Source organism: Plectropomus leopardus, chromosome 5 (assembly GCF_026936395.1).
Source record: "Plectropomus leopardus strain MGB_pleo_1.0 chromosome 5, ASM2693639v1, whole genome shotgun sequence".
In the NCBI taxonomy this organism is placed as follows: domain Eukaryota; kingdom Metazoa; phylum Chordata; class Actinopteri; order Perciformes; family Serranidae; genus Plectropomus; species Plectropomus leopardus.
This window is the reverse complement of record NC_142180.1, coordinates 30,642,961-30,715,049: the sequence shown is the minus strand read 5'-3', so window position 1 is coordinate 30,715,049 and position 72,089 is coordinate 30,642,961. Positions and strand designations below refer to the sequence as shown.

Sequence of the window (72,089 nt, the reverse complement as noted above, 5' to 3'; positions counted from 1 at the left end):
CGAGAAGTGGAGTAGATGTGAGAGAAAGAGTGAGCGTACATGAGAAATGGCTGGATGTCAGTTGCCCGTTGCAGGGAAAATTTTGGCAAGGGCACCGAACAATCAAAGCTTTGGGGCTGTGCACGGGTGTGTAAGCTTGTGTGTGTATGAGAGCAGTGAGTCAGTCTGGCATCAACCCAGAATATCAACTATAGGGTGTTTGAACTTTGGGGAGCCAAGGCACTGCCAAGAGAGCATTGTGTGCTCATAAAAAATATTGTACAACAGCTGTGGTGTGTGTTTGCATGTGTGTTTTGTGCATGCTCGTATGCATGTGTGTGTTTGTGTTTCAGCTAAACCATGTTTGAAACTGTGTCTACTTGAGAGTCTTTTCAATCAAACTAAAGTGGAGGAGGGAGTGCCAAGAGAGCACTTTAGCCTTCAGATGAAGAGTGATGAGAATAGACCCATAATTACTAGTGAATCCTCTCAGTCCGCAACCTTCAGCCGAAAACACTGATTGTGTGTGTATGAGTGTGTGTGTATGTCATTCACTCGTCTACCAAACTCTGAGTCACATCTAAAAAACCTTCGAACATGCTCTACAAATGTCATGTCACGTGTCATCCATTAGCAACAACCCTCATGTATACGATGCTGACACACACTCACACAAACCTCCTTGGTTTTGGAGACAAGAAAGCCAAGGGCGCACCTTTTCCTCAGACTCCTTCTATTCATTATGTGTTCTTGTAATGCACACTTGTATTATAATTTAAAGCTTTTCATTTTTCTGTGTCCTACTCCTCCCACCTACACATAAGATTGGGGAGGGACGATGTGCTTTGACTTGTGGAAATCTGACATGAAAAACTTTTTTTTTGCTGTAGCAGCCATCTAGTGCAATCTACACCATATACTAACAGCAAGCTTGTGTCCAAATCAAACGCTGTCTGTGGACACAGATCCTGTTAAATATGCACTTTTGTTACATCATGTGCACAAATCATTTAACTCTCAGCTGTGTACTCAAGATCCCTCTTGCTATTTTTTTTTTTTTTTTTTTTTTTTCACTTTTAGATAAATTGTAATATTTTTAAGAAATTACATAATATAACCAACAGCAAATAGGATGTCATTGGGACAGTCTTTCACTTGAACCTTTCAGCTCTCTAACTCTCTCCTTCAGCTTCCGCCTTAAGCTGCTTTTACATCGACATGCAGGAACTGCCTTCACAATCGCCTGCTTGCAAGCGAGTTTCCCCCAAAAGCAAAGAATTTTTGAGTGTCAGTGTCTGCGATGATAGGCAGTTGCTTTGATAAACATTTGCTGAAGTGCAAGTTACCTTGCAGCTGCAGATTACCACCCAGCAGTGTGAAAACCCCATTGTTTAGCTTTTATAGTGAAATAAGGAGGTCTTGTATAGATAACTGCTCAAGATGGCACGCTGTGCAGCACAGTCATATGTCATTTACAGCCAATTTGGAAATTCAAAGAAATTTGGAAAAAGTAGCAGCATTAACTCTATAGATGTATTATTGTAAGAATTTACTCCTCTTGCAGCGCTGACCCCGCTGCTCAGTACAACCAACATTTGATGTATATAGGCTATATCTTGAGGAACAATACACACTCACACACCAGAAAGGACCTGCTTTCTCTGGAGTTTTACCCACTAACCATTAAACAAAATTCTAGCCTCTTCGGCTCTGGCCTATGATTTAAGTCTGTGCGTGACTGCTGGAGGCTGCACAGCTATCGTCCACTATTGTAGCGTGCAATAAGTTTGGAGTGAATGAACAGCAGTCCTAAACAGAACAGCTGTATACCCCTTATGAGGATGTTATAGAGAACTAAAACAGCAATCCAACAGTATGGCTGTAAATAAATGCCCCCCTGAGGATGTAATAAAGAGCTGTGTTATTGTGCCCACCGCTCCATCAGCGCCTGTTCATTTTGAAAGAGCAACAGCCAATGGGGAAACACTAACATTCATGTCGTCGCTCACTCCGACCAATGATGAAACTTTATCCCACACTTACTAACACACAGATTTTTGTGTTTAAAGGTCTCACCTCACATTCTACGGTCCAACCAAAAACCCTAGCAAACATTTACCATTTATTTTCCATGTAATGTTTAAAAGTTTGAACAGGGCTCATACCTTCAAGGGGCAGCCCTACTCCATATACTCTGCTCTTCCAGCAATTCAGGTTTATGCGGTAATCGCTGACGAGGTCCTCAAACACGTTACTGGAGAGTCTGTCTGCATTCCCCTGGCTTAACTTCTCCAGCATCTAAACTGTCTGTGTGCACATGTCCATCTGATACTGTCTGTTTAAGGCTCTAACTATAACTTATCTTAAGGGCAGATATAATCTGAAGATATTTTTACGTATTGGAACTAGCGGTGTTGCCTCACACACAGACAAACACATGGATCCTGTTACTTTCCAGGTGGGGGTGTATGTTCAGAAGGTCTAGTTCAAGACAAAAATCTGGTCCTTGTCCCTTTTTGACCTACACACAGACACCCACACACACACACCAACCACCACCACCACCACCACCCAGAGACATGCACACACGAATACACACACACTGGTAGGCTAAAGGCCTGTGGCCAGTAATATCAGAGACAGTTGGTGTTTTTGCAGCACTTAGCGGCCCAGTATTCCCTTACCACAACAACATCCAATCACCTGCCAGCTTCTGACCTCTGACTTCTGCTACAGAGCCGGGGATAGAGGGGGATAGAGTGCATACCAGTGTGGGGTAGGGTGGTCCACAAGCCACGAAGTTGAAAGGCTTTGGTTTGCCTCCAGGCAGGGAGACCTCAACAAAGCCTGTAACCTCGCCGCTGCACACAAGTGATTATAGAGAAAGAGAGAGAGAGAGGCTGTTAGCTGTTCATCGATACACTACATTAGGCAGCTACACGGATGACTATCTTTTCATTACATATGTGGATAGATGAACCTCCCTGAGGGATTTCCCCTCCCTTTACTCCACCATCTCTGCATCTCGCCCTGCTCCTCATCATCCCATCTCACCCCTCCTCCACCCGATCTGAAACAAACCCCACGTCTTCTACAAATCCATCTTCTCTCCCCTCTCACATTTCGGCCTCTCCTCCAACTTTCAATTGTACCTACATCAAGCCAGATTTGGCTAAATCATAGCTGAAAGTCATTCTTGGCATTTTTGTCCAGCTTGAGAAAAAATTAGGGCTTTACCAAACATGGTAATTATGTGATAATGCTGGTAAGTTGACAGTTGTGCAACTGACTTAACTTTCTGAAGCAGTAACATTGTGTCAGTACAAGATGTCACAAATTGACATTTTGTAGTGGACTTCTGTGTCTACATTTGCTGTTGATATTCTGGGATGGTGCTACCATGATGTCAGCAAATACACATGGTTGGATCGCTGCTGTAGTTATGTAAAACAACAATCCCTCAGCAACAAATCTGTGCCAGCAACAAACAGACATGCTGGCATGGATGGTTAAGATTAGGCAAAAGAGGCACATGTGAACGTGTAAAAAACCCCAAAAACATCACATTCAGATGTAAAGCGAACACCGGACTCCTGCAAGAAAGTCTGTTTTTTTTTTCGATTCATCCACCACCCCTCCCAACCTTCATGCTTCTTATAATACTTACTCACCGGCAGCGTTTTAACTCAACACTGTTCAGTATCATATCATGCGGACATGACAGGTTCCATCTGGCTGTATCCTCAACTAACGCTGACCATAAGTTTATCATGCTGCCACGGCTTTTGTTTGGCTTTATGGTTCTGTCACCGTCCAGCGGTATGTACTCGGGGTGTGAAAGGTGACTTTTGGCATCAGGATCTTACAACTTCAGAATGAGAATGGGCTGGGAACTCCCTGGTGACTTAAAACAAATTTGACCCAGCTTGCTCTTTCATAATTTGTCCATCTTCCTCTTATCCATCCATCGGTCACCACTCCTCCTCCTCTAAAACTTTCTTTATCATTTCTGTCCACTCTCTAGATATTATCCTCCTATCTCTCTCCACTCCAGCCATTTAAAACAATAAGCTATGGAAGATGGCCAGTTCAAGGGATGGGACGTGTGCTGTAAGCAATTACCATAAAATCAGCTTTTTTATTTCATTACTGATATACCCAAGGGGACACACACACACACACACACACACACGCACACACACACACACACACTTACCCAAAATGCACTCAGACCTTGCATTTTATTCGAGTGGTAAAGAAGCACATTGGTTGGCAGGCATGTAAATTCATTAGCCACTAAACAGCTTTGGATAATAGTGATGTGTTGATGGGAAAATGTACTGAGCACGTGAGTGTGTGTGTGTGTGTGTGTGTCTGATGGGAATCAAGCTCAGAGACCAGAGGGAAAACAATGATTGAATTCTGGTCCATACTCATGACTCAGTACTTTACAGGGAGCATTGCTCCTTCTCAGAACCACTAAGTGGAATGAATAAGTGTGTGTGTGTTTGGGTGTGTGTGTGTGTGTGTGTGTGTGTGTGTGTGTGCGTGTGTGTGTGTGTGTGCGTTTCCTTCTGTGTGCACACGTGTGGATCCACAGTGTTTACTAGCACTGATGCTTTATCATCCATAAACGCACGTTTCACCATGTTGGGCACATTTCCTCCAATAGGCATTTAGGCTTAAACCCTTTGCTATTTCCGCTTTTATACAGGCAGATGTACTGATGTTGCCAGCAACATTGTAAAAGTGTGAGGGGGGAAAGTCTTCACTTACTATTTCCAGTCACTCAGCAGAAAAAGGCTCAACCAGAACACTATAAATTTTGGACAAATGAGCCAACTGCTGGCATGTAGAGAAAAACATTCCCATTGTCTGTGAATTGATTTAACTGTTGGTCTGTCTGCAGACTGAATGTGCTGCTACTGTCCTGGGTGAGTCTCTGGATGAAAATAAGTGGATAAAGATCAATTGTCAGGAAATATATTAAACTAAAGCTGCTGGTAAGCCTTTAGGTCCTGATTCTCTCGTTTGTGATCGTCCTACCTGTCCCTCAACAATAAAAAGACTCAGTGTGTGTACAGACGGTATGTGCATGTATTTATTCTTCGTTGTATTTGTTTTAACGGGAAGTATAAGAATGAGAAAACAAGGTTAGAAATAAACAGTGAAAGTTAATGTTAAGATTGGAGGCCAGGGAGTTTGTTCAGCAGGTAGAATTGAATATATGTGTTGTTTAAAGCTGCTCATACATTTCAGATTTGTCGGGTGTTTCAGTGTACAGGGAGGGACGGGTACCAGTCATGAACGATCAACTGCTCTGGACTAGCCATCAGATGTTGGGATGAATTTCTGACAAAAAAGTGTAGCCGAATATCGTCATGCTCTCGCACAGCTGAAGTAGAGCCATGAGTCAGTTACCAAAGATCAAATTATGGTCAGTGCCTTCTTCTCGCTGTAATCACGCGAAGTGGCAAAGAAAGCATCTGAAAGTGACATGGTGACAAGGAAATAAGGACGGCTAGTGCGGTGGCTGCAAAAGAAACAAACCTGCTAATGTTTTAAACATCTATCGCTATGCTTCTTGAAACGTTATCACGAGAGGAGAAGTCGCTCAACATCGCGAGACAACTCACATAACATCACTCAGTGGAAACATAGTCATTAACCAAATATATGTTGTTGACATTTTGAAAATACCGCTTAATTTTTAATGAAATCTGTAATGGAAACTCGCCTAATGACTGGATTGTAAAGTGTGAGCACATAAATTATGAGCTTTGGCTCTACACTGACAGTTCACCTGTATAATGTGAGTTAGAATTAAACAACAGCATTTCTAATATGGGCTCAAATTGTACAGTGTATGCACAGATTTAGGGGAGTGAGGGAAGGGTAGGGGGAGATTGTACTGTCACCCCACGCCAGCAGCTGTCTGTCTGATGTCCTGACTCTCTGGCTCCATGTCCCGGGCCCAGCATGTCAGAGGGCTAACAGTGGTTAACTGGATATAAGAGAAGGATTAAGCACCTGGACATCAAACAGAGCAGCCTGTCCACCGTGACATGAGATGGATGTCAGCACCTGGATAAGTGATGCGGGGGGTGAGAAAGCAAGGGGGGAGGAGAGCAACAAGAGGAGGAGACAGCACGGGGAGTGAAAGAAGTACAGTAGTAGGATTAATGTCTGAGCCAAGAGGAGAAAGGCACGAGGAGGAGGAAGATAGTGTTGGGTCAGTTATGTCCACTTCCAAAAAGCCTGTTGATGTAATAAACTCTGAGCCCAGTGGACCATCAATCAGTTAGATATAAGACAGAACGAAGAGGCGAGGAGAGGAGAGGAGAGGGAACCCCCACCCCTCCTTATTGGCAGCAGGGTGCCATGTCATCAAACTGAGGGTCACACCTCCCTGTCAGAGTCTGGGCCTGCGGTCAAGTTCAGCAGCTTGAGGTTCAGCACTGTCACTCACTGGAAAATCAGCTGCTGTTGTCCTGTCTGTCTGTCTGTCTGTCTGTCATTAAAGGAACATATCACCCCGAAAATGACCATTCATATTGTCAACTATTCATGCCGTGTTACCTCGCTTTCATGAAGAAAACATTTTTCTTGCATGCTTACAGTGAACAAAGAATACAAAAACATTCTTGATTAATTGAAATAAATGGGGACCAGATTTAACAACAGCAAAACGCTATCAAAACATCTGTTCACAAACTCTCACACATCTCATGCAACAATCCAAGTCTAGTGTATCCAGTTGCATGCCTAAAGTGAAACTTGTCGATGCTTTCACTTTTAGGCCTGGCCCATCTAACTGTGCCACCAAAAATGGGCATTTTAAGCCAAAACATGATGTTGTCCTGACAAAAACTGTTTTTTGTGCCTTACCACACATTAACCACAGCACAGTGAAATGTTACGTTTCTATGTTAAGTTTCAATGTATCCACCACAAAATAATAAGCAAATATAAAGAATCTATGGCTTCAAGAAACTTGCAATGGCAACATTTTATCTGGCAATTGGGTTGTCAACAGACCAACATTGTCACCCATATAATCAGCTCTGAACTTAACAGTTAGCAATATGATAAATGTGTATAAATGTGTATGTGAATAAATTGTTTACATATGGGATTATAAAATATGTTCAGAGATTTAAGAGATGTTAATGTATATAAAGTACAAAAGCACACACACACACACACACACACACACACACACATTTATAGTAAATAACAAGGTGTGTAAGCGTGCATGGACATTTATCTGCCTGTCTCTGCGCTGGTATGCAAGCTTGTCTCTCTGCCTGCTCTATCAAAGCACCAAGCCAGAACAAGCCAGGTGAGATGCAGAGAGAATTATTTATGGTCTTGTTATTGGTATCTCTCTGCTGAGTTGCTCAATATTAATAGCCGCTGCTTCCCTTCGTGGCTGCGTGTGAGAGAGCAGTGGGGACAGAATTATGATGTCTCAGTCAAACGTAAAATACAAATCAATAAAAATCTGCTCTGTGCATGATACAGATATGAAGCAACAGAGAGGTCAGATGGATACAAGTCAGCAAAGAGAGAAAAGGAAAAATGCAGCTATGTAAGCAATGCTTTTCAAGAGTGAGATCTAAAGATCTGAGGACTTCCTTTTTGAATCTGGCTGCATGCGACATGTAAGAACACTCTCTTTGTTGTCAAATCAACACAGCCAGCAGAAAAGATGTACTCAAATCAGTACAGAAACTATGAAGTGCGTGCATACCCAAATTTTCGGTGCATTGTGTTTGTCTTATAAGAACAGTTGTCTCTCTCAGCAACAAGAGTATTAATGTGTAGTTGGCACTGGATTGATCTCTTTTGCTCTCTTTCGCTCTCTGTATAATGTCTCGCTTCGTGCCATGTGGCAGCGGAGGAGAGGAGACGCCTCTGTAAATGTTTACTGTACGAGAGTTTGTTAAAGATGTGACCGGAGAGCGATAAACAGAAAACATCTGGACACAGACCCAACATCTGCTGCCTTGAGGGAGGTGGATGGGGCGAGCAAGGCCACAAGAGAAATGCTGAGGGGAAGGAAGAGAAGAGTGAAGGAAAACAAAGCAGGAGGAGACAGGGATAAGAAAAGTGTCTGGAACTTGCTAAAATCAACTGATGCTTATGGTATCTTTTAACACTCGGTTAAAGTGGCTGCAGAAAAGTTCTCTCTTCTTGTTTTTTTTTCTCAGTCTTTCTCTCTTTTTTAACACAATAAGCAGAAAAGCTTTGGGTGTCCAGCACTGACTGCAAGGGTGGGTCATGCAGAGGAGGGAAAGTAAAGCCAACGAGGAGCAGATGTTCAAAACACACACACACACACACACACACACACGCACACACACAGCTACACACTGTTGAAAACACACACATTTGGAGTATAGTTCCTGTCCTAGAATTTAGACCATGACCACACCCCTTCTATACACACAAACTGATGTCACTAAGAGAAGTTCGGGAACACACAAGACACACAGAGAAGCATCCTCCCAGCAAGACTTTGCTTGAATATTCTTCCAGTAGCTTTTACACTTTTTATGGCCTCCCTAAAACTCTAGAACATGTGTGCATGTGTACTTCAATCTGATCCATAATCATCTGCGGAAACAGCTGCATGGACCTGTGTGGGTTGAAAGGGGCGGGGTTGAAAGATAACCTCTGACTTCTCAGACAGGAAGCTTGGAGAGAGCCTCAGGAAGTTGCTCTCAGGAACGACGTACAAAGCTCACATGTACAGCAGCAAGGAAAATAAACACAGCTTTCAGGTGCACGGGTACAATGACTCGATCAGTGCCTTTTTGCTTACTTCTTCCAACATGGCACTGTGCATGTGAAAAAATGTGCACCGGACAAGTTTGTGCATTGGGAGCATGACAAAACAACCACGTAATAACAAGGTGTGCTTTTAATATGTGTTAATGTAACACCTGAACAGCTTTTGCAGCACCTTGACAAACAAAGTCATCAATCAACCTGTCAGCAGCCCATCAAACTATTTGCTCTGTATGTTCCCAAACTTTTGAGCATGTTCTCTATAAAAAAAAAAAAATTAAAAATCACCTCGAGGTAGAGGAGGAGAAACTGGCACTGTGCCGCCTTTTCAGAGCCACTGCACAGAAAGGAAGCAGCCTGAGTAGTTTCATTGTGAGTCCTTCCTGCTGCTCTTGAAAGGCAGAACCCATGCTCCACTGAGGCCTGTCCTCGTGTCACAGATTTGTTTACATCGCAGCATATATCCAACATGGCACAGCTGACAAGCAGGTTGGCAAAGTGGCACTCAAAAGTGGCATATGGCTGTGAAATGCCTCCATGATGGTCTATTGTGCAAACAGGTTAGCCTCCTGGGCAGCAGTGCATTCCTCACGTGTTTTATGTTCTTCATGTGCAATATCTAAATGTCACTGTCAACATATAATCCATAAACTTGATTTGACTTGGTTGTAATTTATGCTACTGATGCAAGAGTGTAACTGTTGCTACAAAATAAAGCACACTCAACAGAAACAGCAGGCCTGTGAGATGACTGTACGTGACACAGAGCACTTTGCGAATTTCATGTTATGGTTGAAAGAGAGAGGACGGTGCTGTCTCTGAGACTACACCGGTTTCACTTCTCCGCTGTGCAAAACCACACATACAAATATGTCCCCCTTCACACAAACCACGTCGACACACAAATGCACACACTCACAGGGCTGAGGGCGGACGCACGTCAAAAGCAAACAGTGGAATCCTACTCCCCTATAACGTCACGCGCCCACTGCTACCCGGCATGGCACCCAGACAAACAAAGACAGCGGGGGCGTTTGTGATGAGCTGAATGAAAGTGTGTGAGTGTCTGAGAGCTCCTACATGGACTGACAGTGACGTCTGTCCATTCTCTCCACCTCCATCTGTCTCTCCATTTCTCTGTCCCACACACAAGACAGAAAGAACACAATGGGCAGAAGCAAAGCTGAAATTCAAGACAAATATGTTTAAAAAGCAATAATAAAAAAGGAGCCATTTAGCTCCGATATAATCACTCCCAGACCCAGGGGAATAAGACACAGCTGTGTTATCATAGGTGTCTCTCCCCGGCCTGTCACAGACTCACACTCTGACACACATACATGCACAATGGGTAATTAGTGCCAGTTAGCACACTCATTTATCGCTATTACGCCAAAATGACTTCCTCTGCTGCCCGTTTGAATGCACGTCAGTCTGGAAATGCCATTTAGATGTGTGGGCTTGACAGGCCCGACACAATTAAGCAATTAAAGCACATTTATCAATCAGGTGCATTTCACTTACTGCTACAGACTTTAATTTGTTCACAAATAAGAGCTGAGAAGTCCTGACAAATATAAAGACAGCGTTTATTTCATACACCTGCAACCTTGACAGCTCATTATAATTTGTACCGGTTGAAAAGAAAAAGTGTGGCATATACATTGAAGATTTGCGAACTTTAAAAAAAAAAAAGTGTATTTAGTGTGAGCAAAAGGTTAAAGGCTTCATACTAAAGTCAGTTTCTTGTCTTTTTTATTATTGCTATACAAATACTTTTGAAGTATGAAAAGCTCAAATGCATACATACAGCCCATATTCAGAAATGCTGTGATGCATAACTATGCATAGACTATTTCACATAAACATTGTAAATGTGGCAGTCTTCTTCTTCCCCGTGTCTGTTAGTTTGTTCCAGTGTATGTTGGCACGTTATCGGCACGTGCAGAGCGCTGAATGTCAAACTACTGACAGCAATGTATAATTAAGGTGTCGCCCACATAAACATGCAAGTGAGTCCTCATGCACATACGCAAAACAAACAAAATAGGGGCCTACTCATAAAAAAATGTGCTCTATAACTCTGCTTTAGTGCCTTAAAAGTCAACAGGGTACCTTTAATTACGTCTAGAAGTGCAGGTAGGCAGATTTTATGAGTTAACTGGCTGTTGACTGTGGCTTCATACTGCAAAGAGTGGTAAGTGGTATAAGTCTTCTCGTCTAAGGGCCCTGACACACCAAGCTGACGGTCAATCGAGCCGTCAGTGAGAACTTGCTGGTATGGCGGTTACTTCCTCTCACACAGCAGCAGAGCATATTTGCTGGTTGGCCGTTGGCTGCAGTCTTTGTGGTGAGCCCAAGTGCAACTTTTTGGCAGAGGCACAGGTGATGTGAGGCAATGCAACAGATGGCATTACTCTACTATTTCTTTGGTTTTCCAAACTTTCACAGACCAAACAGATCCAAAAGTAAAGCCTAAGACAAGTGATATATCTGCACAATAACCTTTGCGTGCAAAATGAGGGAGACAACTGGGGTTGGCCATATCCACCAAGGAATCTGTTACAGAGGATTAACATTGGTTGTTGACCTGGATTCAAAGACAGGCAAACAAAAAGAGAGAAACAGAGACCTCGGGACATTCATTATTAAAAACAGCCTGCTAAGATGCATGACGACACCTGATAACGAGAATGAGGAGGCAGGAGAGGCGGTACTAAAGAACTGAAAGAGACAATGAGAAGAGAGGAGGACGGGAGATAGTCGGTCAGTCTGGCCTCATGTTGACCTCAGGTAACCTGGGTATGTGGGGGTTGCAGGACGACTTTCTACTGTCTGCCAACACATCTATTAGTCTTGAGTGGAAACAGAGCTTTTATTATCTGCATTTCAAAGTAATTTAAGATTTTGTAGTATTAGGATTACTATTAGTGTTAGTGTTTGGAATAGTTGTATTTGCAGTATTATACAGTGTTATGCCTTTATCAGTTTCATTGAAGATCCTTTATTAATCATGATGTGACAAACAATAACATTATTAATCAAATGATATTTATTTAAAGAATGCTTCGTGGTGGTGTGTTAACAATTTTTTCAGCCTTTTTTAAATCTTTATTTCGATAGGAAAGATAGCATGAGAGGCATATAAGAGAGAGGGGAGGACCTGCAGCAAAGAGCTACAGCTATTGTGTTTTTTCAGCTCTTTCTTAGTGCTGAGTCTGCATTTTTTGCAGTTGCCACTAATAGTTGGGCACCAAGTCGGTATCTTTTTGTGAAGTCCCCCACCTGTGCCCATGAATGCCCCAAACATAGCAAAATAAGAGGAAAATGAGAAAAACACAGGCAGAATGCTAAGTCTCTGTAGATGAATACACCGCCACACACTCCTAGTGGGTCATAAGTGATGACTGATAGTTCTTACTTTTGTATTTTCGAAGGAACATTCTTAAATATTTTTGTGATTTTTTGTTAAACATTTGTCCATGTATCATGTGAAAGTGATGGTCTGATTATTTCACTGCTGGACAGAAGACAACACGGTTGCCAAAGTCAATAATAGCTCCCTGGTGATGTAGAAAAGAAGGATTGACTTAAAAACATGTGTTTATATTTTATTGCACATCACCAGAGTTTCTACAGCTGCTTGTAATCTCCTTGACGCAGGTGAGTGATCAAAGTGCTGCTCAAGGATACTTTATTTCAGGGCGTACCAGGTATAAAACCCTGTGGCCTTCCAGGGTGGCCTGTCTCATCATCATCTCACCCCTCAGCTGCACAAAGACATCCAGTGGGAAGCATTTTGAGAATCCCACAAAACCCACTGGGAACTAAGGAAGTGCACATCAACTTTGCAGAGAGGTTATTCATCAGGCCTGCATACCTAATTCAAACACACAAATATATCTGGGCCTTCTGGTCGGACCACCTGACCTTCGACGCCATAGTAATGGTCTGCCTGACAGAGCCAAAACACACAGCCTGAGCAGTCCCATGGGTCAGTCTGTGTTTTGTCAAAATTACACACACACACACACACACACACACACACACACACACACACACACACACACACACACACACACACACAGACACAAACATGCACAGGGTTATGCAAACACACAAATACAAGCATGCTAATGCATGTGCACACACATTCTCAGTGATAAGACCCGTAGCCCTTCACCTTCTGAGATAGAGGCAGGACTTTAAGTGCAGACAGGATTCCAGCCGATCACTGAAATCACTCGCGTGTGTTTTGCATGTGAAACATGGACAGCATGTGCATATATGTGCATGCACATGCTTCAGTTTCGGCTGAGACTTTTTTCTATTGCTCTCTGACAAACCAGTCTGACTGCACACATATCCAAACACACAGAGGCACACACAAACACACACACATGCAATTGTGCTAGAGTAGAGAGGTGATTTGGGAAAGATTTCTCACGGCCAGAGTGCCCCGAGCTACACTGAGTAAATACAGATTAATGATTGGTTGAGAGGGCGGAAGTGCATTCCACAGAGTTAGCCACTGATCGCAGCCGCCTAAAACTCACATTCTGCCAGATTGTTATCTCTTCTAAGAACTTTGTTAGAAATTAGAGTTTAGAAATTAATCACTCCACACTAATGCGCACACTGATTACTCAGCTGTTTACTCCTGCTGATTTAGGTGGATATAAAGGTCATCTGCACACACACAGTAAAACAAAAAGTACATGTTAAATTACAAGAATGTGTAACGACAGACAAAAACACGGAGCACAAATCAGACACTGTATATTGATCTTATTAACTGTGCACCCAGAGCAGCTACAGGATGCTTAAAAGCTCGATTTACAACAACAGTCCCTGCTGTTTCTCTAGGTCAGACTATACTTCTTGTCTGTACAGTGATCAATGGAGCACCAGCAGCAGCAAAGTCGAAATAAATTGTGCTGTTGTCAACCTCTACCTACATATGTCACATCATGGTGTAAAAACCCTTAAAATGAATTGTACAAGACGGACCAGATGAGCTGGATGCTTCACAGAGCTTCAGTGCTCCTGGTTTCCATCAGCATGCAGACGTGCTGCGAGACTGCACGTTGCAACAGTCACTCTGTATGTGTGTGCACAATCTGTGTGCAAGCCTGCACGTAAATCCTCAGGCAGGCACATTCCCAGGCACCACTCGTATATCACTTTGTCTTGAAGTTTCAGATTTCACGCTAAAAGAATTGATCGCCTTTCGGCAGCCTGGCGATAACTGGGCCAAGTCATAACTTAACCTAATGATTAACTGATGATTCGCTGATCGCAGGTTCAGAATCGCAAAGCACGAACAGGAAGGAAAACCTGAAATGAAATCGAAGCGGCATATCAATTAGGGGAAGTTCTTATCTGTCACCTTGCTCAGTCTTAGGGCTCTGAAATTCACTGCACTCTACTGGCTCACAGTTATCACAGTACTGTATGTACAACATTATAATGTTCACTATTCAAGACTGTGTTAGAGACAGCGGAAGAAGAAGTTTTCACATCCTTTAATGGAGTAAAAGTAGCAATACCACAATGTAAGAATGCTGCAAGTCCACCAGTGCAAGTGGAAGTCTTGCAATCAAAATTCTGCTGACATTATGTAAATATTATCTGTCGGTTGTTTTTGTGTTGCAAAACGTGTGAAATGGTCCATTGTAGTGTTATGTTATTATAGTGCTGGATTATTTCTGGTGCTTAAAGGACCTGTATGCAAATTTAGAACGGCAGCATGTAGTTTTCTATGCGAAGATGTTGTGAAGTAATGATGTCCTGAGCAAAGAATTACATCGTGATACCTTTGTATGTGTTGTAATGCAAGCTTTCTGTTAGCTGTTCAGCTGTACAAGCATGTTAATGTGTGTACACCACTGGTTAAGCTAATCGCCTCTGCTTTGTGCTGCTCTTATATAGCAGTTACTGCTGATATTCAAATGTGTCTTCACCCTTGGGTTCCCTCCCGGTAACAATATGAGCTCTGTCAGGACCGCTGCCATTGTTAGCACTGTTTATGGAGTTAGCACCATAAGCCACCAGCCACCTCCATGTTTAGAAACAAGGCAAAGAAGACTTTTCCTGGCTTAAAAATTTACTAATGTCTTGCAATTTGTAGAATGTTTGTTAGTTAGTTTTTTATTTTAAATGAATCTCATCAGTTTGCTTAAGGTTTAAAAACTACCAAATACTCTGAAAGCAGCACAAGAAAAGTGATGTCAATCCAGGTTTCAAAGGCCTAATCTGGATCCTGTTTTATTTGAATATCAGATTGTATTTCTTTTGAAAAATCTACATAATAACTTATAACAGTAGCTGTCAAATTAATTGTACAACATTTGCCAAAGACTGTCATCTCAAGAAGAATGACAGTATCAGTCATCCTTACAAAATGACATCATTTGGAGCACTTGTTATTTGCAAAATATGAATAAAGTAGCGTTAAATGGAAATACTCAAATAAAGTATAAGTACCTCAAAACTATATGCATGTATATAGTTACTCTTCACCACTGGTCAGAGAAAATGCAGCTCTGAAGTACGTTTTGAAACTACATATGTTGTATTTGACTGCATGATAGTGAGATGTGTCCCTGTCTTTGCATTTATTGCTGTTTTGGACTATACTGCTCATTGCATTGACATTTTGTTATGGATTATGGTTTGAATTACCTTAATAACATTAAATCATGACCTATCTTCACCCTTTATCCACACTAAGTACCAGAGAATTTGCAGTACACAACATTGGAGAAGCAGTAATATTCCCATGGAGCACTGGGCATGTCAGAACCCCATTTAACAAGTTATAATGACAAAGCAGTTACTATTCCTGATCTGCATCAGTGCCCAGTTATAGTGTGTGTTCCTGCTGCTAGACAGAACCACTTGTCCCAACTACTGTTTTCAAGTTCATTTTACCAGGAGACAAAGAGGCCATTTATCTAGAGGGAGGCAGGAGAGAGGAGGGGAGAGACAGTGAAGGGGTGAGAGAGAGAGAGAGAGAGAGAGAGTGAAGGGAGGAGGAGAGAAAGACGACCAACAGAAGAACTTTCCAAAACAGCAGATCCTGGAATGTTGGTGGAAGGTGCCACATAGCTCCAAATATTTGTTGCTCGGTTGGCATGGCAACAGGACAGCCAACACGTTTATTAGCTAATCTCGACAATGATACCAGAGAGCCAGGCAGAGGAAACACTGAGGACCCTGATATGGGGAAAAAAAGTGTATAGTTTAGAAAGAAGTGAGTGGGGGGGATCAGATAATGAGATTCATTGTTTCATTGTTGACTCTGCGTCGTGAAGTGGAGTCACGTGCCAACACACACACACACACACACACACACACACACTGACAGCTACAGGTAGGACACAGCAGGGATTGGGGAAACAGTATCAGCTTCTGTCACTCAGCTATGTACTGCTGCTTCCTCCCTTCAGCCTCAACCAACATAAACACACACAAACACACACACACACACACACACGCACTCACACACATAGAGCGTCGTCCATATGTCTCTGGCATCAAAAACGTAAAGGACACCATGGCAACTTTTCAAAGGGAAAATGAAACAAAGCAAATAGGCCTACTTTTAATCTAACCAGAAGTTAGTTTGCTGAGTTTCAGTTTTGTTGCTATGGTGATTGGTATTCTAATACAGGCCATAGGCTCCCTTGAAAACTTAAAAATAAAAATGAGTCGATGTAACTTTGTGGCAACTGTGGCAATAATGCTTTCTAATAAATGAAAACTTGAATTTCTTTGGTGTTCCATTGGCATTCTCAAACCTAATATTCAAAGGTCTGAATATGATTTCTATTCAAGGCCAAAGGTCTGTAATGATTGGTGATAAGCAAATGACTCTTATTAAACTTGCTTATAACTTACAAGCAACATACATTGAAGTTTAAGGCAGTCTGAGACAAGATACATTCAAGCCTAGTGGAAAAAATGCCACTGTTAAACTGCAATCAGTTACTCAGATCAAAGCACAAAGCACTATCCACTCATCTTTGAAAACTCAGTTATCTTGGTCAGCTTATCTTTTCTTTATACATTTGGTTAGGGACATCCTCACCACAGTGGTGACTGACAGAAGATGCTGAAGTCTGTCTTTCTTGTGCCTGCAGGACAGAACGTGAATGCCTATTAGCTGTTAACTAACTTGCTAATTTTGAGCAGATGTTTGTCAGCCAACCCTTGAACTCTGACACGTCATATGCTCGCCTGCTGTCAATGTTGCCATGACAACAATATCAAATATCAATATATTAGCAGAAAAACATGTTTGCATTGTGGGTTTCAAACAGATACATTATATTTATCAGCAATGCTGTGGTTAATTTGTGGTTCATTTTAGGCACAAAAACCACTTGGCCATGGTTAGGAAAAGACATGTTTACCAAACATGTTTAAACCCATGTTTGGTAGGACATAGGCTATGGAAAAGCATGGATGGATCGGTAAATACACTGGTGAACGGTGGCTCAAACACCACTGGGACACTAAAAATAACTGCAGGGAGTGTTTTTCAGAGAAACAGGACTTCGGAGCAATGGACTTTTGTTTTTTGGATAATAGATTATTAGAGAAATGGGCTTTTGGTCCACTGGGACATTTTTTCGACAAATGGGGCTTCAAAATTTTGGGCCATTAAAACAATGGCATGGCACCACATGTGCTTTGCACGACTGTTATGGGCTGTATAAACGTTATGTAAATCAATGTGAATGGTCATTATCATTATTGTTATTGGTAGGGAAGGCCCCAAGCTATGGTTTAGTGTTTCCCATTATTCCATAATTGACTGCAGTTTATCAAAAGTTACAGAGCCTCACTTTAAAAATGTACTCAAAATAGTGATTAAAAACTTAATCTGATCAAAGTTTGAGGTGTGGTATGCAATTTTAATTGAAACACAAACAGAATTAAGTATTTTCCCTGGTCGTAATGCTGTATAAAGTGATATAAAATCGATCCTCTAACGACAAGACAGCCATCAAAGTCTGATCCCCTCCCCAACGACCATAACACTCACTCAGTATTGATCTATGATCGGGTTTCATAGCCGTCCCAGAGGAGGGTGGTGAGGATGATCTCTGTGTGTGAGTGCACAGTGCACATACATGTGTGCATGAGACAGGGAGAGACATAGAGAGATGAAGAGCAAGAAAGAAAGAGAGCAAGAGGCGTCTGTTTCTTTCACAGTTGGATGTCTCTTGTTTCATAGGACTGCAGTCTGTGTGATCAAGTTCACTTATCCTTATCACATATCCAATAAAATATAACTTAAGCAAAATATTTGCTTGGCTGTGAGTCATGTTGTATTTCTAAAAGCTTCTCTCTCTTTTTCTCTCTGACCTCTCCTCTTCTGTAAATGAAAAAGAACAAACTTCCATTCTTCCTTCTTTCAGTTTCTCTCAACTACAGACTGAAACTGCTGCTCAATTTAAAACAATCGCTCAGTCCTGTCGCTTTCCCCCTCTTCCTCCTCCTCCTCCTCCCTCCCTTCTCCCTTCTTTTTTCTCCCTCTACTTTTTATTGCCTCTGAAAAGCCAGGCTAGAATAACCAGCAAGTCCAAACACACACGGACAACCTCCCAGTCACACTTGCACACACACAAACAACACAAACACACAAATGCAGCCCTAAGACGCACTAAAACAAGAATACACACACACATACACACCTTGTGCGGCTGGTGAGGTCCCCCCAGCTTGCAGAGGTAAATGGAGTGGAACAGGTTAGCACCGCTGCCATACAGTGTCCCACCTGTACAAACACACAGCTTGATCACGGCTAAACACACACACACGGACACACACAAATAGGCCTCCATCTGGATCGAGGCACTGGCGGGTTTTAATAGCTATCGATCATTTTCCCTGGTGACACACTCACACACTCGCCTCCCTGTTGCAGAGCCAGCTGAGGACTCATACAGGTCTCCGAGTGTACACACACACACACACACACACACACACACACACACACACACACACACACACAGCCTATGTGGTGTCAAAAAGGCCATTTACTTTGCCTGTCTGTATGTGTGCATCTGTGTGCCGCTGAGTGTGAGTCTGTGCGTGTGTGTGAGTCCTGCTGTGGCTCACTCTGCCTTTCTTCCTAGATGAGGTTATTTAATTTACATAATGAGGCCCAGACTCACTCTCGTAGATTAAATTACTCTGAGACAACAAATAAAAACGCATGCAGACAAGCCCCGAAAACATACAAGTCCCAGTCTATGTAACCCTTTAACTGAAGGTGTTCCTTCTCCTCGCTGTGATGAAACAGTAAAAAGTCGTAAGAGAGTCTAAGATCCTGTACTGTGCCCACCCTTATCCAATGATGTCATTGTTCACTCGCTGGGTGAGTTACGGTGCGCTGAAAGGGTCAAAATGAGGGAGAGCCAATCGATATTCCATATGATTCTGACCAATAAATCTAAGATGTGATTAGTCTGGGTAGTTAGCGGCAATTAATTGTCAAAGCTAATAAAGTCTTTTGTGGCTGAGGGTGCCAGAGAGGCTGCTGGGAATCCATGGTTCATTTTATGGGCAAATCAATTAAAACAGCACCTGAAAAACCCTTTGGAAGACAGGCATCAAACACTCATTCTGTGCTCGGTGAAGGGCGTAACAATGAGATATCACTCAGCGAGATTCACTATGAGTGTGTGTGTGTGTGTATGTGTGTGTGGTAATCAAACACAATGATTCCTGCCTCTACACCACATCGTAAATCCAGAAGGGAAAGAGGGACATTTGTCTCTTAGCTGTGTCTCTCCTTTTTCATTTAAAGAATGGCTGCTGCCATATCTTCTTAATGTGTAAAGATGAGTGTGGGTGTGTGTGTGTGTGGGTGTGTGTGTGTGTGTGTGGGTGTGCGTGTGCGTGTGCGTGCGTGCGTGCACATAACTCATTCAGGTGAGGACGATAAAAGTAGGCAATCTGGGAGAATGAAAGATGTGGTGCAGGATAAGGATGAAGAGGAAAAGAACAAAAGAAAAGCAGGAAGGAGGTGTTGAGAAAACTGCTGAAATCTTTTTTGAAAGGTGCATCGATATCATATTTTTTTGTCCTGGAGGCTAAAACAAACTTACGTCTCACTGTGGAGGGAGTTCAGACGCTCCACATTCCAATTTCCTCTCGACCATGTAAACCTGTTTCTCAACCTTTTTCGTCAGACTCACCCCCACAGTTGTGTTAGATTAACTCATGTAAGTTACCAGTCAGTTGCAAAAAATGATAATAATAATTTTGCCATTGTACAATTCTGCAAACCCTGACTATGCTGTATTCGCACTTTCATATGTGTCATATCAATGTTTCTAAAGTGACATCGTATATGAGCTGGGAGGAGGGGATGGTGGATGGTGTGTCATCTAGGCGAGACACCTGCCAAACTGCAGATGACTGTTTGGGCAGCCTGCTCTCATTCCCAGCTATATCAGCACTTGTACAATACAAGTGACTAGGTGGCATCAGTTTATAACATCCTCAGCTTCAGCTTGAAACGCTGTCACTAACAACAAGATATAACAAGCATGAAGGTCACCACAGGGCAGGCGGGAAGAGAGGTGGATGGACCCAACAAACCCCGGACTTTCACCCACGAGCCTGCTGTTCGCTTATTGTATAAATGTTGAGCCAAACCATGATGTTATTTTCTACACCTTGCCACATGCTCTTCATCCCCAAACCTAACAACATGTTGCAAAAGGAAATGAACCAAAATACAAGACGATTTACCGACTTTTCAAAATACTCTTCTATTTGTTGTGTGTGCTCTGCCTCTCTCCTGCTGCTATGGGATTTTGTCCACTTTGTCCACTCTCCACCCGGCCTCACCCTCATCAGCCTCATCACCTCCACCTGGTGCTCCCAGCTGCTCTTCATCTCTCATCAAGACAGTATTTCAGAAGCCTCATTCCACTTACAAAATAGTGGCTGCTAGATTTTTGTTCAAAACTCAAATGTTTGAGATAAAAACTAGAAAATTCAACCTTTTTTAGTTTCTTAAAGCTAACTATCGCTACCATTTAAGGTATTTCAATTATCGGTTCCTTTTTACCAAATGTCATCTGTTTACCTTTCACTTTAGTTATCTGCTTTAACTATTTCAACTATTTATCCATTACTTTTAGCTATTTTAAAGTTTTATCTGTGATACTTAGCAAACTATTAACTATTTATCCAAAGTAGTTGAGCTACCTTTCAGTTTTAATTCCACATAACTCTGGGGATAGAAGTACCTCTGCTTGGGAATTACTGATGTAGACAATTAACATTATTTTAAATATTGGTGTAAGTGTGCTCTACCTGCTGTGTGTCCTGACAAAAAGTAAAATACATTTCATGCCGGCAGACCCAGATGTGCACACACACACACACACACACACACACACACACACACACACACACACACACACACACACACACACATCTGAGTGTGCAAGCTTGCTTACAGTCCAGTCAGACACGCAATCTAGATCGTCGTGTTTTTTTCCCTTCACATAACAGCTGAAACAACAATTGTTCTGACAGGGTAAGACCATTGTGAGTGTGCACTGTCTCAAAAGTTTCAACAGTCGGTCTCCCTGTCTCTCACTCGCCCTGCGAAGCTCAGGGGGATGTTCAGTTTGACGTAAAGACCAAAAGTTTGTTTTTTATGTTTCATTTGCTTTACACTTTGTACTGTGGAGTGTTTTAGCCTGTGGTTTAACTTTTAATGATACCAACAAAAAAACAGCACTGAGATTTTGCTGAAAAGAGCTGCTGAAACAATACAATTGGGCCGCAGCCTGTTTCCATCACAGGGGAAATCCTGCTGCCTGGACGGCCACTGATAGGAGTAAGATGAGAGGGAGAGGGACACAAGAGAGAGAGAAAGAGAGGGGAGGAGGAAGATAAGAGAAAAGCGAAATGTGTAGGGGGTAGAGGACATTAGGGATCCAATCCAGAGGGAAAAACAGTGCCGAGGTAATGTCAGGATAGAGGGAGTGAACGAGGTGAGAGTCCAGAGAGAGGAGGAGGTAATGATAAAAAAGTTCACCGAGAAGCACGGGGTGGTGGAAGGAAGGACTAAAGACTAGACAACTCAGAAGGCCTGTCTTACCTCCTCAGGTCAGGATGCAGCTGAACAGGAACACAGTACTTTGAAAAAAACATACGAGTTTGTGTGAGAGCTTGTCTTTGTTCATTATTGGTCTTAAAAATAAAACACAGATGTAGAGAAAGGAATGTGAAACTGAATTAAATCACCACACTTCTATAGCATAAAAATGTTTTAGATAGAAATAAGTAATAAGTAAATAAAATGAGTTCAGATATAACAATTGTTTGATGGATTTTCATGAAATATTTCACATATATTCATGGTCCCCAGAGGATGAAACACTTTGACTTTGGTAAATCTTCTACTTCTTTGGCACCACCAGCATGTTATATTTCAGGCTGTTCTCATACACTGTTTGGAGGTATACCTGCAAAAGTAAATCACCAAAATGTGTAGAAATCCCACATAATCAACATCCAGTAATTCGTATGTACCCTACAAAATTGGGAAGGCTGCAATCACGTGACCAATGTGCTCACAAAAGTTAAAAGGGAGGTAGTACAAAGAACAAAAGTCCAAGTAAGTGGTCAGGTTGCCAAGAGAGTGGTGTTTGTGTCCTGTGTGAAACCAAGAAAACTTTTAGTTATTTAAAAGTATGTCTCTTTTCCTAAACGTATGTAGCTTTATGAGAAGAACGTAACATAATGACAGCATTTGTTGGATAATTTGTTTGACGTGCATTTTTGAAGGATATCATATGAATTGTTGTATGAGGATATTTTGCAAATGTTTCACTTGTCCTTTGAAATATCTCTATCCTCCTAACGGACTGTCACTACATTTTATACAATCATGGCTCCCAGATGATGTATCCCAGTTACTTTGGTGGGTCCCTGAGCTTTCCTCTGATGTTAACATCTGTGTTTTTTTGTTTTTTTTAAAGATATTTTTTGGGGCATTTTTCCTTTAATTTACATGACAGCACAAGTGTGAAAGGGGGAGACAGGGAGGGTGTGACATGCAGCAAAGGGCTGGAATCAAACCTGAGGCTGCTGCGGCGAGGACACAGCCTCTATACATGGGGCGCCCGCTTTACCCCCTAGGCCACCAGGCGCCCTGATGTCTGTGGTTTTAATTGAAATGTCTCAACAACTTTTGAATGGATTGTGGTGTGGTACAAACATTCATGTCCCCCTCGGGATAAATAGCCGTGATGATCCTCTGACTTATCATTTAGTGCCACGATCTACATGATAGGTGCAAAACTAAATACATTAAACTGTATACAATATGTGCTTATTTGCAGGACCTGCCCCAGACTTTTGGAGGCCCTATGCAGGTTTTGTTTTTTGTTTTTTTATTCTTTATTATTACTATCACAGTGATCTTGCATATACTGGGAAAGTATAATTGTGCTATTCCCTATTATTTATATGACAAACATGTAAATACAATCATTTGTAGGGACACAGTAAAGTCCAGACTGGTTGAAAGATCCACCAGGCCGGCAAATAAGGACATAAGAGCACATGGCTGTTGCAGTATGAAAATAATTATACTGATTTCTTACACAACCATCCATCTGTAAGTTATTTAACTGAAAGCACGGAGTGCAGTGTTGGCAAATTGTTGAAGAATGGCTTTTGTGTCCTGGTGTGTGTTAGTTATTGTCATGTTCATTCATTTTGTTTAACTTCTGATATTTAAATGAAAAACAAACACTAAACAAATGCAGTTTCCCGGTAGTGCTTGTTTTGTTGGAGACTACAAATGACTTACTTGCCAACATATATTGTCCATTTCACCCATCTCTGAGTTTATTATTGTGTCCACTGTATTGTTGTGTTGGCAAAAGTGGCACAAAATGTTGTCAGTTTTTGTATAAGCAGATATTTGGGCACGCTCTGCTTATTTGGGATTCATTAACATTGCAAATCTGTTATATTTCTCTGTGAGCATGTGCAAAGTCCTGTTTTATTGTAGTTAGAGGATAGCCTCGACCAAATGATGCACATAAGAAACAGATGCAGATTCTGTGCATTTCTGAAGTGCAGCAAAAACCATATCATTATTACAGATTCTGGATTTTCCACTGAAGGAAAGTAGCAAAATACTAACTAAGTTATCCTGCTTCCTATCCATCTATCCTGCTGTAGTTTGTTTTTTTCCACAGTGCTGAAACCTCACTTCCCCAAATCTTGAGAGTCTACAGTTAGATCCACCACCAGAAATAATTCAATAAGAACTCAGAGTCACAAAAAATAAAATAAATAAATGCTTCACTGGTGGCATTAAACCGCATAAAATCAATAAAATATGGTCGACTGATTTATGATCTGTATATCTTTTATTTGAGGCAGATTATTTTTAAAAATCTATATTAGAATTTATTATTTGAATTATTATAAACTGGATGTGGCTACACTTCCAACAACATTTCTTCTCACTGTTAACAATTGGCTTCTCTCCTCCTATAGGTCTCGGCATTTGACTCCATGTGATGACAATTCTGAATAAGTACTGTATGTGACCACAAGTGACCAGATGTCCAGGCCCTGAACCGAGGCTGCCGCAGCAGGATATCCCATCTTCATAGTGAATAGTGACTGAAACGGTAGGGCTCCTCCATGCTAATTCTCCCTTACATTCCTCCACAGAAAATTACTTTGGCAAACAACCATGCTGTGGTTACCCCTTTATAACTTTACGCATGGCGACCAGGGAAGAAAAGCAGATCCAATTCATCCAGCACTCCAGACATATTGAAACATTTAAGGGTTCTGTATTAAACACTATTTGAAAGTATATAAAACAGAATTTACCAAGGTCTGACTTTTGCCATGGGAGTTGACTCTGAAAAGAGCTTTAATTTAAACAAGATAATAGCTTTAAATGACATCATGTGTTTTGCCCGAGCTTAATTCGTCTATTTGGGACAATGGGTGAAGTCATAGATGAGGATCCCTGCTGTCAGGTGGGGGGCACTAGACCACCTACTTATGATTCTTTCATGCGCTTTGATTCAGAAGGAAAGCAATCATGAATAGATGAATGAGCCAGAGTGGTTAAATATTTCAAAATGTGCCGGTAAACAAGTAACTAACCTTATTCTGCTTCCTCTTATTTGATCCACAGAGTGATAAAAGTCCGACAAAGTGAATGAAACTGACAGAAAATGACAGAACAAGAAAGGCTGCATTAATGTGTCCACGACATGTTAACATTCATCCAACATAGTAAAGAAAAAAAAAGTTTTGCTTCCATCCCTAAAAGGTGTATGTATGTATGTACCTTAACCCTCCGAAACCGTTGGACCCTGAGCAAATTGGTTTGATTTATTTTGAAAGCATTGGTAAATAGGCAATGAACAACTTGACAAGAAATATCTTGCAAATTGCAAGAAATTAGTAAATTTAGAAAATAACTTTTAAAACAAAGTTAGGCAAAAAGGTCCAGAGAACTGTTTTTAATTATCACAATTATATATATATAAATATTTTTACAGATTTAATGTAAATGTATGCAGATTTTTCAGGTTATTTCTTTGTTTTACTTTTTTGTGCTTATTTTCAGGAGGTTTTTTGTATTTTTTACCCATTTCTTGCTCATTTCTGGGTCATTTCTTCATAAATTGCTCATTGCCTTCTTCACATCTTTTTTTAAGAGATCATGTCAGTTTGCCCCAGTTTTATGGGGAAAAATGTGTCACCTGACCTGCATCTCAGGATCCTCTCATTAAAGGCAGGTGTGCTAAGTTAGTAGAGCAGGCAAGACACCAAGAGGATACAGACTTCAAGTGCTGTGTGTTTGGTTAAATCTTGTTGGATTCAGTTATTGCACCACTGATTTGAACTTTGTTTTTGTAAAGGTCTGTTTATTTTGAGGACATGTTTGTTTGGGGTTTAGATTTCGTTTTGAGTCAGACAAATCAGTTTAACTTCACCAAGTAACTCCAAATATCCTACAAATCAGTTGACAACTGAAGCACCCTGCATCATCAAACAAAGAGTGAGTACAGCCAAACACAGCAAGCTGGTCCTATCTACCATGGCGTCTTAAGCGGCTATTTCAAGCTTATTTACAGGCCAAAATAGTGTCACTTTGTGACTTTTGTGAATCTGAAATAACAACTTGAGCCCTTTAATACCTGTGCAAATGGGCTTGACTTCTTTCAACAACATGGGCGACAGGTAATTTAAAATATTAAAATACTAAGAAATTAGAAAAAAAAAGTTACAAGAAAATTACCTAAAAATAAGCCCAAAAAGAGTGTAAAAAAAGAAAGAAAATGCTATCAATATTTAAATATACAGTTAAGAGAATCATAAATATAGTTTTCTGGACATTTTTCCTCTGTTTTTTAATAATATCTAATGATAATGTTTTATTGCTGACCCCATCTACAGCAGTACATTGCTTTAGCATCCATGTCGGACTGCGGTCTGCTTCTCCAAACTCAGGGTGTACTGACCACCATCTACTAAAGGTAACCAATGACTATGAATACGCACCTCATACACCCCACCTCAAAACATCTGAACTATCCCTTTAAGATCCACCTTAACCTTTCCCTTTTGTGTCCATGACCATAATGCAAAGCAATCTTCTCTGAAGCGTATATATCAAAAAATAAACTTCACAAGATCAGCCAAGTCAACCAGTTAGATCAGATTATGTCCGACTTTATTGATCGCCGTGGTTTGACGTGCACAACAGTACATAAAGACAACATTAGCAGCCATAAAAAGTCAGACTGTAGTGGTGTTTTATGCTCTGGTTCATCCTCCTTAGGTGCCTCTCTGAGCGAGCCAGCGCCAGGGGACTGATTTACTTGTCACACAAGGGGGACATATTTAGACGTGGTGTGCTGGAGATAGTAGGCGGTAAAGCTGGCAGGGCAGAAAATGACCCAGACAGTGGGAGTGGGGAGGACTGGAGGGGAACACGTAAGACACACCGGTTAACCTCCTGCCATTAAACCAGCTGTGATTTCTGACCAAAGGCCAGGGGACAATGGACTGCACTACACTAATTACACACCCTGACATGGATAATAGGAAATGTACTTGCTCTTTATGAGGACGAGCAGATGTCTGTAAATCTATCTTTAACAATTTGTAGTTGTAGCAGAAGTAAAAGGTCTTAAATGCAGCTTTTCAGACATGCGGTATATCCAGTTTAAAAGCAAAAAGGTCCCATTAAATCTGTCTCCTAATGACTGCAGGGAGGAAACACTGTTAGGCACCAAATGACTCAGTAAGAAAGGCCTGGCTGTTCACTTCAGGTAAATAACAGAGCTTTAATGCATTTCTTAAATAAGTAAATATGTCTGTGTTTTTATTAACCTGCCTGGGTGTCAAATTTTAACTCCCATTAATCAGAACTAGTGTTTTGTGTATATGGGACAATTTATAAGGGACCACCAACAAGAGACCACCATGATATCCCAGACCGAGAAGCAAAATGACAGTCAGAACAAGAAGACTTTCCACCACAAGTGCAAACACACACGGAAAAATATGTAATTTGTTTTCACGCAACAGTTTTCATTCACTTTTTCCAAGTATTTTGAGCTCACATCTTTCTCCAGTTTGAAACCACAGAAATTAGAGCTCAGATTCAGCTGCAATTTGGATATTTGGCTAAAAAAAAACCCAACTGAATACTGGAGAAAAGAATAGCATATCATAGAAATTTGTGACGGTATTTTTAATTTATTCATGAAAGAAATTAGAAGATAGTTTTGTAAGAGCCACTGTCCTGTAATGTATAACACAGGGGAGTAAATATGGACACCGCAGGTAGTGCAGTTGCATGGGGGCCCATGGGGTGGGGATGGTGGGTCTTGATGGGAACTACACCTATGTTGAAAGACAAACTCACATTAAATTAAAAATGTTGTAAGTTGCTAAATGACATTTGCCCCTCAAAAAATGCACCTCCGTCATGATTTTTTCTTTTCTTTTCTTTTCTTTTCTTTTCTTTTCTTTTTGGTAAAGTAGTAGCAATATATATGTATATATGTACAGTCAAGTGTCTATTAGATCATGTCACAATAGTCTAAAATATACAAGAGACAATCTGACAAGACTAGAAGGTGACACAGGAATAGATTTTCACTGTCCCATCCCACTCCTACAAAAAAAACCATGTATATATATATATATATATATATATATATATATATATATATATATGCATATATATAGAAAGAGAGAGAGAGAAAGGATAATATTCTATTTTACTAGGCATTATCACGAAATAGCTGTTTTGAAGCTTTATAAACAAACATGAATTTGAATTGAATAAAAAACATAGAATGGCAGAAGACTGTAATTTTAGTTTACTTTGAAATGTTGTACAGCTGTTATAAATTTAGATAATTATTTAGATAGAAAAAGACAAGAATATTTTTCATTTTTATTCACTGCAAACATAGGTCTAAGTATGAATATTTGTTTTATTATATTAAATTAATTGAAGGCAATCAACTATAATTTTAGGGCTTTTACACAGTTAATTAAAGACCTCTACATGCACAAAAAGTTTAAGTAAATATAAAAAAGTGTCAAAAATAAAACTCAGAAAATAGTTGTATAGAAAAGCTCTTTCACAACAAAATAATCCGTGAGAAAACACACATGCAGCAGCAGCTCTGGCTGTCCCGCCACTGACAGTAAAGCGGGTAACCAGATATTCAAAAACAATACGTCATCCCACAATGCACCGCGCTTACGCTCTCCTTACAGCATTACCTCATCCCACAATCCACCGCGAGATTAAGAATCTTCTGGGTGGTCGTCAAGGCAACGCGCCTTATCGGAGCGCCGGGCCACGCCCAAGAACACGCCCACCGGCCAATGGGAGCGCGCCGTCATGACATCATGGCTATTTTTAGAGAGGCAGCGGCAGCAGATAAGGTTTGCCTCCACGCTGTAGCGCTCAGAGTATATACACAGCCAGACAGAGGAAGCACCGCTGAGACACACAGTCGGTGCCTGAACAGAAAAGTTAGAGAGAGACTTTTCATTCACGGGCTCAAAACAACTTTGGATACTTTGTGAACTGAAAAACAAACATCCATCGCTGGCTGAAAGAAGTAAGTTCTGATTCCTGTGTCAACAAAGTGCGCACTGAGAGTTTGGGAAGTTTTTACGCACAGAGAGGACGTTTGGAAACCAGTGTTTTTCCCTCATCTGATAAACCAGGAAGAAGAGAAAAGGGGGGAAGTAGTTTTGTCAAAGACTTTGTAGCCACTTTCCATGTATACCAAGATGGAAACTACTTTCTATGACGACTCACTCAACGCTTTCTCCCAGCAAGACAACGCCGGCTACGGATACAGCAACCCCAAAGTGCTGAAACACAACATGACACTGAACCTCAGCGACCCGACGGGCACCCTGAAACCTCACCTCCGCGCCAAAGCCAGCGACATCCTCACCTCTCCCGATGTTGGCTTGCTGAAGTTGGCCTCCCCGGAGCTGGAGCGGCTCATCATCCAGTCCAGCAACGGACTCATCACCACGACGCCGACTCCGACGCAGTTCATGTGCCCCAAAAATGTCACCGACGAGCAGGAGGGCTTCGCCGAGGGGTTCGTCCGAGCCCTTGCGGAGCTCCACCACCAGCACATGCCGGGCACAACTAATGTGAGTGTCACATCAGCTGGCCAAAGTGTCAACACTGCCCTGCCGCCTGTGTCATCTGTCGCCGGTGCCACCGTTTACAACAACAACGCGGCCATGCGCGCGGACTCGCCGGTGTATGAGGACTTGAACACTTTCAACCCGGCAATCAGCACCGTGTCGGCACCGAACTACACCACCTCAGCCCCGACGATGTCCTTCCCAGCAGCCCCGCCGCAGCTCCCAATCTACGGGCAGCCATCCCCTGCTCAGCTCCCCCGGCTTTCCGCGCTCAAAGAGGAGCCCCAAACCGTGCCCGAGATGCCGGGGGAAACGCCTCCTCTCTCCCCAATCGACATGGAGAACCAGGAGCGCATCAAGGCCGAGAGAAAGCGCATGAGGAACCGCATCGCCGCCTCCAAGTGCAGGAAGAGGAAGCTGGAGCGCATCTCCAGGCTGGAGGATAAAGTCAAGAACCTCAAGTCCCAAAACTCGGAGCTCGCGTCCACCGCCAACATGTTGCGCGAGCAGGTGGCGCAGCTGAAGCAGAAGGTGATGAACCACGTCCACAGCGGGTGCCAGCTCATGTTAACGGAGCAGCTCCAGGCTTTCTGAGGTGGCGTCAGCGGCGGCCGAGAGAAATAAAAGAGACTGTAGTTGAACGAAACGTCCTGTGATAGTGAGAGGCTGCATCTCCCGAAAATCGTGATTTGGGACGATGTGGCGCGACACTGGCAGGAGTGGGACTGCGCTGAAGTTCCTGAGTGCCACGCGCTCCCCCGGTGGCGCGTCCCAGAGAGGGGGCTCGGGACAGTGACAGTAGCCATGAACCAGAGGGGGGCATGGCAGCAAGCAGGATACCTTTCTGTTTCTGTTTGTTTTTACAGAACTGGAACTGAAATTTTCTTGATTTACTCCCAGCTCTGCATGGACCTTCTTATGACCATCAAAGGAGAAATTCAGTATTAGAGGATTTTAAGAACCTGCAATAGAGACTTTTCTTGCTGTAGCCATGATGGCTTCAAACTTGGGCGTGTTGGCCAACTCTAAACATGAAAAGTTGTAACAAAAGCTGCCTGACTTCTGAGTTACAGTACATATGTACTTTTTTTTCTTAATTGTAAGAAATTCAGTTAGAAAAGCTTCAAGATTTACTTGTTTTTTTCTAAAGTCGTTTAATGGGGTTTCACTCATTGTTATATGTATATAAGATCAACTTGGAGTACTTATGTTTACCATTTGTAATAAGAATACTGTATAATTTTTTATGTTTTTTGTTTTCTGAGCACTTCAGAAACTAATCAATATTTAAGAAAATAAACCAGATGAAATGAAGCAACCTTGCCTCTGTGTTCTTGTAAAGTGTGACAGAAAAAAAGTGGGTGTGCCATGTCAGGAGCGCAAACAATAAAACATGTTGCAACATGTTGCAAGAGATCCCAGTACCTCAAGGTAAATTCCATTAGTGCTGGTATTGATCCAGGCTAAGTGATTGTGTTGCAGCTGACAGACCGTGCAGGCTCACTTACCACTGATGGAGGCCAGTCCTGCAAACAGGACCTGAGACCTCCACTTTATATCTTAGCATCACCTGAAGAGTATAAAGATCATACAAAACCTCCCTCTGTTCTCTGGTGTTGACACTATACACATAAATCTTGTAACTACACTGTCACACAGTTAGGACAGGTCAAAATAAGCAATAAATCATCTGAAGACATCTAAGGTATCACTTATGTGACACATAATAACAGGAAAATCCCCCATGCTGTTGCAACATACAATTATTTAACATCACATATCCTGTCCTGTTGCAAATTAAGAAAGCCCAACATGTCAACACAAACTCAGATAAAGCCTAAAGTACAAATGGGCATATTTTGGCTTTATCTTAAATAAAACATTACTGAAAACCAATGCATATAACTTTAAAGCACCACTGGTTTTGTGGCAGATAAAATTTAGACACATTGTAGCCTGATATTAGATAGATACATTTCAGTGCTGTAAGTTCCTGTCTGAAAAAAGTATCTTAGAGTAGCAAACAATAATCAAAATGTAAGTGAATGTAATGAAATAGCTGCAACATCAAAAAACAAAACACAAAGTATAAGCTACATTGACAGGCCTTTAAATTCAGAGTTAAAGAGCTTTCTTCCATCAGTGCGGCTGAAAAATCCATCCCAATATGTTTTTTTGACCAGTTAAAACACAATATCTATTTTTTAAACTCTTCATTTATGTGAATATACAAGTATGAAGTAAAAAAAATAGATTGGGGCTGTATACAAGTGAAAGTATGGCGATTTTTAACATAATTTCCAGAGTAAAACCAGCAATTATAAGCCCCATTCCTGCACAGACACTTATCACAGCAGGTGGATGTGACTGGACATGTCAGATACCATTCAGGTCAGTACTGTGCTCAACTCTAATAAGCCACCAGTGTGTCTTGCTCGCAATTAAACACTAGAGGGAGACACAGACTGACTTACCTGAGAGATGAAATGTAATGTTGCTGTCTGACAGTCTTCACGCTTTCAGTGCAGCTTGAATAAAATCACTGCTTCAAATCAACACAGAACAGTCATGATTCAAAGTCTCAAACCTCAAACATGAATGTTTGAAGGATTCACCTCAATACACAACAAAGCTTAAATACAAAACAAATGTGCCTGTTCTGTCTACTACTATTTTGCCTTTTTTAACATGGTTTGATGCATAAATGCAGCTAATTCAACCGTCTGTCAATTGTTTTATCAATACAAATAATGAAACTACATTAAGCTTATTCAATATCCATCGTTATAGCCTACAGTTAAATAGTAAGTTTTAAATAGTTGATGATCTGGAGGTAGTGTTATTCTAATTTGTTTGTTAGGTCGCAAAGAGACCTATTATTGTTATTTATCATACATATATTATGCCATGTTATTTCAAGTTATGTCAAGTTATTTTATTTTATTTTACATTATATTATTTTATATTACATTATATTATATTGGGACTGTTATTTCTCTATTATCTGCTTTAACCTGTTCTGATTTCTCAAATTTGGGGCAGCATGACATCATTCCGGAAAGCGGAGTCCTTCCCTACCATATAAGGAGAGGGAGCGCTCGGAAGATCTACGTCACGTCGGAGGAGGCGTGTATTACGGGAAGTGAACCGACTCTGTAATCTCTGCATAATACGGTGAGCCCTGAGAAGTTATCCAAGGGGGACACTGGACTGCCCAAGGGTAAATCAATGAAAACACTGCAACGACAGCAACACCTATAGTAGTATATGTTAAATAAATAGATAAATGCAAGTTTTAACAGTAAAAAATAGCAATGAAAGCCCAATATTTCAATCTAAATCCGCAATAACTGCAGATCTACAGTTAAAAACTGTAATCATGATGTTGTTAAGACTACATTTGAGTAGTCTTAACGACACTAAACAATTTTGAGCTCCTTGTACTTTAGCTGTTTTAAAATTTCCATTGCATAATGTATATTTAATCATTTTACTTTAAAAGTTATTTAGAAAAACAATATTAGCTTATTAGAATATGATAGCCCACGTTTATAATATTGTAGCCTACTTTTTACTAAACCATATTTGCTAGTTACTTTGCAGACTAATATTTTACAGACAATATATAGAAACCTAAAGTTGTTAAAAAGTGTTCTCAACAAACCACAATATTAAAATAAAGCTTGCGTGTTAATGCATCAGTTATAAAAAATGAAATAAGATAATATAACTCAATAGCTTGTACAATTAACATAAGAATCAGTTTGATTAATTAAAATCTCTTTTCAGTTAAATGGAACTTTTTTATTGTGTCAATGGTTTAAAAAGCCTGCATTTTCCACCAGTAACTACATGAGGCACATTTGACATTAATAAATACCTTAAGAAAAAATTTTCAGCCTGTGTTGTGGTGCAAATGGCACAAACATTAGATTTTAATTATTAAACATTTCACTGACTTTTCATATGAAGGCATATAGGTGTGATTCAGAGATTGAGCAGAATGGGGTTGTCCAGGGAGTGCACCATTTCTGCACCCACACATGATTAGTCACACACTCACACACACATATGCATGCACCCGCCACCCGCCACCACCCATCCTCCAACCACTTCTCTCTCTGTCAAACCACACATGAAACAGCTACGTTTCGAAACCTATTAATTTATTAATATGTATAAAAATTATATAAAATATGAATTTTAAACTGAGTTCAGAAGAAATAGTACATTGTTATTTAAACCCTCTGAAACCTGAGCAATTGGCTTGATTTATTTACAAAAACATTTGAAGAAGGCAATTAGCAAGAAGTGACCCAAAAATTAGCAAGAAAGTAGTAAAATGTACAAAAAAACTGCTTGAAAAATACATTTTTTTTAGACATTTTTCCCTAGAATTTTTTTCCATATCTTCCATAGCTTTTAAAATAAAGAAATAAATGTTCTCTAAATGTACTAATTTCTTGCAATTTGTGAAACATTTCTTACCAAGTTGCATATTACCATTGTCCTCATGTTTTTGGAATAAATCACACCAAGTTGCTCAGTCTTCAATTGTTAAAATACTTGTGAAAGGTGTCTGAAAGCAGCATAAAAAAAGTGATGTCGCTCCAGGTTTCAAAGGGTTAATCACAAACATTTTGCCATGCTGCAGAAATGCTGATGGACACGAACAATGTTAGTTGGTCACATAATCTCTCAAAGGGCAGGTTGAGCTGGACGGATGTGTGCGGTAAATGGCTTCTGTCTGTATTATGTTGCTAGGGGGAGGTGTTTCGCTCAGCACTAAAGGTAGTTCTATAAAAAAAAATAGCCAGAAGCACAAGTTACAACAACGAGTTGGTGTATGTGAAAGCTTCAGAAAATCTTAAGTTTCTCAGGGTGTTTAAAATGTTCAGCATACTCAAAGGTTTTGATGCTCAGACCACATCAGGTTATATCAACCCCTACGCTGTGGACGTAATCCGGGCCAAGAGAAGTGATCTAATTTATGGGATCTCACATACCGAGGATCTACTGGATCTTCTCGTCACAGAAGGGGTCATGACTGCAGCAAAGAGATCTATCGTGCTGACCATCAGGACACGCAAAGATCAAAACTCCAGGGTCCTGGACATCCTGGAGGCAGGAGGTGAAAGAGCATGTCGAAAATTCTTCCATCCCTGTCTTATGCTGGCAGAACCTGACCTCTACCAGCAAATCAAGACCTATGTGGGTGGTGTGAATGAACGTATTCGAGACACGAGGAGACAGCTGATTGGATATTTGCTGGAGAGGGACCCAGAGGGGATAGTTGCTGTTCAGAAGACATCAATCGCCACCAAAGGAGCTAAGAAATCTTGCCGAGTAAAAGAAAAAAGAAGCACTATGCCACTTTTAAAACCAGAGCAGCACAAACCAGCACAAAGTCAACCAGAAAATCTCATCCACATGACTGCTACAGACGGAGAGATAACACTGCTGAAGGAGCTGTTAGAAGACGCTGATATTAATACAGTCAATTCCTCTAATGAGACTCTATTGCACGTAGCTGCTGAGAATGGTCACCTGTCAATCATTGAGCTCTTGATCCTTAAAGGAGCCAGACTGGACCTGCAGGACAATAACGGTCACACAGCTCTCCACCGAGCAGCCAGAGGAGGTCACACTGAGATAGTCAGGGCCCTAATACAAGCTGGAGCCCCCATTTACACTCTGAATCCACAAGGCAAAACCCCTATTCACCTGGCTGCAGAAAATGAACACCTGGATTCTGTGAAAGCCCTGGTGAAGGAGGAGGCCAAGCAGTCCGAGAGCCACACGCAGGACATGTTTCTCCACACAGCAGCCGTGGAGGATAACTGGAGCCTGGCAGAGCTGCTGCTGCAAAACGGGGCTGCTGTTAATGCCAGAAATGCTGACAAAAAAACTGCTCTGTTTTATGCAGTTTCCCAGAACAATCAGAAAACCACGTCTGTCCTTCTAAATGCTGGGGCTGAAGTTGATTATGATGTTATAAATGAAGCCATCAAGCTCAATGAAGAATCAACTCTTCGTCTGCTGCTTGGTGAGTCTTCACGCCCCAAAGATTATAATCCTTATAACATTTTATGGTCCAATGCGATTTAGGGGCATACATTTGCAGAAATGGTATGTATTATAACTATGTTTTCAATTATCACCTGAAAATAACAATTGTTGTATTTCCATGGCAATACCTATTCCACAGTGTCTACCATGTTGTTCAACAGTAGCCCAATATACAAAATATTGGCTCCAGATGGTGCTGTTCATTTTTTCATGTTGGCTAACATAGTTCTCTTACACATTTGGCACACGGGAGAAGTTTCAGTTCTGCAATGTTATCAATCGATGCCACTAAATCCTACATACTGGACCTTTAACATCTTGAAGTGTGCTACATCCCCATGCAGTCAAATTTGTTTTTGAGATGTTAGTGGCACATAAATAAAACATAAAGCTGCACACATAAATTCTCTATGCATTGTGTTTAAATTATAGATAATCCTGAAGGAGCTCTGAGTGAAGACACGCTGGGATCTGCTCTCTTCTCAGCTGTTAAACAGAACCATGATGGAGCCGTAACTGCTCTCATAGACAGCGGAGCAAATGTGAACATGTTGGACAAACAAGGTTACGCTCCTCTCCTGTTGTCAGCTGAGCTGGGGCACGCTGAGGTCTTCAGGTAACCGTCAAGGGCTAACACACTTACACTACCACCAGGGGGCATCAGTGTAAGATATTGTTAATTTTTACACATTGAGGCTTCAGATTTTGCTTTTGTTATGTTTTTTTTGTAATTTTTTTGCATATAGCAAGTAACAAACTAATAAAAGAACACAGATACATAACATTCAACACACAGTACACATACAATAACACAATTTTGGAGTGTATAATCTCTATATTCTTCTTACTATATCACTGCAGCTCTTTCTTTTTACTGGTTATGCATGTCTTTACATGTGTCTAATGTGAGTTTGTATTAACATGAGTTTGCATTGTAGTCTACTTTCCAGCAAAATCAACCCTGAAATGTTGAGTACTCCAAAGTTTTATGTCATAAATGCATAGCATGGGTCCCCAACATTAGGAAACTGCAAGATGCTAACTTGCATATGTTGGGAATTTTGCATAATTAACCTGGTTTGTATAAATGTGCATAATCACATATACTGACAGTATTTCAACCACTGCTTGGCCGATTTGGACATTATCTGGTTTGTTTGTTTGTTTGTTTGTTTGTTTGTTTTTTTAAGGATGCATCCATCGATTTGGTGTGTGAAGTCATCCAGTGGGCCGTAATAGGTGGTTGAGCCCACAGGCTGCATGTTTGATGCCTCTGTCTGAAATAGCGACCTTCTTTTTTTTTCACTTCAGAGTTCTTGTAGCAAAAAAGGCCAAACTGGATCCTACATTGTCAGATCTCTCCTCAGCGTTGCACCTGGCTGTCCACGGTGGCAGTGTGCCCATAGTGCAGACGTTACTGGACAAGGGATTAGACCCCAACATTACTGGACCTAAGGCCCAAACCCCTCTACACCTGGTAGCTCAGTGCAATAGGCCAGAACTGGTTGATCTGTTTTTAAGAGCTGGAGCACAGGTAATTGTCAAACCAGTTGCTCATTAGTTTCCATGTTGTACATTTTTGTTTATGTTTGTGTAGACTAAGAGTTGTGTGTCATATCTTTAGGTAAATGCTGTTGCCCAGGATGGGCTGACCCCTCTGCATGTAGCCAGTCAGCAGGGCCATGCAGACGCAGTGACCCAGCTCCTTCAAGGTAAGGCAGACCCAGGAGTGAAAGACAAGCTGGGGAGGACAGCTTTGCACTGGGCAGCCTTTTCTAAGGAAGAAAACTGTGTGGTAGACTTGTTGCTGTCTTCCAAAGCCAACACAAATACCACTGATAATGAGAAGAAAACGGCTCTCCACCTGGCTGCCATGGAGGGGAATGTCCATGCTGTGGCCTCACTGTTGTCCCAAAAAGCAAAGGGAGGGGCTAAAGACATGGACGGCTCCACGCCTCTTCATTACGCAGCAGCTGGCGGGCATGCCAGCGTGGTTTCAACTCTCCTACAGTCACTCAGTAACAAGGGCATAGATGAGAGGAATGTTTGGAGGAAAACGCCGCTTCATGCTGCAGCTGAGAGGGGCCATGACATTGTAGTGAGACTGCTCCTGGAGGCCGGGGCAAAGATCAACAGCTCAGATCAGAGTAAAGACACTCCTCTGCACTGTGCTGCACGAGGTGGACACCAGGAGGCAGTGAAAAGGCTTGTTAACTGGGGCCAAGGTGGGCTCATGGGACGCCAGAAGAGGGTTGACCTACAGGCGACTAATAATGTGGGGAAGACGCCTCTGCAGGTGGCAGAGAGTGGAGGCACACCAGAGCACGAGAGCATTGCAGCTTTACTGAAGAAAAAGATGTTTCTCATCAAATAAAGGAAAAGGAGTTAAGAGAGGAATTCACAGAAACTAATAATATAAAGTGAGCTTAATGATAATTTCTGCTTTCATCTATCACAAATACATGAACTCATGTGTTAAACCTTCCATCATATCTTTTGAAATGCAATGGCATGTTTTTTTTTGCATAAATTAGTAATAAAAAAAATTAAAGTTAATACAGAAATAATTGCATGAAACACTTTCTTGAACACTGAACCAAATAAATGTCCAGTTCAAACCTCTTTTTTGTTAAATTGATGACCCAATATGAAGATTAAAAAATAGCATTACACTAACTAAAAGTAACTACTCTTTATGGTTCAATTAGTTACCCAACAAACATTTAGATATGACATCATTACTAGGTCAAAATAACCCCGTACCGGCACGGCTGAATAATGCTATACAAAAAACACTAAAAGTGGTTCAAAAGAACCCCAAGGTTTGGGTGTAATTGGTGATCAACTGGTTTTATAAATCTATGAAAAGTGCATAAACTTTACTCAGTACTGGAGTGGTGCAAGTTTGACCCAGTACTGGGTTACACGATTGAGCCAAATGTAGGTAAAGTTGTCCCATTTTTAATTTTTTTTTCAGTGTGCATGAAAGGGAAGTTTTCTCTTTGGGTTGCTATCATAAAATGGTGCAGGAATTAGGCCTAAAACCCAGAAATTAGTGAATATTTTAGCACCCCTTGTTCCCTTATCTTGAAGTCAGTGCCTTTTTAATGAGTTTAAATGCCTGAAATAATGTCTGTGGTTAACACAAGTTTAAGAGATTTATACATTTTATTCCACAAAATCAGTACTACCCCAGACCTGACTTTTTAAGCTTTTATGTGCGTTAAAGCCTGTTTGTTTTGTGTAAATATAGTGAAAGAATAATGCCATCTTGTGGTGGCCTCTGTCGCCCATATAAATTGTAGGATTACAATTCCCTTGATGCTCCAGCCAATTAGTAGAGACGGGTTTGCACAGTTTGAAGCTGGAAGACAGATAAAAGACATTTCTCAACCGTTTAAACATTTAATGTACTTCTAGATAGTTTAAGATCTCTCAGCATTTTATCTGAGTTTGCTTCTTTAGACTTGATTGAATTTACACATTGTAAATGCCAGTTTTCTTTGTTAAATATATATTTGAACAACACATGATTGCATTTATGCCTCAAAAATCACAAAAGTGATGTTAATTTGTTCTTATCTCACTGAACAAAACAAGAATCATACGTTTGTTTGCCTCAAAGCTTATTTTTACAGTAATCTTTCTGATGAGGAAATCATGACAGTAACTTTCGTGTCAACCTCCAAAAAAAAAACCCCTCATACTTGCAGCGCTCTATTTCAGGTCAGAAACTTGCTCTCTTGAGGTAAATAAGTCACGAATATTACAACAAAATAAAAAATGCATGGACATACTGTATGATGGCCACTGTCTTCCAAAAAACCTGATGTTTAGAAAATTAATTTTATGCTCTGTCTATTGATTGGTCACTTGATGTTCAGTCTTATATATTTTATTTGTAACACTGTTGAAACAAGATTTTGCAGTTACTATGTGCACTGTTATTTAGGTTAAATAATATGCTGTTAAAGGTTTTTCTGTGGGCTATTTCACATACCCTTTATCAACAAGCGATCTGAAAATAAGCAAGGTTGATTGTCTGATTAACTGCTGGTGATTCACATCTGCCGTATGATGTGCTTCTTCCTGTATGATTTCTGAAAAAAAAAAAGACCAACATGGCAAAGTGGCTGACAGCAAAACCAAAACCACTGGAGACCCAAAAAGGTCACACTGGGATTTTTTTTCTCTCTAGTTTTGTTTCCTCACTTAGGCAACATTTACAGTTCTTTGTAATTTGTTGCATTCCCCCACTTCACTTTTCCATTATGTTGTTGATCATACAATACACTTACATCAGAAAATGCTTTGTCACAATAATGGACTGACATATTTCCTTTTCACATGGCCCAGAGTATAAAGATCTGATGTAAGACATGTTTTGGTGAAGTGCCACGTAATATAGAGCACATACACACAAAAGGTATCTCAGCGAAACTAAAAGCCTGTAGGCAACTTAATTGTGAGGAAACCTTGATCTTTAATGTAATGTTGTTTATTAAATGTTACTGCCAGATTGCAATGAATAGACACGCGAGAGTGCAATGGAAATACCTTTTTAATGGTCTGTTACATAGCCTCATATCTTTTACCCATACCTTAGCTTCAGCAGTTGCAGTTACTCTAATAAAGTTGAGATCCTCTTCTCGGATTAGAAAATAGAGTTGAAACTTGGAAAAAATGTTGTTACTGTGAACAAATTATTTTTCCAGTATTTCATACAGAGGTATACTGATCCAGCTTTACCTATCTGATTCTGGTACTTAAACTCAGGGTGTCTATTGACATATTCTGCTCTGATGCCAGTGCTCTCTTTTTTGCCAAAATTTAAAACCTCTTAAACTTTATTATTTGAGACTCACTAGAACTGATTTTATGTAAGGTAACATGGGGCCAGGGACTGCTGTGGCACAAAAAACTGAGCCTGGCCCACCATAACTTTAGAGAGTAACGCTACCTAAAGTGACAAAGATACTGTACATAATATTGAACAGATCAGTGCATAGAAGAGTCTTTGAAAACTCATTTAAACAATTTTCAGCTTTTTCATGTTGTTTTAACATATAACTAGAGGAACAGAAAAACATTCCTACATATTATGGCTTTACTGCAAAAGTAATGGATGTAATGTTTGGGTCCCTCTCTGGAACAACCTCCAGACACATCAAGCTCCTTGTCCTCTTTTAAATCCCTCAGAAAAACATATACAATAATATACACATATGTGTGTGTGTTTTACTTGGGACTTAAAAGAAGTAGTTATTATGTTATTGATAATTTTAATAAGGCTATTTTACATTGTTTTATCTTTGGTATTTTTTTACTTTACTTATTTTATGTTGTCATAGGTAGCTCATCTTGCTCAATGTTGTATAACAGTGTTCATTTAAACTGTTTGTCTGCCATATTAATTGGTCCTATAAAGCACGTTTTTTCAAAGTGATTTAGAAATAAAGACTGTTAGTGTTATTATTATTGTAGTATTTTCATTCTTATAATTATTGTGATGCTAGGACTTGCTCTCGCGTGACATTTTAAATACGCTCTTGCAGTATGTCAATATCACGTGACAGTTCCAATGTGTCACGTGACGTAGATGCGCATGAGCCGCGGCCATACAAACTCACAGGAGTAAAGTTCAAAATGGCAAGAAACGAGGAGAAACAACAAGGCAAACTGAACAGACTGTGGCTTCAGAAAGAGAGAGAGGGTAAGCAGCTCGTAGCCGTAATATTCAACGCAATTTGATTCATATTTGGCCGATAAAACGCCATGTTTGGCGGACAGCTAGCTTAAACTGTTAGCTACGTTAGCTACAGTGAAGCTAGCTCTGTTGTTGTTTTGACTGTGTGGTTGAAATTAAAGACGAAATAACTACGGTACTTTCTTAAGAAACCAACATTAAAAGCTGGTCATCCCTTCGGTGCAGCGTTGCTTTTACTCCAAACCGCTAACACTCGCTATTTTGCTGAGAGCTGCTCTCTTTAACCCTCATGCAACTTTTATTTGTTGATCATTTTGGCTGTGTTAATGCATATTGCATACAATTTGGTAAAGGTGTTTTGTTTTTCTCCTTTAGATTTCAGTCTGAGTTTATATAATAAGTCTATAATACATAATACACTATATAAATGAAAAACTCCCTCTCTTTTTAAAATACTTTATTGTGTCATTATTTTACAAATCATAATTACATTTACAGTTATTTATAGATTCTGACACAAACTTTGCTTCTTTTTTTTTACATTAACATAATATTAAATAAATGAAAGAAAGTTAAAGAAAAAAAATATATGGATTAAAAAACGATAGGGACATTTTTTTTATTTACATAATTTATTGTGAATTACTTTTACATAGTTTAGTTTCTTATTGATTTGGTAAGTTACCGCTTCAATTCTATAAATGTTCTCTACCATTTCTAATCACTTATTTACTTTTGGGAGGTTCTTCGTTTTTCCAGTTTCTCGTTTGTTTGAGTGCCGTGTGGAAAAACTCCCTCTTAACTCCATTGTTACATTTTTTGTACCATTGAAATCCATTTCAATTACTTTTTTCCCCCCACTGTCATACCAGCATAAAGCATGCATCCCATAATATCAGGATTTCATTCTGTGGTCCTGGATGCGTTTTTGTAAATTTTACTATTTTTTACCAGATTTGGCAATTTACCTGTGTTTTTTAAAATCCTAAAAATGAATGAATATTTGATTATTATCAGGACTGATGTTGGTTGACAAATGTTATGCAGTAAAAGTTGATAAAAAAAAATATGTATATATAGTATTTTTATTGCACTATGCACGCTTGCATGCAGGGTACACTTTTTTGTGTTCCAAATATTTTTAAAAAAAGTGAGAGTAAGTAAGTAAGAGTAAGAGTGATTATTTAAAAAAAAAAACAACTGAAAATAACCACTTTTTAGTGTTTTTTTTTTCATTTAAAAAAACAGTAGCATCATGTAAACAAACTGGTATTTAAGGGTTAACATATTGAAAATGAATAAATATTTGGTAGTTATTATCAGGGCTGATGTTGGTTGACAAATATAATGCAGTGAAAGTTGAAAACAATATTTTTATATAGTATTTTTATGGCACTTTTTAACAGTATATTTTTTGTACCAAATGTGTAATTAGTCAGAAAATTGAAACAATGCATGATGGAGCTTACTCTAAACTTTGTCTCCATGTATCATTTACAGAGGGACGCCTCAAAGATGTACACGAACGGAGACCCAAGCTGGTAATGAAGAACTTTTTAATTGTTTTGTTATTAAAAACCATTTAAACTTCATTTTTACTTGGGCTAGCTTGTTTCAACTGTTTTCTTCTGCAGTCTACTCTGAATTCAGCCTCCTCTGTGAAAAAGTGGATCCCCAGCATCAAGAGTGAAATAGAGTATTATTTGCAAGTAAGTGAATTTTCAATAATTTGTAAAATAAATTCTCCAAAGATGGCTGTGAATTCACTATTTCTGATTGTTTTTTGATGTTTTTCGCAAAGACAGAAGTAAATTTTCTGTTCCACTCAGAAATTTTCAAAGAATACATACTTATTATGAAAAAACAACAAATAATTGTACATGTTGAAAATGTTTTAAAACACAATGAACCCTGTTTCCATATCATTATTATGAAAAATAATTTAAATCACCTCCTCAGCCCCTGCATGATTAAGCTCTTGTATTTTTAATAGTGAGAATTCAACATGAATGTGACTTTTTTAGTCATTGTTAAAGGATTCATTTTAAATAAGGATATAAAATGCACTTCTTCATAGTCCTGTGTATTGGTAACAGGGTTGTGTCAAGCATAAAAACCATAACAATAAAATGTCTCATAAAAGTGCACCATTGATGCCTGAACTGGACAAAACAAATTTTCTGATGGTTTAAAACCCATTTTTACCCCAAAACATGACAGAAAATTACAAAACACAGGGAATTTTTTCTCATATTTTGATGCTGTAATTGTTCTCCAATTCTGGAAGGATTCAGAAAAATCCCACAAAAACAAAAAAACAAAACAAAAACAATCACAGAGTTGCCTTCAGAGTACCAATTACTTCAGAATCTACCAGTAAATTAGTACGTCATATTAGGTGACAGTACCACATTAGTCAGGCATTCCCTACATTCCCTTTTAAAGGGCCAAAAAGAGGTCCCAGATTGTTTGAAAATATCTTCTTTCTCCATTATTGTATGTGTAAAGCGATGATTTCCCTGTTTTAAGTAAAATATCTATGTCTTTTCTCTCTCAGCAATCCCAGCTGTCTCATTACCCGGAGAGGAAGATAGCCGAGTTCCAGCTGCACATCGAGGCTTTAGAGAAACAGTACAAAAGCTTCATCGCCAAACTACGAGTCCTCGACCCCACCTGCAAACACAAGCCGTGGACTCCTCGAGCGTACTGCAAAAGGAGAGCAGACACACAAGACTCTCCAAGTATCGGTGAGGATACACTCACACTAGCAACAGGTCTTACTCCTTGTTTTGCTTCCTGGCTGATAAAAAGATCAGAATTTGCTGGATAGAATACATCAGGTAAGATAAAATTATATTCATGTGTAACATAACTAAGTTACAAAACCAGTTATCTGGTGAAGGTGACATGTATCATGCATGACAAAAGATGTAGATGTAGTTTTACACAAAGTTAAATGGTACTACAACAAACTTATGACAATTGCTGTGCTTTTATTGTCTTAGAATAAGCAAGCTATGATTTTTTTTTAGTTGCTTATAATGAACAAATCAAACACTAGCTTTATTTAGGTTCACCATAGTTCTCCTACATGCTTGGCACACACAAGAAGTTGAAATCTGCAACTTCACGACTAGATGCCACTAAATTCTAGACACTGGATCTTTACAAACTGTATATTTTGCACATTATATACATGAAACATATCAGTGATACTGCATGTTTTCGAGATTCTCATTTAATTTGGGCTAACTATTGTTTTAATACACTAGGCAACTGACTGTTTACACCTCTGTGTGTCTTTGCTTTCCCTTGAAGTTAAACACCCTCGGCCGTGTGAGTCGCATGATGGCAGCAGTCACTTGAGTGGAGGTGAGAGTGACGTGGCCAGCAACCAAACCTCATCCCCCGAGAGACAGGAGTCTGTCACCCGTCCAGAAACCAGGTTTCAGACTACCATCCTCACTGACCCAAACACAGAAGCCACAGAGGTAATCTGTGCAGATCAGGACCAGCCCCTCTCCTTTGACCGTACAAAGCTGGCGGTGGCAGCTGCTGCATTCAGAGGAACATCGTTTCAGAGAGGCTGCTCTGAAACACAAGGCCTTGCCAGGGTGCTGCAGTCCGGTCTACCAAACCTTGTTAATGCTTCATTAAGGCAAACTCAGAGCAGAGACTCACAGGATGATGGTGCAACAATGGGATATTTTGTTGGACAAAAAAGTGCCTCTCAGGAAAATGGTTCAGACTGTGAAACAGCAGAAAATATACCTGGAGAATCATCCAGTACTGGGACAACAGAGAAGAGGACAGGTCATGTCCTGGGACTAGACTGTTACTCTTCCTCTGATGAGGAGTGACACATGATGCTTTTCATCATACATTACATGTAAGGGTCTATATTGTCTTTACAATTTGAATTATAATTAATTAAGTGCTTAACGGAACCTACCGATGCTTTGCGTTCATTTAAAAGCTTCCGTAAGTCCGAGACAACCCAAACAGACATCAGAGAACTAGCGGTGAAAGCCCCCTGCTGCATTTTCTCAAATTACAATGTCTCTGCCGAAAAGTTGCACAGGAACACACCAAACCGACAGCCAAGAAGCACATTTGTTCTGCACCTGCGTGACAGGACATACCCCTCCATACCAGCAGACGGCAGGTATCTGTAATAAAAAAGAATAACATGGAGACTGTCTTAACACCAGTTAGCACAAAAACAACACAATCACATTTTGAAAGAACAAATCATAATTTGTACGCTAGTCAAAAAAATTTGAGTCTCATTTCCTCTCACCTTCAGCTGTTTTTTAAAACGCTCATCAACAGCCCATCATTGACCGACAGCTGACCATCGGTTCGGTGTGTCAGGGCCTTATGACTCAGGAAGCTTTATAAATGAACACAAAGTCTAAAAAATATGGCAACATGCATCACAAAGTTTTATTAGAAGGGCCGCAATGAGATTAGGCATTTTTGACTGCAACAATCACAAAAAAGCCTGTAAAATATGTCATAGGAAAAAAAATTATTTTGTTTCACAATTTTAGCATCACCTAATCCTATACATTTTCCAAAAGGCCTACATTTTCTCAAATATCTGAGATGATTTGACAGATATTAGCCAAATTTAACATATAGTGTTTTGACATGGCAACTGTAAAAAAAAACAAAAAAAAAAACATCTCAATATGAAAACGATAGAAAAAAAACCTGAATATTAAAGCATCTCTCGTGAGACTTGCTGCGTAGGGTAAAAGGTATGCTTGCATGAAACACGAGAAATGTCGCTCATTTCAGGTGGAGAGATTCATTATAATTTTCATATGTGTAATCAGTCATCATGACCACAAATTCCATTGTGCAACAGAAAAAGAGTGAGACTGTGAGAAACAGACGGTTAATGATAGAGATACTTGCTGACTCAGTGATACATCTCTGTCTCCTTGTCTGGTCATATTAACTGGAGCAGCAACACTGAATACATCCTGGTTAGACCCCAAAACCCCACCTCCCACTTAACCCACTCTGTGCTGTCGCTGCTGCTATTGCTGCTGCTGCGAGGAGCGCTTTCAGCATGACACTTCTGGGAAACAGAAGTCAGAAGTCACTTCAGTTCGTAGAGTGCAGACACCCTGTGCGGATTATGGTAAAGCTTGACGTAGTTACCCTTGTAGTTATAGCTCTGTGTGCACACTGCAAGGTGGGTTTCCCTTTGTCTTTGCAGGGGATGGGAAATGAAACTTTGCAGTAGTGGACAGAGCAGAGCCCTGAGAGCTTTGTTTTGTAGGCGCCAAAGATTTAATCTTGTACACAATATAAAAAATTGACTCAGCTTCACAGTTGGGGTAAATCATAAGGAATCAGTTTGACAATGTATCACAGCTCTAACAGCCTCCACCGCAAGGCTGCTTATTTCTCACATTAAGTTCCATTTTTGAGTACGGAAAAAATCCCCACCAAAGCCCACTAATTAATAATTGTCAGTTGGTTTTCTTGATAAACCAACAGATAAGACCTGATGTCTTTGTAAAACTTGTAGTCGTGTATCCTTTGAAACAAACCCTGATCTGGCATAAAGACGACAATGGCATTAAGTCATTGAGGAGAAAAGTGCTGTGTGCGTGTTGAGCTTTCCTGTAAGCAAATCTCTGAGGTATTCTTTGGGGTTAATTCTTACCCCTGTCAAGTATCGCTGTCTCTCGCTACCAGCTTTTCACATGCAGGAAAGCATAGCGCAGAGACATATGGCCTTTTCATGTGGCAGCAGCTTCTTCCCACCAAGAATACGCGGTGTACTACTGAAACTGCTGTATCACTGTTTACTAACACACTGTGTCTCATAAAGACTGATAGAATAATAATACATTTTAATAATAATGCACTTTTAAATGTGTTGAATACTAAAATATTTAGACCCAAAGCACAGTTTAGATATGAAGATGCACAGTGACATCACAGAGAAATCCCCAGCAGAGTTAAAAAGTGTGTTACCTGGTTGCATTGCATCTAAATTTTTGGTCAGGTGACTGTGTTCGTGGTTGCTCAGTCTTTCCTTTCGTGGAATTTGTGCTAATGATCTTATTCTTGTGATGACATGGTGGTTAGTGAGGCGGGGGTCAGCTGAAACCCCGAGCTTCCTTTCCCTTCAGACAAAGTTTTTTGTATGCACAGTGCATAGAAAAGTTCAACAAAGCACCCAAACTGTGAGATAAAGTTTAAGAAGTTCTGTAGTTTTAAATAAACACCAAGCACTTATAAACACTTTGAAGCAATTCAGGCCAGAGTTAAAGGCACAGATGGATAGTTTGATCATTTTTTTAGCTTGTGTATGTAATGCACACTTGTGTCAGTCCATGGTGCATGTGGGAGGGGTATGTGGGTGGTGAATGACAGCTGAAGCTTGGTTTTTTTAAGAGGTGTTCAGACAAAAGTACACACCTCCTTCGTGCAGAGACACACACACTTTGTCTTACAGCAGGACCTGCACCATGAGCTGTGACCAGAGCTATCCGTTCCCACAGGTGTTCCTTGTGGATGGAGGAGGCGGGCCGCAACGCTCTGCCCAGCAGCCGAGTCTCATACCCTGCTGGTCCTTCCCTCCGGCCCAGGAGAGAGCGAGGAACCATGGGAAGAGTCGGGGCTGCATGGGAATCAGCCCTGCTTTGGCCATGATTGTGTTGATGCTGTTTCTGCTGGTGTTTGCAGCCCTGGGGTTTGAAGCCTACCAGATTCAGAAAATGCAGGAAAAGCTGAACGACATGGAGCCGGTAAGTGAAAAATTGAGAGTGAGTGAAAGAAGTGTTATGAAATCTAGTGACTGAGAGAAAATAAATGACTCTGAGGTTGTGAAAATGTGACCACAGTGTGCAGAAGTGTGCAAAGTAATAAAGTGACAATTTAGCAATGAAGAAAAAAATAACATTAAAAGTATTATTTTGTGTAGAATATTGCCTCATGTGCAGTCTTAAAACTGCAGTTTTAAAAAAGGTGTGACTTCTACCACCTTTGCATAGAGGAGGTGACAGAGGTGTAAGGTGGGAGAGTGGAAAACAGAGCTGGAAACTTAACGATGCAAAGTTCAATAATTAATTTTGCCATCATCTGAAGAGTTAAAATACTTTATCTCTGGTTTGACATTTAAATGCAAGCTGAGGACATAATCGTTCCATCTGTGGTCACTGGTCCAGAGAGACAGGATTTCCTCTTTATAACCTGTGCTCTTCGAGGGCTTCGAGAAAAAAGCACAAGTGTCTGTGATGTGGTATTGAAGTTCCTCTGTTTCTCTCGTCTCACTAAAGGTTAAATCCAAGGCTGAGTTTAAACAACCTCAAAAGCTCATTGATATTATGACACCTCAGATGCAAACTGGTAAATATAAACACCTTTCATCACATGTGAATTTATCCCCAAAAATATTCCCAGTAAATTCAAAGAGGAGGTGTTGTGACTCTAATCTGTTGGGGTTTTTTTTTCAGGTCACAAACCTGAGTTGAAAAGAGAAGAGAAAGAAGACAGACCTGCTGCACATATGATAGGTAACAAAATCAGAAAAATGTAACCATTACTCTGAATATCTCTCCTACATGCGACTGGAAAGATGACATTTTTTCTCCTCTTGCAGGGCACATTGAAGCACAAAATTTCCCTAAGACTCTGCGATGGGAGCCGCGGGCAGGTCGGGCGTTCATATCCGGAGCAGTGGTTTACAGGCCTGAAGAAGGCGCCCTGCAAGTAAACCAAACCGGACTCTACCACATTTACTCTCGAGTGGAGTTGATCTTTAAGGTGTGCACTCCTACATCCTCGTTTGTTCACTCTGTGTTTGTGAGGAGAGCGGGACGCCCCACACCTCTGACCCTGATGGAAGCCCACAGAGCGGGTTTCTGTTCTCAACAGCCGGGACACGCCTGGACCACAGAGAGTTACCTCGGCTCTGCCCTGCAGCTGCAGAAGTTTGACAGAGTTTTTGTGAATGTATCGCACCCCTCCTATCTTAGTCATGCTCATTACGCCAACTTTTTTGGTCTATACAAGATCTGAAGGCTTTGTTTGTTCGTGTAGTAATTTAACCCCTCATAAATGAATGTAAACTGGTCAGAATATCTCTGAATCTGACTCATCACTTTGATTCTTGTGTTGAATTAATCACTATAGTAGCTGCACTGAACAGCGTAATGAGATAAGGTCTGCAGTGCTAAAACCAAGCGAAAATATTCTCCTTATTGCTAGCTTTAAAATTGGTGGCGAAATCAACTGAAGCAATTTCTACATCTATACATAAACAAATTTTGTTCCTTTTATAAATGTTGAGTCGGTTAACACTAACACGCTGGTAGTTGTAGCAATTTAAGAATATTTATTTTAGTGTTGATCTGACTTTTGATGTCTAAATCTGTAAAAAGGTGTTACATAATGGTTTTGAAAGTAAATAAAGAGTTAATTTAAGCACTTCATGTTTGGTGAAACAGAGTAACGCTTGTCATGCAACATACACCCACATGAGTTTAGTTCATGACCACTGGAAAGTATTTAGATAAGACACCGACTCAAATGTGGCTTTGCTCCTGATGATGAGCTGGATTTCCATATATTCCACAGAGGTGAAGCAGAACTCTAAAACAGGCAGGTTTTAAAATATGCAGTGAAACTCTTAAAAGTAGCAGAAATGTGGGTAAAAATCCACTTTTCTGGGAATTGAAAAGTTTCAAATTTAGCTCAAAGTCTGCAGTGTATTGCACTTGAATCATTTTGCAATTTAGCACCCTCACTGCGCTTTTCTTTTTGAGCACACCACAAACATTCACATCAGTGCAATGCGAGAAGATGTGCAGGCTGGGCACAGATGTGGAGACTGAACAGGGGCAGGTTTGACGTGTTTCCTTCCTGTGTGAACTTCTTGAGGGTCCTGCTTGTGTGCAGGTCGATTTTTGTGAAAGAGTTCGTGCTTCTTTTAATCCACATGGCTAACTTAAATTATTCTGTCTCCAGACCTGCTGTGCCGTGTAACAAGAGCTGAATTATACTAAAAAACAGGCTTGTGTTTCAGTCTTTTGAAGCTAAACAACAAACTACTCAACTACTGAATCTCTGGTTACTTAACAACAGAAACAAAAATTTACTTGTTTTTTGTTTCCCATCAGCATGTTGCTGCAACAAGTTGATTCATGATGGCTACTATTTAATGTTGACCTTGGGAACCATCTCCATGCATTTTTCATACTTAGAAGGCAACATTATAGGAAGCAAATGAATCAAGTGTCACAAAACAAATCAATGGTTTATTTGTTATGTGAAATGTTGCTGTTTTGTTTCTTCCGAGACACGGGTTCACTGAGTTATCTTGACATGTTTTTTTGAGTAGAACCACAGATTTGAGGGCGTTGAGGGTTTCACTCAGCAACCTCATTAGGAAAACTTAGTCTGAACAACTAACACTCAGTCTATAATCAACAGACTTGTGGGTACATCTTCTCCCAACAGTCATGATACTGGCTATTTTAAGTGACAACCTTCTAAGTCTGTCTTTTGACTCAAAGACCATCAACCGTCTTTAAAGGGGGCTGTAAAAGCTGGTATCTGTTTCCATCTTATTTTTGTATCAGAAAGTTTACATCACGAGTGCACCATCAGGAGATGCAAACCAGGCAATTATTTTTTTGCCCCTCAAAAAAATCTGGGAAAAGGGGGCCCCCAATGCCCAACCATATCGGAAAAGAGAAATACCACTGGCACTCATAAAACTTTTTTTATTTAGGGCAATATTGGACATGGACAGATAACAAACAGTCTTCATTTTTGCCTCTACAGTGCACTTTTTTGACACCATCAAATGATATTAAACTAGATGTGTCTGCTATTTTTTTCTACATAACCAACCATATCACACCCTTAAACCTCCCATGAAACCCCCCCACCCCCTGACTTTCTTGTTCGGTCACGTTCTCCAGTCCTTTTGACTTGTGGCTAATAAGCATGTATGTATGTATTCTTTAATTCACACCAATACAGCAAGATCCTGGACATCCAGCTGTTTTTTTTTCCAACTTTAGCCCATGTTAATTTTAATATGTTATACATACATCTATAGGATATAGAAGATAGGAACTATGGTTACTCTTACTCTCACATGACGCTAAGGGGACATACAATAGCAACTAAAAGATACAAGTGAAAATATATAAATAAAACAGGCCTAGTAGTTCAAGTGCTATTACTGAGAAAGGAACAATTACTGTATATAATAATACAAATGAACTCCAAAATAATGATGTGGAATTAAATATTCATCTTTCCACAGTATTCTTTAACATAAATTAATATGGTGACTCAACTAACTAAAATAAATGAAATATATATGCGCATAGTAACTAAGGTTACACTTTTTTTCCTTTTTTTTTCCATGGTACAGTCAATCATTTCATCAATCACAGCCTCATCTGCACACACTGGAAATTTCTATAGCATATTTCCATTTAAAACTGAAGTCATTTAAAGGGCACATCCCTATGAGGCTACACATATAGCCTTTTGATAAATAAGTAGCCTAAATAAGTACTTAAGCTAGACCTTTTTAAGGCTAGAGGAAATGTTGCAAGGCAGAGTGTTTACTGAAGTTGAAAAACCACAGAGTGAGATTAAGTTAAGATAGCAGGAGAACCTGCAGTAACTTCACAAGATAGACTCTGAGGCTTTCTGTGCCACTAAATTGAAGATTAATATCCTGCAAAGCAATCAGATAAAGCATATTAACCAAGTCAACCACTTCACATTTGCTTGCCGTGGTAGCGCCAGAGCTCATGTGAAGCTTTGCACGATAGTTAATGATAAAAGTTAGAAGTGTTTATTTTTGTTATGAGCATAAGCATGCAGTGTGCCCATACTAGTCATGAAGTGATTACTTCCTAATACAAGCGATCAAGGACAAAATCAACAGTCCTTTTTAAATGTGAAAATGTTCATACAACCCTAATATGACAAAATAAAAAGTATATTTGTCTTTTAAAAAATGCAAAATGGTAAGATACCCACTTTATCTGTCTCACTTACATTACAGCCTCATGTTAACTGCTGTTCAGTGTATTTTTGCACAAAATCAGGACTGCAGATTTTGTCCTATTTTTCCTTGGAATTGCATTATGGCTTTTGAGCATGTAAAAAACTTGGAAAGTTTTAAACCATGGCGTAAGGTAGTTACATTGGGCCCCAGTGCACACTAGTTATGATGGCCCTATAGTGCACTCTAGTTATGTGCCTGAACTAGTACTATATATTCTACTCGTGTGAGCAAATGATCAAAGAAAGACAACAATGGATAACACCAACATATCTATCTATCTATCTATCTATCTATCTATCTATCTATCTATCTATCTATCTATCTATCTATCTATCTATCTATCTATCTATCTATCTATCTATCTATCTATCTATCTTTCTAATCCAGAAATCATTGCATATCTGTATATAACAAAAATACCACTGAATATCAAGAATTATTACTTTAATTGAATTGTTTCTTTTTATAGTTTAAGTTTGTGAAGAAAAAAGCATATATTTTATATTTGTTTTATACTCCTACTGATTATTTTATTTTAAAAAAATGCATTTCAATGCATATATAGGAAATGTCACCACTTGTAATATAATGTGAGTTCTGCTTTGAACACTTGCATACTTCCATGGTGACACTTTAAATTATTTGACAAGCCCCCTTTTTTGCCAAACACACAGTTCAAATCTGACCTGTTTCTCAACAAAACAAAAAGCTGTTTTCTAGAAGTTTAAAATTAAAAAAGTTGGGTTCATGTGCTTCATCAAGACTGCGTGGGCATGGTTTCATCAGAGCTGACAGGGACCAGAAAACCCACCAACTGTCATCAGATTCTGACTCAAATCCATCAACTTTTCCAACTGAGCTCCACCCACTTCAAACCAGTGAGAAAAGCTTACAGAAAAGAAATGAAATACAGAATCGTCTGATAGCAAATTTGCTAAAAAATGATCTAACTTTGGTAGAAAATAGTGTGTTCACAGTTTGTGTAGAACTCAATTACTTGTAGTGAAAAGGTGATTGAGAAATTATGTTTCATTTCACTTGGTGTAGTCACGCCTGTATTTAGAGCTGTCCACTTTAGATCAGATCACCCAAGACACAACTGGTTATTGAGAGGCAGGAAGCATCATGTATGGTAGCCTCAGCTACCCGTCTGTGAATGGGTGAATGTGACGTGCAGTGTAAAAGCACTTTGAGTCATCGGAAGAGTTTAAAAGAAAAAGCTATAAAAGTGCAGTTCATTTACCGTTTATTGAAATTAATATTTTAGGCCCAAAGGATCTTTAAAATTAGTTGATTGTATATTAATCCCAGTTAATAAGAATTGGTCATTATTAGCTGTTATTTCATCTGACTGATTATTCTAATTATTGATGTTTTAATATTGACCATTATTTACTGGATCAAAACTAAAAAACTCCACCCAAATGGAAACTGACACTTTTTATACTGTGTCACTAATCCACTCCAAGATAGACAGATAGTCAAGTCAAGTCAAGTCAAGTCAATTTTATTTATAAAGCCCATTATCACAAATCACAAATTACCTTAGAGGGCTTTACATCATTCGACAACCCTCTGTCCTTAGACCCTCACATCGACTAGGGGAAAACTCTCTATAACGTGGAGAAAACATGGTAGAAACCTCAGTATGAGCAACTGAGGAGTGATTCCTCTTCCAGGGCGGACATACGTGCAGCAGATGTCGTAAAAAACAATTAAATTACACTAACAAGATTTCTTAAACCCTGAAGGAAAATTAAGTCATCATAGCAGAAATACAGCAAAGCATTATAATACAATGACAACAGATAAAACAATACATGGGGATATTAAAGTATTATTTAATGGATGGATTCATGGATGTGTTATCATGAGGATGGATTATCATAAACATAGGCGGACTTTACCATTAGGCGAAACATGCATTCGCCTTGAACCCCGGGCCGCATAAAATGCCCTTTGGGACCCCATAAAATGCCCTCCCTTTATTCATTTATTTTTGGTCATGTTTTTCATTTGTTATACAAAAATAGCATCGGAATGCCCAATTCATCAATAAGTCATGTCTTGTCGGAGTTTTTTTGGACCTCCCCTTCAGTCGACACTACATGGACTATTCCATGATGCGCATCACCATACTGCGCAGTGCATATGCGGAAATAATTCAAGCGCGCTAAGATTCAAGTTATGTAAACACAACACAGACAGAGAGACGAGCGAGATAAACCATGAAGCGAAGCTACGAAAGCAGTCCAACAAAAAGAAAAAGAGGGAGAAAAAGAAGGAGTTTTTAACAAACCTGCCAAAGGTATCTACCTTTTTCGAAGCTGTGTTCACGCTGTTATGAAGAAAAGTCGAGTCTGAGTCTCACTTCCTACTACACTGCGACAAATACAACGATTTAAGAGAACATTTATTCGAAAAAAATGAACGACATATATCCTGGGTTGAAATATTTGCCTTATATATGTGGGGAGAAAAGTCAGTGTGCAGTTTTAGCCGCAAAATATGTGGAATATTGTCATTAACGAAGACAAACAAGCTCTACACTTAATGTTTCTATGTAACTAAAACGGTGCGTATATAATATGTGTCTAAAATACATTTCTGTAATGTATTTAATCATTTAATAATCTGTTATTTCGCTTTGCCAATGTGGCAAAACATTCCTGCCAATAAAGCTGATCTGAATTTGAGAGGAGAGATCAGTCAGTAAGTACATTATCATTATATTATATTATGTCTCCATAATTGATCTCTTATTGTTTGACTTCACTTTGTAGGTGTCACAAGATACAGTCGAACACAAGACCGTGATCAACCTCCTGCCACCCTCTGCAAACCCAAGGTAAATGATGACGTGTTTAACAGTGATGGATGAGGGGGGGTAAATGACTGCTTGTCTGGAGCCCCCAAAGTTCGCCACTGACCATAAATATAGACTGTTATGTAACCGGCATAGGGGGGACCTGGACACAACATGAAGGTTCTTTCCCACTCTCCCATTCTCAATAACAACTAGCTTATAATTGTCAAAGACAAAAAAGAAAAGTTTATTTACAACACAAAAATACACCTCAATCCCTAAACTTACCTAACAGAAAACAAAAAGTCAAAAAAGATACAGGTCTCTTACCTAAAGTCCTAACTGAAAAACAGGGGAAAACATTCAATACAAGAAAAACGGCTACTCACTCCTAATACTGCTCAAACAAGGTGCTTAAATATATATACAGTGTCCACAATAAACCAAAAAGAGTATGTACACAAGTTACAAAGTCAAAGTTAAATACCAAAGGAGGCCAAAAGACACTGATTGATTACAAATCAGAAAACTGCCAAGAAAACACACTATCAACGCACTGGCTCTGTTGAGAGTGGAGGAGGCAGGAAGGGAAGATCTGTGGGTATCTTCTGTTTAAAAAGTCCTCCAACCCCAGAGGAGCCAATCCTGCAGCAGCGAGGCCCTCCGAACATCTTATGATGGCACTTCACCTGTAGCTCAGCATCAGCCATCACATCACCTATATAAGGGCACAAACCACACAAACAAAAAAAAGACAAGATGACCCCAGGGGTCATAACATAGACAACGTCCTATTATATAATTAACACATAGTATTTACCATAATGTGGGCTACTTACTAATATCTGTCACTCAAATAAACACAAAAACACAATTACCAAAGTACCAATCCCCCTCACTCTCCTGTCCCATCAGTTGATCCCTCCCTGAGCAATTATCTCTGTGTCCATAACTGGTAATATTAAATATGACAAATTCCAAGGCAAAAGCCCAGAGTGACACCCAGAAATAATGCAATGCATATTTTTATGCTCTGGTAGCTCAAAAAATGCAGTTTGAATGGCTTTGTATGGCACCATTTTGCACTTTAGAGTATGATAATAATATTTTTTACACAGTGTATTTTAGACTTATTATAGGAGCTGACCTGGAAATTCAAGGATTAAACAAAAATGCACAATCTAAAAAAATATATGCCATATGCATGCAGCAACAAAAATTATCAAAAAAGGAAAAATGAAACGCACATAAAATAAGCCGACAGTCCCTATGTGTTAATGTGCTTCCTGAAGTTGTTCATACAAAGTTAACTAATACAAAAGCCAGCTGTGCAATATTTACAGTTCCCAAAGATGATAGGCTACTTTATGACTCATGTTCTGCCACTGTGACAAGGAGCAGCTAAAGAGACACAGAGGCAAATGAAACAGAGCGCTGAGTATTATCTTCACCTTGTTTTTAGCTCTTTAGCTCCATCTATCATATATTTAGTGAACTGCATTTAATGTGACTGCAGCAGTAGGACGTAAAGAAAGAAAAAAAAACCTGAAATATTAATTGTTCTTGGAAACTACACTGATGTTTTGTACCAATGTCCTGCATCTTAGTGATAAAACCCATTTTCCTCTTACTCTTTATCACAAAGTTTACTTTTAAACTTTTAAAAATGTCTCAAAACTAGAGGATTTATCTAATATCACTTGTGTGTCAGTGCTGTTTCCAAACTGCACTTTTTATCATGAACACAAGCCACAAAGTAATAGTGTTCACTACAAAACCCATGTATGTAGTTCTATTATGTGACAAATTTGGACCCCTCAGTTTCGGACACACTTTTCTTATAACCTTTGAAATTCACATTAACCCCATCACATTTGTGTACAGCACCAATGAAAATTGACACATTTAAGACTAAAACAATTCCTTCATATAAATGTTAAGATCAAAACAGTAACCCTATCAAATCAGAGCAAATTATGGATTTACCTTTTTTTTTTTAATTTGTGAAGACAACAATGAGCAGCTTAAGAAGTAATGGCCAAAAAACTTATATGTTTAAAAAAAAAAAGAAGAAAATAACCTGAAATTTAGCAAAAAATAAATAAAAAATTACAAAAGAAAGAAAGGTAAGAAGGAAAGTAAAAAAAAAAACAAATAAGAAAATGTCCTGAGGGCTATCGCACAAACAAGGATAGTGGATTAACCGACGATTTTTCAGGTATCCATGTTGAATTTAGCCTTGACTCTGTTGTATGAAAGTAGAGGCACATTGTTACCATGAAGATTTATTCTGTGCAGCTAGCCTGCTCCTGACCAGGCTAACAGCCGGGGTTGTTTAATCCTGGTTCCTGATTTCTCCAGTCAGCTGTCACTCTGATAAGAAATAAATACGATTTATAATTATGGCATGGTCTTTTTGGCCTCTTTATTTTTATTCATTTTCATAAGGCTGCATTAAAATAGACTTCCACTCTGTAATTCATTAAAGCAGGCCTGCTGTTATCATTTTCAGTGTAAAGTTAAAGGAAACATGCACACCCAGGGAGATTTAAACCAGGACCAAACAGTTAAAAGTCAGCACTCCGGTCCACAATACCACCTGTCCTCCTGATCATGTTACTGTCAGAAGTGCAGTGAATATGTGATATATACTGGTAGGTTATTATTACATTTGTTGATTAGAAATGGCCAATGAAGTTGCAAAGGTGGTTTCAGTGAAGTCAGTGGTGAGGCTCTCGCCCTCCCATAGATGGTCTGTGTGGCGTTGTGGATGAGCGCGGTGGAGGAGGATAAAAGCGTCTGCTAAATTATCTTTATAAGTGTTAGTAATTAGTCTTCATAGTACATTTAATTAATCAGTAATTTGTAATAAGTGATTAATTCATCTTAAGATGCACAGATCGCATTAATAGGGACTCAAAAGCCGTGACCTGCAGGCGGAAAATGATGTGATTGCCTGCTATACTACGTTGTATACAGTCTTTGCAATACACTGATGTATCTCTCATTAATTATGCATCTAGTCGGTCCTCTATCTTCTTTACTATTTTTGCAATAGCTCCCTGGAGAAAGTGCATGGAAATTATAATAATTCTGTAAGATAATTTTGAATATGTAATTATATTAACAGTAATTACAGTTTTCTGGATATTTTCCCCAGACTTTAAAAAATAATAATAATTTGCTAAATCTACTATCTTGCAGTTTTCTTGGTTTTTCTTTCCAAGTTATTCAGTGTCTTTTTGCACGTTTTCAAAAGAAGTCAAACCAATTTGCTCATAATCCAAAGGTTTTAATACTGCCGTCTTAACACAGCACAAGAAAACTGACGTCGATCCAGGTTTGAAAGGTTTGAAATGTTATAGTCAGCAGTCTCAGCTTGTGCTAAATGTCATATATATCATAAGAATTTAACATATAATGTTTTTAGATAACTGCTTTTTTGTTGTTGTTGTTTTCAAAGTAGAAACGTAACCGAATGCTGCATTGGAAAATTCACATTTTTTTCTTACTTGCAACCTTTTTCTTTTTGTGGAAAGACACCCGAGAAAAAATACATATACTCAATCCCAACTACGAGAGTCCTGTTGTGTCACAGTCGCTGTGTTTTGCGTTTATAGTAGGTCAGACATCATCTCTGTCAGACATCAATTCAATACCGTGTTTTGTCACTTGTATGGTATCACCAGTTAGCAAAACGCATTAACCAACAGCCACTACAGTGTCACTGTTACAATCCTTTAATGAGATGTTTGCCATCTAAAACCAGCTAGGTAGAAAATGGCAATCGTGCTTCTGTATGCTGTGCATCATAATAATATAATAACTTTATTTATATAGCACCTTTAAGGACAATAATGTTGAACAAAGGCCAGACAAAAAATAAGGTAGAATTAAACAAGACTATTGCAACCAAGCCAACAAACATATGCAGATATGTTTTTATAAAATACTTAATCCAAAATTATGAACACTCAATTGTGTTTTTGAGTTTTGTGTTTGACGTATGTGTGCCTGTAGTGACTGTATATCAACTCAAACTTTTGTCCTGTGGTTTATCTGTACAACACTAGAGGACGCCAAAGTGTCATCAATGCTGATTATACTCCTGGCGCTCCAGTGACCTGTTTCTGTACACTGAAGTTTCTAAGGGCCTTATACTTGCACTTAAGATCTTAAGCTAATGATGGTTTCAAACAGAGGTCCAAATCAGATCCTATAATTTTATTATTATATAAATTATTAATATTACAAATATTAATATTATTATATTACATCGGCTCGGTGGTGCGGTGGTTAGCACTGACGCTTCACAGCAAGAGGGTCCCCAGTTCGGATCCAGGTTGGGGAAAAGTTCGGTCCTTGGGTGGGGGGGCCCTTCTGTGCATGTTCTCCCCGTGTCTGCGTGGGTTCTCTCCGGGGTCTTCGGCTTCCTCCCACAGTCCAAAGATATGCATGTCAGGATAATTTGTGACTCTACATTGCTGTAGGTGTGCATGTGAGTGTAACTGGTTGTCTGTCTATATGTGTCAGCCCTGCAATAGTCTGGCGACCTGTCCAGGGTTTACCCCGCCTCTCACCCAATGACAGCTGCAACCCTTACGAGGACAAGCTGTTACGAACAATGAATGAATGGTATCCTATCAGAATAATAATAAATATCAATTACTTTTTCAATTACTGCAGATGCAATAAAAACACCAGAAGTGAAATTAGCAGGCTCAAACAAAAAAAAAGCAAACTTAAAATGTCTTTTAAGTTAAAGTTTTTTATTGATTAAAACAAATGTAGACAAAGTTTGCTTTTGGAGACACTATTTAGTCAAAAAAGGTAATAAATCGCAATACATCGCTAATATGTCTTATAGAGCCAAATCACAACAAAAGTCATCTAGTCACTTGTATAGGTCCAGACTGTGTTTTTTTTTATTAAATAACCTAATTATGATGATATTGTTTATCTAATTTATGTTTCAGTCTCAACTGCTTAACTTTAGACTGATGTGTTACAGCATGCTAATTGATACACTTTGTTCTGATTAACACTCCACAGTGGTATTAAGATAAGTGTGCCATTCATTGTGAATACACACTCACTTTTTTGGTGCTTGGCATCACAAGTGTTTAAACAGGCATCATATCTCAAATAACTTATCATTCACAACACAGCTTAGTTCATTGTAGGGCTGCCTGAATTCTGCAGTGAGTTTTATTATACTCTTTATGATGGAATCAGACATTAACATATTGCAAAACATGATGAACAATTATCACTTACCAGTTATCATCTACCATCAAGGATTTACCCGTATGGTACTTTTTTACAATCAACAACATACTACAGTATATATTATAATATTATGAAGGCAAAGAAAACACAGTGCCGCAGAGCCTTAGCGTCCCTTCAAAATAATGAAAAGTAAAATCAAATAAATTAGACAAAAACATAAGCAAAAAGCATATGGGATTTTTCCATTGGGTTTTGTATTATTGCAAAATAAGCTCTGTGGCAAACAAAAGTTTAAGATACTTACATGTTTACGGGGATCAACATTGATTTTCTTGTGCTGCATTCACACGTCTACGTCCCACGTCTTTCACAAGTATTTAAACCTTTGAACTCTGAGCAATTTGGTGTGATTTCCTTCAAAAACATGGGAAAATGCATTGAGCAACTTGGCCAAAAATGACATGTAATTAGTAGATCAACAAAAATATTTGTAAAAGAGCTAGGGAAAATGCCCATAGAACTATATTAATAATTAGCAAAATTATTATTATTATTTTTTACAGAATAATAATTTTAAAGCACCTTTTTCAGATAATTTTCTTGTTTTTGTTTTGTTTTGTTTTATATTCCAGTGTTTTTTGATTGTTTGTTTATTTTTATTTTTGCATTTCCTATTTTTTAGGTAATTTGTATGTACGTTTTTACTGAAAGTACATTTCTTGCTAATTTCTGTGTCATTTCTTCATAAGTTTCCCTCCTCCCATGTTTTAGAAAGAAATCAAGCCAATTTGCCCAAGTTTCAAAGGGTTAAAGATGAAAATAAAATATATATGATATAACATGTAAAAAGAACCAGACCAAGAATGGAACCTGGTAGAATACCCTTATTTATTGCTAGAAAATGGATCTCAAACTCACCAATTGCCAGTCAGGTATTTCTGGAACCAAGCACCTAAAGTAAAACAGATGTTACTTAAAAGGAAGGAATGATAAACAGTGTCAGTTTAGGGAAGTATCAGTCAGTGTCTGCACATGTTCATAGTCATGAAGATCCAATCAGCCTGCACAATCACCCGTGTTGGTGTAAGATTATTATCATGTCATGATGGGTGAAGGTGTGCTTGTAAGGGCGTGTTAAGGTTTGACACTATCAGTGCGTGCATTAGTGACATGGATCTGGCTTCAGTCCAAGTCATGTGGCTCAAGTCCAGGCCTAATACTGACAATCAGTGTGTTAATAAGAAGGCGTCTCTGCCAATACGGAAGTAAAGGGAATGTCGAAACCATGCAAAATGTTAGGAGATTTAGCTCAGTGGTTAACTCAGGTGATTTGTGTGTATGAGGTTGCTGGTTCAAGGCTTATCTGGGGCAGGTGACTTTTGACTTTTATGGCATAAATAAAATGAAATACCTGCTAATATATCTGTTTGCTCTGCTGATATAAGTCATTGATGATGACCTTTACAAAGAACACTTAAAACAGTTAAAAAATACACAATTATCTCCTTGTCTCCTGCATTGGCATACACTGAATACTGAAAAGGAACGTCGAAACCACATAACATATCAGGAGGTTTAGCTCAGTGGTTAAATCAGGTGGTTCGTATGCATGAGGTTGCTGGTTCAAGTCTTACCTGCAACAGGTAAATTTTGAAGACTGAGCTAAATTCAAAGCAAGCGTAGAGCTAAAGAGAGCGTTGAATACATGAAGTTGGGTTGAAAGCCAGGAAGGACAGTCAAAAGACAGGAGGTTGGGGAAAAGACAAGTAGTTAGGTTAGGTTAACAGACAGGAGAGTCAGTCAAGTTGCATGCAGTTGGGTTGTGAGACAGGAAGGACAGCTAAGAGACAAGAGGTTGGGATAAGAAACAGGAAGTCGGGTTGAGAGACAGGAAGTTGAGTTTAAAGATGGGAAATTGAGTGGAGGTAGACAATGAGAGTATAAAAGGTGAAAATAGGAATAAGAAAGAGTCAGGAAGTAGAAAGCAAGGCACTGGAATAGGAATGCAGGGAAGTGGCAGAGGTAGGAAAGTCAGGAAAGTGCCAGAGTTGTAAGGAAGAAAGTCAGGAACATAGATTGATGCAGCCTCGCATGGGTCTGGAAAGATGACAGAAGGGGATCATACATCCCCTTAGGTCTTGAACGACAGGGAGCAGTCCTAAAACAAAGGAATTCCTGTACATCAGCTGTTAAAAAACACACAAAGATCTCCTTGTCTCCTGAATTTTCATATACGGAATACTGAATTTCCCCTGCCAAGAACTTAGTTGATTATCAGCCTGACTATCAGTTGAGTTTTCGACAGACGTCAATGCCAGTACTGAATTTTGCGTTTCAACATAAGCCTTATATCAGCAGAGCATAAAGATATATCAGCAGATATTTTATTTTATTAGCACCATAAAATATCATTTGGCTGTAGATTCATAGAGTTTAGACACTGACTGTGATATTGCAGAACAAATTATGGCACGTAAAGTTGAGTTATATATCGTTTTGGCCTATAAATCAGGTAAGGTGGTCCCAAAACAGGTAAAACCAGTATCGGCAGATGCATCTGTCGAAATCAAGGAATATCGGCCTAACTCACATATCAGTCGCATTTTCGACAGACGTCACTGCCGATACTGAATTTTGCCTTTCAACACCATATGACCCTTACATTAATGGAGCAGACAGATATATCAGCTGATATTTTATTTTATTTATGTCATAAAATATAATTTTGCAGTAAATTCATATAGTTTAGACACTAATTGTGATATTTCAGAACAAATTAAGGCACGTGAAGTTGAGTGATATATCGTTTTAGTCAATACATAAGGTGAAGTGGTCCCAAAACAGGTAAAACCAGTATCGGCAGGTGCGTCTGTCGAAATCAAGAAATATCAGTAACAATAACATATTTTGTCCATTAGAGAGTACTGACATGGTTTAATATTTAAGTGTATGGTATTTTGTTTGTTTGTTTGTGACACAATTGTCTCCTTTTCTACTGAATTTTCATATACTGAATACTACATTTTCCCTGCCAAGAACTTAGTTGATTATCAGCCTGACTCATATATCAGTCGATTTTCTGACATACGTCACTGCCAAAACTGGATTTTCCAATTCAAGACATACAACAGATATATCAGCCAATATTTTATTCATACTCTCATCCTTTACCTCCATCTTCTTCCTTCACTCAACTTCCTGTCTGACAACTTAACTTGTTGTAACTTGACTAACCTTCATGTCTCTCAACCCAACTTCCTGCTTCTCACCTCAACTTCCTGTCTCTTGACTGTCCTTCCTGTCTAACAACCCAACTGCATGTAACTTGACTGACTTTTCTGTCTCTTAAACCAACTTCTTGTCTCTCCCCCAAATTCATGTCTCTTAACTGTCCTTCCTGTCTCTCAACCCAACTTCATGTATTTGATGTTCCCTTTAGCTCTGTGCTTGCTTTGAATTTAGCTCAGTCTTCAAAATTCACCTGTTCCAGATAAGACTTGAACCAGCAACCTCTTGCACATTAGCCACCTGATTTACCCACTGAGCCAAACCTCCTGACACTTCACATGTTTTCGAAGTTCCCTTTAGCTCAGTAGTGGCAGTAAAGTCTGTCAAAAACTTGACTGATATATGAGTCAGGTTGATAATCGGGGTTTTTTTTTTTATATGTTTTAAGTGTTCATTGCAATGTATGTCATCGGTGACTTATATCAGCAGAGCAGAGAAATATATCAGCCAATATTTCATTTTATTTATGCCATAAAAGTCAAATATCACCTGTTGCAGATAAGACTTGGACCAGCAACGTCAGGTACACTAACCATCTGATTTACCCACTGAGCTAAACCTCCTGACATTTTGTGTGGTTTCATTATTCCCTTTAGCTCAGTATTGGCAGTGACGTCTGTCAAAAACTTGACTGATAAATGTGGCAGGCTGATAATCAAGTTCTTGGCAGGGAAAATTCAGTATTCAGTGTATGAAAATTCAGGGGACAAGGAGACAATTGTGTTTTTTAACTGTTTTAAGTGTTCATTGCAAGGCATGTCATTGATGACTCATATCAGCAGAGTAGACTTATATATCAGCTGATGTTTAATTTTATTTATGCCATAAAATTCAAAAGTCACCTGTCCCAAAATAAGACTTGAACTAGCAACCTCAGGTACACTAACCACCTGATTTACCCACTGAGTTAAACTTCCTGACAGTTTGCATGTTTTCGACAGTCCATTGAACTTAAACTTGCACTCTCATGGTTTAGGAGTAAATGTTTTAACAGACCAAGCTGATGCATTTGACACTTCACCTGTGTTTTACCTTGAATATAGTCCTTTGCTTTAGACAACTGAATTCACTTGTCCTGGGTGAGGTTTGAACTAATGATCTCATAGTCCTCGTAGCCCTCTAACCAGCTGAGCTAAACCTTCAGACATTTCAACTGTGTTTTAAGTTGCACTTCAGACTCTTCTCTGGGAAGCGGCCTGTAAAACTTACCTGCCCTGGATAAGGTTCAAACTCGAAATTCCAAATAGGTCTTTTGTTTTAATATTAATTAACAAAGTTTTCATGATTTGGTCTACAAAAATATACAAGATGATGTGGAATGTATGTGCACTCCAGAGCGATATAGTGGGCCCTTGAAGTACTACGTCAGGTGAAATATCTCACTCCAGGGTCCAAACTCTCTGTGTGCATTATCCAACTTTCACAGAAATGAACGACTGCTTTAGCAGGAACTCATCAGTACTTCGACATATGTTGGGGGCGTGAGGGCCCTTTCATTGCTGCTTGCAGCTTTAATTGTCCATGTTTACAGAGGATTCTGGTAATCCATGATTTCTTGATGTGGAGTGATTTAACAGTCTACACATTTCCGCCTTTAAGGCTGAACAGTTTCTCCTACCAAACAAGGGCAGTGACTCCATTTTGCAGCCACCTTTGCATGGCAGTGATGCACAGCAGGAACAGGACAGCAGCTGTACTTGCCACCGTCCTTATTCACTGAAAAGCACATGCCTCATTTCGTTCTCTCGCCATTGTCCCCAGATTTTTGATGATCAAAGGATACTGCAGTCCCCAACATCTTGTTGGAAACTCATGCGGAAACTCATCCAGTTTATCAATGAATGCCTGTATAATGCTAGCGTGAGGCTAGTTTGGCTGAGGCAAATTTCTTCTTGATTTTTCCTCAACGTCTAATTTTTACATTTCAAAACCTCTACCTGGTCAGCTAGCAGCTATCAAACTAGTAGCAGTTGACCTAGTTTCACTTTGGGAGCACCACCAGATTTAGCATTTTCACTTCAGAGAGAAACTGGATGTGAACCTGGAAGAGAAAATGCAGAAAAGTCATTAAACATTACAGAAAGTGAGGAAGCCATCATTCATTCATCCTTTATCCATACCACTTTTTCCTGTGGGAGGTCACAGGGTGCTTGATCCTATCCCCGCTGACATTGGGCAAGACGTGGCCCTGGATAGTTTGCCTGACTATCACAGGGCTAACACATGGAGACGGACAACCATATGGTCATATTCACACCTATGGCCAGTTTGGAGTCACCAATTAACCTTCATGTGTTTGGACTGTGAGAGGAGGCTGGAGATCCTAGAGAAAACCCACAGTGACACGGGGAGAACATGCAAAATCTGAACAGAAGGCCCCACCAACCTGGGCTGGGACCTTAGACCCTCTTGCATTGAGTTATATGATCATGTCATTGTATTTTGTTTTAAAATTATTTGTATTATCTATCTATGTTCATTTTTCACATCTCTTGTATTTTCCATTACTGCACATAAGGGCCACAGAACCCCTTTCGTTTTTAAGTAAAGTGGTCCTATTCAATTCCTTCACATTGCTTCATTTATTATGAAGATAACACTCCGCCTTAACTGAAACTGAGACCACAGATTTCTCCCGAATAAAAGGCTCAGAGCGACATCCAATTGATGTGGGGACTGTACCTTTTTTCTGACAGTGTATTATTAACAACTCCAAGGGGGTCCACCAGTATTTATTATTTTAGTCAGCAGAAGTGTTCCTGGAATTGTACGGTATATATAAAATCTCTATAAATTGCTCATAAATGCCAATAACATGGCTATGAATGTTAATGCAGATGGAGCAGTTCACAGATACTGGCAGAGAGCTGCAGGGGGGGATCCCCCTGCCATCTTGAAGCTTTGTGAGCCTGTTTAGGAGAGGCAACGATAAACACAGCCAGCGGTAGACAAACAGTTTGACAGAAGCCCACTCATGACGCGAGATAAGGCCTATCACCCCATGTGGAGGTGGGACGAACAAGCCCCGCAGTCGCTGAGCCTGGGGGACTCCCCTGTCCTTATATTGGGAAATCTATCTGTCGCTGTCTCTGATTCTGTCTTTCTCTCTGTCTGTTTCTCTCTCTGTCTGCTTGTCTTCCTCCCCTCTCCCTTTCTTTCTGTCTCTCTTTCAATTTCGATCTCTGCCTGAAGTAGCATCCTCTCTGCAGTTTCATCTCACCCCTGCCACATGCGCACACGCAACACTTTTTAATTTTCCATAGAAAGGTGCGAGATGTTTAAGTAGGTCTCTCTCTCCTTCAGTGTCCCTCTGACACTGTCCTCTGTGATGCACAAACAGGTTCATAATGACTCAGCCAGCAGCAGAAAGCTGTTCCACACTGCTCTCCACTCCCCACAGCCATCACATTTGCTGTTTTGGGAGCACAGTACCAAAAAGTGTGGGTGTGTTGTCCAAGAAATGTGCCCATCTCGTCCCTGTATGAATGAAATGGAAAGTATGAGTTTACCAGAAATGTAGGTTGCAGATCAGTAGATTATATAAACAATGATTTCTGCATATAACTAAGCAGTTTTTATTTTCTGGTCAAGCTTATTGCAAAACAAGATAACTGAGAAATTCCAATGTGATGTTATGTTATAAAGTGAATTGTTGTTAAAGGTGTTATGTGCAGAACATCAGTATCAAAAGACATTTAACCACACAATTTTGAGACTCCATTAGGATTTCCATAAACAACCACACCACCCCACACATGCTGCACTTTATATCATATACAGGTTCTGTGAGAGGTTTTGCTTTGTAACATGCTGCAACAGGGTTTTTGACAGACATGGTCTCTGTTTTACATGTTTACAGGTGCTACATACGATAATAAGGCTACAACATGTTCTCACACCAACTCATTACATGGTGCCACTCTGTCAGTGAGCTTCTGCGTCTGCTTTAGTTGTTTTAGGTATTCTTCTGCGTCAGCTGTTTAGGCTGCAGGATGCCATTATTGTGATATCAGCAAATGCACGGTGGGATTATGGCGTGGTAGGATGACGCAGTCTGCTACTGTGGGATGAGGCTGCATTGTTTTTATGTTTACATAACAGCGCAGACTGGCACAATGGTTGGGATAAAGTAACAGATGGTTAGGTTTAGGCAAAAGAGGCACATGGTAAGGTTGAGAAAAAAACACACTCATTGACACAGGTAGTGAACTTAGGACTCCTGCACGAAAGTCAGTTGTTTGTGGGACCTATCGCCACCCACCCTATTAGCACACTTGTACTCCTTATATAATGTGGTTACTGGCAGCATTATTACCTTTCATTGTCCTTAAGCATTTCATGTGGAGTCATATTTCTTATTTCCTGGTGAATGTAAGTCAAATATTCAATCTCTTTTAGATTTGTTTTTGTCTCCATCAACTCCCGAGGAAATATCTGGTTCTTTAGCTGCTTAATGCTACACTATGTTCACCAATTGTTTACTGTGTCAGGGGAATTCAGAGATTTTTTTTTTTACTGGAAAATTGCTCCTGGTGTGACCAAAAACAATGCTGTGAGAGTGATGCAAAATGGGATGGAGTTGAAACATGCTACAAAGCTCTTTATAGCTGTGAGGAGCTGCAGAGTCAGGTTTATCAGCACAAGTTGCTCCTTTCAAATTGTCATCTTGTTTTTACGATGTCAGTTGATGTAATGTTATTATAAATGGATTAATGTCATAGCATCATGGGACACTTGAAGAGAACAGAGCATTTGTCAGTACTGTTAGTTACAGCTATTTTTTTTCCTGTTAAGAGTTCAGCTATATTTTCCTTATTGCTTTGATCAAAAGAACTGAGGTATTTGATAGGTGACAAGAGACAAGAATAATGAGATATTCATTCGGTAATATGTTAAACACTATTTTATGCCAAATTTAAAGCAGTTTTGTTTTTTTGTTTTTCAAACGATGGTTGTAGCATTGTCTGCTTGTCAATCTAAGCAAACCACAAAGTCCTAATTAAACAGAGCAGCTGAGTTTTGATGTTAAAACTCTTACAAGATACTAATCAGGGAGTTTTTTTTACTTTGATTCTATAAATAATTAATATTATAGAGAGATGCTCAAAACCAAACTGTTATGGCCTTAAAGTATGACAATGTGGCATTTTAGTAGTGTATCAGTGGTTTTGGTTCAAGGCTCTGAAGTCTTTTTGCTACAGCACATTACCTGCATCAGTGATGCCAGCAATTGTCATATACAGCACGATTTGAAAATTGTTTTGAAGGCAGTTTCTCTGACCCATATAATCTGACAGAAAGCAACCACTTCTTTCCTAAATGTTACGTGCTGCTGTTGCTTGTATCTTCAACAGGAAATCAAACAACTAAATGTAGGTTAAACTGAAACTGGCTAAACTGAATTGTGAGTTGACCTTATCAGTAAAATGTATCAGTCGAAACTATATATCACAACGAATGCTTAGAAAGTCCCTCCATTCTATTTTGAGTTTGACAACCAGAATGGCGTATTATAAAACTGAACCTAAACTATTGACTATAAACATAAGTAAGGTTTCATGGATTGGATATTCTAAATTTTATTGGAACCAAATAATTACTTCTTTTTCTTATATTATATCCTAAAAAAAGTGTCATTAAAAATCATTAAAATATTTCATGTCATAAAGAGTTATTTAAAAAGTCATATCAAAATATGACATTAAAAAGTAATGTAAATATAATAAAAAGTCATGGGAGAGTATATAATGAAGTGTCATTAGAAAAAGTATAGTTTGGCAAAAACAAAGTCTTGAAAACTCATACTGCAGTAGAGAATCAAATGTAGAGAATCAAAAATTAAAAATTATTTAAAACATCAAAGAGTATAACATCAAAAGGTAAATAAAAACGTCATTTATTTTATATTTTGCCATGTAAAAAAGTCAATTAAAACTCATACTATAATATTGAATAAAAAGTCCATTAAAACATAATGCTATAAAATGATGTTAAAAAGTTAAGTCATAATACAGTATGTCATGAAAAAATCATCAAAAAATTCCAATATGGTATGTCATAAAAAGTAACTATAAACTTGAGTATAGCTTGTCAAAAACATCATGAAAAAATTCCATTGTATGTTGTATGTATGTTGTCAAGAATGATGATAAAATAGACGCAGTATGGAATGCCAGCAAAATCATTAAAAAATCTGTCTGTTGTTACAGACAGATTGTTGTTACAAATGTCATCACAGTTTGTTGTCAGAAATCATTTCAAAAAGTTTGAGGATCGTATTTCATCTAAAACCAGCAAAAACAACATCATAAAAATCGTATGTCTTAATACGTAACAATATCGTAACAAGTCAAGAAAAAAACATTATATTAAAAGGTTATAGTCATTTAACACCCCCTCCCCCAAAAAAAGGTAATCAAAAACCATTTTTTTAAAAAGTCACCATAGTATGAAGTTGCTAATCAAAAGAAAATATCAAATATTGACATGTCCCTAAAATGGCTCACACACTATGGTATAGCATTATGGAAAAAAAGGCCCAAAACCTCAAAATGACCAAAATGCAAAAGTATAGTATGTCGAAAATAGCCACATTTTAAACCCTTCCAAAAATGGCTGAGAACAACTTGAACAACAACAAGAATATCTTGTAGAGACGCTTCGTAGAAAACAAAGTGGGAATAAAGACCAAAAAAGGCCAAAAACCTCATAATTTAGCATGGCCAAAAAATGGCCAAAAAGGCAATAGTATAGCATATTAAAAAAAAGTGAAAATTTGACCCCTCCTAAAAAAGCATGAAAACTACTTAGAATAGCTTGTAGAGACACGTTGTTTCGTGATAGGCAGGGGCACAGTGCTGTGTGTTTTTTTTCTTCCCTGTTTTCTCCCTCACCCTTTGTGTTTTTTTTCCCAGGTACTAATGACCTGTGTGTTTCCACCGGTGCATTCTGACTGATTACCACCAGTGCAATGGGTCAGGATGCCCATTGGTTCCCTCCACTCCGACCCTGCCAATGATCCCTCTACGTCGTCCTCAAAATGGATGTCCTGCAGAGGCCTGCTCCTTCTTTTGTTGTTTTTGTCCTCTGCCTGAGCTGGCTGTATGTTTTGTGATCAGGAGTGTGTTTGCATTTGGTGAAAGGTATCTGATGAGAGGTTGTGGATGTTAGGGAGGTTTGGGGTACCTAAGCAAGGTGAAAGACCGAGGCCTGTTATCATCAGGTTTCTCAACTTTCAAACTAAGGAGAAAGTTACACGAGGCTCAGAAAAGAAGATCAGACACGCAGTATCTTAAGCCCATCTCCCTCTTTGAGGACTACACCCTGGAGGTCATGGAGCAGTGTGCCCAATACCGGGACGTTATGCAGCAGCTATACAAGCAGGGACTGAAACCCACACTTCTGTACCCGGCCAGGCTGCTGATAACAACGGAGAAGGGGGAGAGACTACGATTGCCATCCGTGCAGGACACTAAAAATACCTGTCTGCCAAGCCTGCTCAGCGAGATCTGCATTTTACGTGGTAATGTAGGCTTGCCGGACATTCTTTCTGACTGTTAACATGGTGTTGAACTGTTGAGCCTTACCACTCTGCGGCAGAGAGCGGCACTAAAGCCTGCTTCATTGAAGACATTTATCACTGACTATAGTGACTATGGCCACATTATAATATTATGCTCAGATGTAAAGTATTTTTTCACTCATCTAGAGGACTCTGAAATACATGTTTGTTTTTTTGATGAATCAGGTTTTTTACTTTTCTGCATTTGACTTACTCTTATTGGCTGTTCTTAAATGTTTAAATGTTTTTTGTAGGTAAACTCAGGGTTGTTTCATATCTGATTAAACTGCTTCTCTGTTCTTGTGAGGCACCTTGTGTTACTCATTGGATCTTCTACTTTATAGATTCCATAGTGCATAAACATTTGAATATTACTTGAATGTTTAATTCTACAGATAACCTGTTAATTCATTCATTTATATGGTCATTACACTCAAATTTAAAGTTCTACCTCTTAGCTGGTGTTCCAGACAACCAAGGCAGCTGTTTAATACTCATTTTGTTATGATTTTTTAATTTAATTTACTTGTTTATCTAATGACTATTATTCTTCTTTGAATGTGATTTTAGATTCTGAATACTATAACTTCTAGCACTCACATAGTGGAAACACTGCTGCCTAAGGTGTTGTTCTGTATTACACATTCTGTTGAACAGTTGCTGCACTTTTTAGGGGTTAATCTACTTCATATAATTTATTAATTTTCTTTTTTTCTTATTGGGAGCAAGAGTAAGGTGGAGTAGGAGGAATGGGAAGGTTTGTATCTTGTATGATACAGAAGCTTAGTTTTCCCAAGGGATTTACCTGTTTTGTCCTGAGTGTTTGTCTTGTGTGTGTGTGTGTGTGCGTGCGTGCGTGCGTGCGTGC

The 72,089-nt window shown here is 39.4% G+C and overlaps 5 protein-coding genes and 1 long non-coding RNA gene across 8 annotated transcripts; all 6 read left to right on the top strand.

The window, feature by feature from the left end:
* The first annotated feature begins 25,626 nt into the window (after positions 1–25,626).
* On the top strand, positions 25,627–38,018 carry LOC121941324 (uncharacterized). Of its 3 annotated transcripts, XM_088077290.1 has the most exons (7): positions 25,627–25,858; positions 26,257–26,336; positions 32,542–32,673; positions 35,426–35,545; positions 36,001–36,184; positions 36,880–37,102; positions 37,193–38,018. In XM_088077290.1, exons 5-7 carry the CDS (start codon positions 36,117–36,119, stop codon positions 37,940–37,942), a joined length of 1,041 nt encoding a protein of 346 aa, XP_087933416.1. In that variant the 5' UTR covers positions 25,627–25,858; positions 26,257–26,336; positions 32,542–32,673; positions 35,426–35,545; positions 36,001–36,116; the 3' UTR covers positions 37,943–38,018. The 3 variants fall into 3 exon arrangements, with proteins under 3 accessions (XP_087933416.1, XP_042340035.2, XP_087933417.1); XM_042484101.2 differs by lacking the exon at positions 26,257–26,336; XM_088077291.1 differs by lacking the exon at positions 35,426–35,545.
* On the top strand, positions 28,785–30,813 carry jun (Jun proto-oncogene, AP-1 transcription factor subunit). The gene has a single exon (XM_042513459.2). It carries the CDS (start codon positions 29,113–29,115, stop codon positions 30,091–30,093), a length of 981 nt encoding a protein of 326 aa, XP_042369393.1. The 5' UTR covers positions 28,785–29,112; the 3' UTR covers positions 30,094–30,813.
* LOC148189599 (CARD- and ANK-domain containing inflammasome adapter protein-like) lies at positions 34,390–35,607 on the top strand. Its single transcript, XM_088077334.1, has one exon. It carries the CDS (start codon positions 34,390–34,392, stop codon positions 35,605–35,607), a length of 1,218 nt encoding a protein of 405 aa, XP_087933460.1.
* Positions 38,019–41,124: 3,106 nt separating the features above from the next.
* Positions 41,125–45,222, top strand: LOC121965434 (uncharacterized). The gene is made up of 5 exons (XM_042515581.2): positions 41,125–41,281; positions 42,776–42,816; positions 42,910–42,984; positions 43,833–44,022; positions 44,594–45,222. Exons 1-5 carry the CDS (start codon positions 41,125–41,127, stop codon positions 45,133–45,135), a joined length of 1,005 nt encoding a protein of 334 aa, XP_042371515.2. The 3' UTR covers positions 45,136–45,222.
* Positions 45,223–47,621: 2,399 nt separating this feature from the next.
* Positions 47,622–49,734, top strand: faslg (Fas ligand (TNF superfamily, member 6)). Its single transcript, XM_042515597.2, has 4 exons — positions 47,622–48,048; positions 48,580–48,649; positions 48,757–48,816; positions 48,903–49,734. Exons 1-4 carry the CDS (start codon positions 47,770–47,772, stop codon positions 49,319–49,321), a joined length of 828 nt encoding a protein of 275 aa, XP_042371531.1. The 5' UTR covers positions 47,622–47,769; the 3' UTR covers positions 49,322–49,734.
* Positions 49,735–54,510: 4,776 nt separating this feature from the next.
* LOC148189598 (uncharacterized) lies at positions 54,511–71,527 on the top strand. Its single transcript, XR_015776664.1, has 3 exons — positions 54,511–54,645; positions 55,121–55,185; positions 70,575–71,527. It is a non-coding gene; the product is annotated as an uncharacterized LOC148189598 (long non-coding RNA).
* The last annotated feature ends 562 nt before the right edge of the window (positions 71,528–72,089 follow it).

Excerpts from the sequence above, each read along its gene's own strand:
- jun (XM_042513459.2), top strand. The coding sequence starts at position 29,113 with ATGTATACCAAGATGGAAACTACTTTCTATGACGACTCACTCAACGCT.
- LOC148189599 (XM_088077334.1), top strand. The coding sequence starts at position 34,390 with ATGTTCAGCATACTCAAAGGTTTTGATGCTCAGACCACATCAGGTTAT.
- LOC121941324 (XM_042484101.2), top strand. The coding sequence starts at position 36,117 with ATGTTGGACAAACAAGGTTACGCTCCTCTCCTGTTGTCAGCTGAGCTG. Across the intron at positions 36,185-36,879 it reads GGGCACGCTGAGGTCTTCAG|AGTTCTTGTAGCAAAAAAGG; the intron begins GTAACCGTCAAG and ends TTTTCACTTCAG. Across the intron at positions 37,103-37,192 it reads TTTTAAGAGCTGGAGCACAG|GTAAATGCTGTTGCCCAGGA; the intron begins GTAATTGTCAAA and ends TCATATCTTTAG.
- LOC121965434 (XM_042515581.2), top strand. The coding sequence starts at position 41,125 with ATGTCAATATCACGTGACAGTTCCAATGTGTCACGTGACGTAGATGCG. Across the intron at positions 42,817-42,909 it reads ACGAACGGAGACCCAAGCTG|TCTACTCTGAATTCAGCCTC; the intron begins GTAATGAAGAAC and ends TTTCTTCTGCAG. Across the intron at positions 42,985-43,832 it reads AAATAGAGTATTATTTGCAA|CAATCCCAGCTGTCTCATTA; the intron begins GTAAGTGAATTT and ends TTTCTCTCTCAG.
- faslg (XM_042515597.2), top strand. The coding sequence starts at position 47,770 with ATGAGCTGTGACCAGAGCTATCCGTTCCCACAGGTGTTCCTTGTGGAT. Across the intron at positions 48,650-48,756 it reads GACACCTCAGATGCAAACTG|GTCACAAACCTGAGTTGAAA; the intron begins GTAAATATAAAC and ends TTTTTTTTTCAG. Across the intron at positions 48,817-48,902 it reads ACCTGCTGCACATATGATAG|GGCACATTGAAGCACAAAAT; the intron begins GTAACAAAATCA and ends CTCCTCTTGCAG.